At 39.6% G+C, this 72,089-nt stretch overlaps 1 protein-coding gene and 1 long non-coding RNA gene across 3 annotated transcripts; one reads left to right on the top strand and one right to left on the bottom strand.

Moving 5' to 3' along the window:
• Window positions 1-11,606: 11,606 nt before the first annotated feature.
• On the bottom strand, window positions 11,607-62,459 carry Gpcpd1 (glycerophosphocholine phosphodiesterase 1). Of its 2 annotated transcripts, none has more exons than XM_048348834.1 (20): window positions 62,274-62,459; window positions 54,924-54,999; window positions 51,744-51,840; window positions 46,821-46,905; window positions 40,031-40,106; window positions 37,781-37,822; window positions 34,333-34,456; window positions 32,280-32,511; window positions 30,688-30,850; window positions 30,264-30,396; window positions 27,822-27,876; window positions 27,057-27,149; window positions 25,414-25,491; window positions 24,642-24,681; window positions 23,275-23,336; window positions 21,105-21,170; window positions 19,029-19,165; window positions 18,492-18,627; window positions 17,980-18,140; window positions 11,607-12,967 (listed from the first exon to the last, which is right to left on the bottom strand). In XM_048348834.1, exons 2-20 carry the CDS (start codon window positions 54,970-54,972, stop codon window positions 12,778-12,780), a joined length of 2,019 nt encoding a protein of 672 aa, XP_048204791.1. In that variant the 5' UTR covers window positions 54,973-54,999; window positions 62,274-62,459; the 3' UTR covers window positions 11,607-12,777. The 2 variants fall into 2 exon arrangements, with proteins under 2 accessions (XP_048204791.1, XP_048204792.1); XM_048348835.1 differs by having other exon boundaries at window positions 54,924-54,995.
• On the top strand, window positions 46,772-51,843 carry LOC125353284. The gene is made up of 3 exons (XR_007211304.1): window positions 46,772-46,907; window positions 47,876-47,880; window positions 51,751-51,843. It is a non-coding gene; the product is annotated as an uncharacterized LOC125353284 (long non-coding RNA).
• Window positions 62,460-72,089: the final 9,630 nt, after the last annotated feature.

Below are 72,089 nucleotides of genomic sequence, written 5' to 3'. Positions count from 1 at the left end.
CAGGTCATACAGGTCATGGGGACCCTGAGTGCAGAGTCTGAGGGGGTTCATCTTTGCACAGCCGGTGGCTGTAATAAAGCCCTTGTCCTTCACCCCAGGACAGTCTCAGGACAGAGGCAGGAAGAGGCCTCCTGAAGAATGTCCTGACAACACAGGGCCATGAGAACTAAGCTGGCTGCGAGCCCCAGCGGCCTGCCCTGGGTCTGTGCACACAGCTCTCACTAGACATCGCCACCACAGCCGTGGAGGGCTTCTCAGCACTGCTTTGAAGAGAGAAAATCAAGACCCAAGAGATTCCACAAAAGCCACCCAAGGCCAGCCCGCTGGCTGTGGCCCAGCTGGGTCCAACTCAGCAGCGGCCTCAGCTTTGTGGAAGACTCCCGACTTCCCTTGTAGGGGGCCTCCTCCCTCCCTGCCTGCCCGCTGCCCTGTCTCAGCCCCCCTCCCTTCCCACCCCATGTGCCCCAGGAACCCAAGGCTGCTGACAGAGACAGCAGAGCCCAGAAGCAGCCACCTGCAGGCACTGTGTCCACTCCAGCTTGTGGGGAGGCTGGCCATGCTTGGCAGGTAGGCAAACTCACCAACAGAGCAAAGTGCTGCTGGCCAGAGGCTTCCTGGGAAGCCCAGGGTGAGCTGAGCCCCTGAGCCACCACCAGGTCCCGCCCTGCCCCAGGTGGGGGCTGCCCTGGCCCTGCCACCCTTCCCATTCCAGAAGACAATGTGGAAGCTGACCAAGCTGTGGCCAGTTCCACACCTGCTTCAGGCTCCCTTGGCTCCCAAAGCACATTTCAGCCCTTGGGCCCAGACCCAAAGGAGACAGTGGAAGGCCCCAGGAGTCTGGTCCCTCAAGGCAGGAAGTCACCGATGTCTGCTGCTTGCTCTCTGGGGTCCTGAGGACGACGAGGCACGGAGCCGGACAGCAGGCCCAGGCCCAGCGCTGGCTCTCCTCCTCCTCTGCAGGCATGTGGCCAGGGCCAGCGGCTCAGAGGAGCCACCTGAGGTCCTCCTTCTGGGGTGTCCCATGCCAGTGCTCCAAGTCTGAGCATGGGGCCCGCACAGAGCAGCTGGGCATCAGGTAGAGCCGGCGCCCCATCTCCTGCTGCCCTGTTTCCCATCTCTTCACTGTTTTCTTAGGGTGGGGATTTTTGTCCGGCACAGCTGCTTGTCTCCTCCGTCTCCCTAGAGCTTGTGTCACTGTCTCCCTGACTGGCTTTCTGGGGTGGGGTGGGGGGCAGGGCAGCAGGTGACCACATTGCCAAGGATCTTGTTTGCTTGTTTGTTTGTCTGTTTGTTTTGTCTGAGCCCGGGACTCGAACTCGAATTTGGCATCTGATGCTTTCATACCTTGGCTGGTGCTCTTGCAAGTGAGCCACGCCTCCAACCCCTATTGCTGGGGAGTCCATGGGTGGCAGGCGCCTTGGCCGAGAGGCAGAGTTGGGGGTCTGCAGAAGGAAGCCATGCCATCCTCTGGGAGCCAGGAGCGGCTCCATGCAGGATATCTCCATGAAAACACTGGCCGACGGTGCACAAATGGCCTGTGGCTGTGCCTGGGCCCTCAGCCCGGGCACACGGGTGGCTGCGTGTGGCTTTCCTTAGTGGCCACAGCCTTTCCGGGTATGTGTGAGTGACCTCCATCCTTGTCCTTGTGCTGGGAAGGTGCCGGGGTGCTGGCGCTGGTCCCCAGGGTGAGGGGTCCCCTGCACTGTGCTGCTCAGGGTGGCAGCTCCAGGAGGAGGCGGTGCTGGCTGCCAGCACTGGCGAAGCAGAGGTGGTCATGGCTGACGGCTGCAGGAAAAGCACAGACAAGTCACTCCTGGGTCCTGCAGCGCAGACAGGGCCGCTGGGCGTGTTCAGGGTGCAGAGTGTGGGAGCCCGTGCTGCGGGCCCCACGTGGCTCTGCTGATTGCATGTGCAGAGCACTCTGAAGGAGGTCGCTTGTGAGTCCCATTTTCCCTGGGTCCCTCCCCTCCCTCCTCCAGACCCCTTCTCTGTGCACCGTTGGGGGTCTGTGCTCCTTTTTCTAGTTCTCAGCTGTTGCTCATGCCTTCTGCCTGTCCCCCCTAGATCTCACTAGGGTGTGGATGGCTGCCTGCACAGGAGCTCAGGTCTCATATTGGCCCCCAGAGCCCCCTCCAGGCAATGCTGCTGAGCACTGAGCTGTTATCTTGAGTTCTCCCCGCCCCCCTCCGCCCTTGTCCATCCCCATCTGTTTCCATGGCTGGACACAGAGGGTTGCAGCCTTGGGACTGGCCTCAGCCAGCCACAGCCCCCCAAAGGGAGTCAGCCCTTACCCACACATGGTGCCCTCCCCGTTCCCAGAATCTCCTCTCCCAGCAGCCATGTGTTGCTTCTCCAAGGCTCAGGGGAAACTCACACGTTGTCCTTGGCTGGCCTAACCCTGCTGACCATTGGCCATCTTCTCCACCTCTATTTACTCCCTGGTCCCTTGCCAGGTCAGTTTAGAGTGCTAATTAGCCTAGGATGGCCAACACATCGTGTCTCACTGAGACCCAAAGACTGTCTGTTAAGACTGTTGACAGTTGAACTGGTTCGGAGTCCAGGGAGCCAACTGCCAGATGATTCTGATTGGCTGAGCCCTGTGGCTACCTGGACACCTGAGTAGCCAGCCAGCTTCTCACCAACTGCTTGGTTTACCAACACACCTGTAGCTTTGAGTGAAAAAGAAGAGAGCAGATGAGGAATGTAATGGAAGTGATGTGGAAACTAGAGGGTAAAGTGCCTTTGTCCACAAGTTTATTGCTTCAATTTTTGTGAGTGTCTGCCAATTCCGGGGCAATATGGACTGGGATTTGTACCTTAGCTTTATGGTTCAGATCTAGCCTTTTACCACTTTGAATCAGAACTCCATGTCCAGCCTTTTGTTAATTGGAGGTCAGAGTTTCACAGATTTTCCTTCCTTGGCAGACTTCAAACCACAATCCTCTCTCTGATCTTAACCTCCTGAATAGCTAGGATTACACGGCATTAGCCACCAGCACCCAGCTTATGAATATTATAAAGTTGGTATAGTATTTGTGCGGACATACATTTTTATTTTCCTGTCTATCCTAGTAGTCTAGCTTCTGGGCCAAAGTATGATGTTCTGTCAAACACTGAAAGATGTGATAACTAAGTTTGAAAAAGCGGCTTTGTGCTCGTGATTCAAGTTTGTAAGCTTAGCTCTTCAGGAGGCTGAGATCTGAGGATAGTGGATCGAAGGCAGCCCAGGCAGGAGAGTCAGTGAGACTCATCTCAGGTCAACCACCAACATGGCCAATCTTGGTGCAAGTGGTGCAGTGCTAGGCTTGAGGGAAAAGAAGCTTATGGATAACCCAGGCTCGAGTTCATGCTTGAGGACCAGCATGCACACATGGGAGTGCATGCACACGTGCATGTGTGAATGTTCACACACACACACATACACAGTGTCAGCACTGTGCCTATAATTCCAAAGAAAGGTATTCCTTTGGCTGAAGCAGAGGGATTGTCAATTTGAATCTAGCTTGAGCCACACATTAGACCCTGTGTCTAAGAAAAAAGTAAGATAAAGTCCTGGCATCATTTTCCATTTGCTCTAGCAGCAGATGAGAGTCCTGCTTTTTCTGCATCCTCATCAAGACTTGTTAACTCTCTAGTTTACTGTAGCCATCCTAGTGGGTATAAAACAGTATCCCACTGTGCTTTTCCCCCTTTGTGCCAGTACTATCTCTTAGCCTTTTTGCTCAACGCTAGCGCTTTGTCACAGTCCCACTTTCAGCCTTTTGCTGATCTCCTGGAGATAGGAATCTCTTGGATTCATCTTCCCTGTCAGGCTTCACACCACAATCCTCAGATCCTCAGATCTCAGCCTTCTGAGTAGATAATAGTTACAATCATGAGCCAACAGTGCCCAGCTTCCTCTTGTGCTTTTGTCCTGCCTTAACAGCTAAGGAGTAGAACATATTACCATGTGTTTATTGGACAAGTATCATCTTTGGAGAAGTGTTTATAAAAATTCCTTCTCATTTTTTTTCTATCAGATTGCTAAAATTGGGGGCTAGGAATATGGCCTAGTGGCATGAGTGCTTGCCTCCTACACATGAAGCTCTCAGTTCGATTCCCCAGCACCACATATATGGAAAACGGCCAGAAGGGGCGCTGTGGCTCAGGTGGCAGAGTGCTAGCCTTGAGCGGGAAGAAGCCAGGGACGGTGCTCAGGCCCTGAGTCCAAGGCCCAGGACTGGCAAAAAAAAAAAAAAAAAAGAATCAGATTGCTAAAATTTATAATTGCTAAGATGTGTTGTACAAAGGGTTTTCATTTCAACATGCTGGCTTATGAGTACAGTGCATTGTGATCAGTGTCACCCCTTCTATTGTGCTCTCACATCTCATCTAACCCTACTTATCCCCTCCAGCTAACCCAGTTCCGTTTTCACCTATGTTCATTGAATACAACGACTATTTGCTCACCCTTCTTCTCTATTGTAGCATGTGCTCTTAATCAGATCAATGCTGGGATTCCAGGCTATAACACTCATGTTCTCCAAAGTACCACAAGATGGCAGCTCATGCACGTAGCATTTAAAGGTCCTCCCCCAGAGACGGCCCGGATCAAGCTTCCGTCCATTTAGAAGCTTCTCATGCATACTTTTATGATAATATCTGAAAAGCACAGAGTCTTGAGAAAAATTCAAAGATTAAAAGGAAGACCAGAGGGGCTGGGAATATGGCCTAGTGGCAAGAGAGCTTGCCTCATATACATGAAGCCCTGGGTTCAATTCCCCAGCACCACATATATAGAAAACAGCCAGAAGTGGCGCTGTGGCTCAAGTGGCAGAGTGCTAGCCTTGAGCAAAAGGAAGCCAGGGACAGTGCTCAGGCCCTGAGTTCAAGGCCAGGACTGGCAAAAAATAAGTAAGTAAATAAATAAAAGACTAGCGATCATGCACTTCAAAATCTTCACCTTTTGATAGTGCATGCCTTGCACCTGAAGCTAAGATAAATATCCTTCACAAATGAATTGGTTCAGTGCAGATGACCTGCTTAGAATCATGACTTGACTGTCCCATTTGTTGAAAATTTAGCCCACAGGAAATGCCTTACATGTGAATTGCTCTCATTTTAAATAACAGGTAACGTGAGGATTAAACCCTTTAGGACCCTTTGTAGAAAGTTTGCTAACAAAACACACCATGCAGCTCTACTCTCCCAAGTCCCACAATCTCCCAGGACCCTAGGACTCCGCCAGGTTTCGATCGTGTCTAAGCTTTTATTGTTCCACAAGCAAAGCAGTAAAATGAAAGGGGAGAGGGCTTTCTCTTCATCAGAAATGCTTTGCATCTAAAGTCAAGTGTGGCGGTGCAGATTACAATCCCAGGCATGCAGTGGGCAAAGGTAGGAAGACTGATGTCTGAGGTCTCCTCAAATGCTACACACAGACCCCACCATCTGGAAAAATAAAAAGAAGCAAAAAGAGCCCAGGGCTGGCTAAAGTAGAGGGTAGAGTAAGCTTGTGATGAGACACAGAGCATGGTTATGGGAACAGAGAAGAAAGAGAGACAGGGAAGTGGGGAGGGAGAAGAAGTAGAGGGTGATGGACAAGGGGAGGAAAAAGTGAGACAGAGACAAAGGAAGGGTGGAATCTCACTGTCACCTCAGTGGCACACCTCCTCCAGAACAATTCCCACCAGGTCTGACTTTTTTGTTGTTGTTGTTCAGTCATAGAGCTTGAACTCAGAGCTGTCCCTGAGCTCTTTTGCTCAAGGCTACTGCTCTACCACTTTGAGCCACAGGGCCACATCCGGTTGTCTGGAGGTTAATTGGAAAATAAGAGTCTCATGGACTTCCTGCCCTGGCTGGCTTTGAACCAAGATCCTGAGATCTCAGCCTCCTGAGTAGCTAGGATTACAGGCATGAGCCACCAGTGCTCCACTGGTCCTTTCCTCTTAAAAGATTGTACCACCCACCAGTAGTGGCAAGACAGGAACCAAGCCTTTAACATGTTGAGCCCTTTGCAGATCTATAAACTACAGCAAGTATTTTTTTTTCTGTTAAACACAGTTCTATTGGCTTGGTAGGACATCTCACTTTAAATGTTGAGACTGTAAGCTCAGATGTGCTCTATTTGTACACTATACATTGGGTACCAATGAGGTCACATGAGAGGGAGATAGGAAATACCTCGTTAGGGCAAGCATAGTTGTAGACATCTTCAATCCTAGTACACAGGAGGCTGAGGCAGGAGGATCTCAAGTTCAAGGCCAGCTTGGGCTACATAGCATTAAAAAAATAGCCCTTTAAATACTTTTTATGTCAAAATATATTGGGTTACATAATATATGTTATTGAAAGGTTTGCGTACTTTAATGTGGCTACTAGAAAATTTCATATGTATGTGACTCATTTTTTGTTTTGTTTTGTTGGTCATGGGGTTTGAACTCAGGGCCGGGGCACTGTGCCTGTGCTTTTTTGCTCAAGGATAGCACTCTACCAATTTGAGCCACAGCTCCACTTTCAGTTTTTAGGTGGTTAATTAGACATAAGAGTCTCATGGCTCTTCCTGCTTGCAAATCTAGGATTACAGGTGTGAGCCACCAGTGCCTGGCTTCATCACATTTTTACTGGGCAGTGCTGGCCGAGAGAAAAGAGATGGAGGAAGCTTTGTGTAAAGGTGGAGGACACAGGGCCATTTTATTGGCAAATGGCCAAGTGGCACAAAGAAAAGGCTTTCAGGGGGAGCTAAGGCTGGAGGAAAAGATCAGACGAAGGCACTATGTCAAGGCTGTGGGACTTTCCAGAGTCCTGGGATTCTTTGTGGGCCTGGGCTAGGCAGGGACAAAAGTCCTACAGGAGGAAGTCCTGATTTTTCTCAAGGCTAACTCTGGTGGTGGCGCTCTCAGTGCTAGCTAGGAACTCCTGCTCACTCTGCCAACGGAGCAGGGAGAAGCAGCCAGCCGGACTTCCTGATGGACCAGAGGAAGGGTATGGAAGGAAACGGCAAGGGGGATTCTAAGATGTGACCCGGGCAACATGAAGGGTAGTTTGTTTGTTTGTTTTTCTTCTATTTTCTTGAATCCTACAGGGAAGACTACAACTAAAGTGGGGGAGTGTGAAGGTTGGACATGAGTTTCCACTGGGAAATGTGAGGTTTGTTGTCCCGGATAGACCTTCAAGCAGACATCTCAAATAGGCAAGGGCAACTGGGGCCTGCACTGAAGAACAGAAGGGGCTCCCCTAGAGACACAGATCTGAGACTCTTCAGCACACAAATGGCATGGGAAGTCATGGGCCATCAATTCCGAGATCAAAGGCTTGCAGATAAATTAAGAGATCCCTTCACAGTCACTTCTCAATCTATGTGATTAGCCATGGTAAGAATAACTCCCAATTCATTCTAAAGTTGTGTTTCCTTGCAGATGTATGTGCTCAGTGATATTTTTTCTTGATTCATTTTACAAAAAAAATGTGGGACCCCTCCCCCCCACCCCTCTGGACAAACACCAGCTAAAAGTACAAGGATTCAGAGGCCAGGTGAGGGTCTACATACAAGCACTCATCCAGAGCTTGCTAGCTCTGCTCTACCTGGATCCACCCACAAACATTTCCTGACACAGGTGAAATTTTGTTACCATGAGTAAAAGGTGAAGGTGTTTCAAATCCAAGTTAGTAAAAAATACCCAACTGGGGCTGGGATGTAGCTCAGTGGCAAAGCACTTGCCTAGCAAGTGCAACGTCCTGGGTTTGATTCTCCAGTACCAAACAAGAAAAGACAAAAAAAAAAAAAAAATACCCAACTGCATTAGATTAACTGGTAAGCAAGTTTCCAGAAGAGTTTCCAAAAGAGGAAATCTCCCATAGACTTATCAGTCCATTTTTACCTTCCTAATTTTATTATCTTGAGAATGTTATGCAAATGGATCAAAAACTAATGACCACTGATAGTGGAGCAGCTTTTGTAAATGTCCCAGAGATTTATTCCGATTGTTGTGTTCTGAACTACCAATTCTTCTACTTCTTCCCTCCTCCTCCACCCCCACCCCTTCACTGTTGAATAGTTTTCCATGGTGTCAATTTATCAGTTTAACCATTTGTCCATTGATGTGCATTTCACTCTGGGGAATACTACAAATAAAGTTGCTATGAAAAATGTATGTATGCATATTTGTGAGGATGTAAGTTTTCATTTCTCAGAGCATATGATTACTAGGTCGTATGTTCAGTGTATGTTTAGTTTAAAGACACTGCCACTCCATTCTCTACAGTGACCATCAACGGCAAATCCCATTTTACATTCTCATTATTGGTGAGATGATGTACTTTGTCTGCATCATGGTAGCATCTCTCCCGTATGGCTACTTTATGTTTTGAACATAGCTGTTGTTATCTGATAAAGGTGTACTGAAATAAATGTCTTCCTGGTCTTGCTCTGCATTTCCTTAAGGACTGGGCCTTACTAGCTAGCCCTACCTTTTGATGTCACGTCTTTCCCCAAATGACTTTGTTTTGTGATCCATTGTGTTGTTAGATTTTCACTTTGCAAATATTGCCTCCTACTCTATAAATTTTTATCCTAATAGGTTTTTCACAAAGCAAGTTTTTAATTTTGATAAAGTCTATCAATTTTGTATTTTATGTATTATACTCTTCTGGGTTCATGTCTAAGATTTTTAAATTTTTAATAGCAAAACTATTGCTGAATGGGCTGGGGATGTGTGCGCCACTGTGCCTGGTATTGAGGGGGGTTACTCTTTTTTTTGTTTGTTTTGCCAGTCCTGGGCCTTGAAGTCAGGGCCTGGGTACTGCCCCTGATCAACTTGTGATCAAGGATAGTGCTCGACCACTTGAGCCATAGCACCACATTTGACTTTTTCTGAGTAGTTTATTGGAGATAAGAGTTTTACAGACTTTCCTGCCCGGGCTGGCTTCAAACTGTGATCCTCAGATCTCAGCCTCCTGAGCAGCTAGGATTACAGGCATACCCAACTCCTCATTTTTAAACAGTGCCTTTTGTCATTTCCCTTCTTTAAGGCTATTAAAACTCCTACACAAACATACCCCTACTAGGCCTTTGATTCACAGAGGTTGTGACTTCTGCCAGTATCCCATCCTGTAAGGGCTTGATTGCTCCTGATGCCTTCATTCCAACCCCTGATCTTTCCTCCAAGTCTCCAATACATGACAAAGACTTAATCCTATGCTTGCCTGTATTCTGAGCATCTCAGATTTCTCACACGATACAAGCTCAGAGATATTTGAATAAATTTCCAGTTATAAATGTTCGGCTAATACAGTATTTCTATGAATATCTAACTTTCTACACACCTCCCATGCATGAACAAAATGTGAAATAAGTACACCAAGTATATCCAAATCTAAATCAACAGGACTCCATTTGACCAACCTAGAGTGACAAGTAACACTCTGAAAGACACAATGCAGACACAGTTGTGGAGAGGAGGAGCCAAAGCAGAAAGGGCAATCATTCATCAGGAATGAGACAGCCTGTACCACAGGTCACAGGAGCCCTCCCTCAAAGCTGCACCTTCTTCACAGCTCACCTGCCAGGGAGTACTGCCCCCAGTACACTGTGCCTTATCTTCCACCCAAGTCAATGGAACCAGCTAGGGTACCCAAGTATGTGACTCCCAGTGAATAGGACAGTGAGAATTCCAAGTGTAAGCATGCACATACACCCAATGAAGAGTGTACACACTCTAGACAACGAAGCCAAACACACCACACAAAACTGCATGTTCATGGAAACCAGGCTGTTGCCAACACCATTTATTTATCTAGTTCATAAGCAAGGCTAGCACATTACAGTTGTTAGCAATGCAATGAGTGCCTGCCCTTATGGGGCGTACAGTCTTTTCAGGTACATAAAAAGCAGGCTGACTACAGGAAAGCTCATGTTAACAAGTGCCAGAAGGCAGCATGGTTTAAGAATGCAGGATTAGGAGTCATGGAACCCAACATTCTAGTCCCCACATGGCAAATGAAGTCACTTCTCTGGGTTTATTACCTCGGTTGTAAAGGAAGTTGTCTTAGAGGCTGTGTGCATTCATTTCTAGCATGGCTCCAATCAAAAGTGGAGGCAAGTTTTACAGAAGAGGTGGTACTGGAGTGGGACACTTGATAGAAAGCAGAGAGGGCATTCCCAGGCAGCACTGAGGTAGGCAAAAGCGTGGCCTTTAGAGGGGAGAAGACAGATAAGTGTCACATGGAATAAGGGGGCAAGGTAAGTGGCAGAGCCATCTGCTACAGCATCCAGTAGAGGCAGCCCAATTCCAGTATAGGCCAGAAAACAATGTGGCATTTTAGCAAATAGTCTGTATCCAAAAGGATAAAATACTTTAAGGTTATACCTATACATTTCAATGACATTAAAAAGCCATTCAAATCATCAAGATGTAAACCAATTCAGTTTATATTCCTAATAAAGTCTCTCCATTCAAAAGGACATCTCATTACTTCAATAGTTGCAATATTTATTTCCTACTGTGTCTACCATCACACTATGAAAATAAAAATAAGACGAGGTCCCTAGCCAGGAAGAGCCACAGCCTGGTATTGTGACAAACATGAGACTATAGGTGGCATGATTGATATGTGTGACCTTATGAGTAATAGGCATTGATTGACATGTGTGACCCTATGAATAATAGGCATGATTGACATGTATGACCTTAGGAGTAATAAAAACAGGTTCATTCCTTTGAAAGAGTTTTGGTAAGGGCATAGAAGGAAGTGAATGTCCCAAGGAGAAAGAAGTGGCAAGGAGAGGGCTTCCAGACAAAGGAAAGAAATATGGGCACAGATGGCCTATGCAGGCAGACAGTGTCACATGGAATAACGAGGTGAGGTGAGTGGGTGGTGAAGCCATCTGCTACACCATCCAGTAGCCACAGCCCAAGTCCAGGAAAGGCATTGATTGTGTCACAGCTACAGGGTGGCTGGAGCATTAGAAAATGACTGCTAGGCCTGGAAGTAGCCCTCTATAAACAATCATCTAACACTGGTTTTGAAGGAAGAAATAGGAAAGGAAGTGCACAGCCAGCTGTGCACGGCAGTTACTATAAGCCATTCCCAGCAGATCCTCCTGCCTGCCCTCCAGACTTCAGGAGATGGCAGTGAAAAGGCACCTAGGAGCACTGGGACAGAGCCAGGTATGTGGCTGATTGTTATAAGGTAATGGCTGCTGTAGTATATATGAAGGCCTGCAGATGGAAACCTTCCTCAGTTTCTGAAAGTACCTAGTTAACACCAAAATGTTAAAGATCTCACTCAATGTGGGAAAGTATATAGAACCCTTGTAGAAGACTCCATTTCGTAAACTATTTTTCCACCAAATATCAGTTACAAATACAATGCCGTAACATTTCAGATCCTATCAGCACATAATTAAGACTGGACCCAAACTGCATTTCTTGGCCTGAAAAAAATAGAAATGACTTTTAATCTCAAGTCTTAATATTCTCAGCTACTACCAAAATATGTCAATATGTGAATAAACTGCCTTGGGAAGAATACACAGGGAAATGTAGACACGAAAAATGCCATTGCTTCGGGTCAATACTAAATTTGCTTCTCAGAATAACATTACAAAACCATTCTACAAAAGTGACACCTTCTGGAAATTCCATTTTATAATAAAATAAATCTGTCATTTTATTTTACATTCATTCTTAAGTTACAGTTATTGTCATTACAACCTGCTTCTAATGAAAGAACTTTAGTATAATGCTAAAAACATGCATAGATATATAGTAAGATACTCTACACTCCTAGATAAATTACATGCATGATATATTAACCAATAAAGAATACCAATGTAAGAATTCAGGACATTTATTTTTCTGGATGAACATTTAACTACTGTACAACACACTCAAAACAAAGCCCCATAGCAACAGTGTGTACATGAGGCGCTATAAGCATATTTAAAATGCCTATGAATGGGCTTTATGTTTAGGCAACAAAATATTTTCAGTCCTTGACATCTTCTTACACTTACCTAGCACCACAGATGCAAGGATTTAACAGTAAACATGTACAATTTCATGCTTAAAACCTAATGCATGCACAAATCCAACTTATATTGTGATCTACTCTACTACTTCTTACTAATATTTTGTACATTAAATTACCCTGCAGCATTTTGAATTTTAACATTTATACAAAGCAAGTTTTGAAAGATCTACGAAACAAGTTCCAAGGTTCACCTTCAGGCTGGTTTGGTTAAGCAGAAAAATGGCAGCAGCCTTAAGGTTCATACTGAATGAAAAGGGTACAAGTGCATGTCAGTCCATGTAGAAACAGCTATGTATACAGATGGCACAGGATTTGCGCAGGTGGAATAGCCAGTGCAAATGCATGCATTTGAGGTACTTATATTTCCATGGTCAGGTATAATTATGCATAGTCATTTTCCTCAAGTGCTAAAGATTTCAGACCTGATTAAAATGAGAAGCTCTAAGTGTAAATAATGAGATATTTAAATAGTTAATTTCAAAGTGTTATGCTTTTTAATAAATCTCTGTCTAACATTATAGACTTTACATACTTGGTTTAAACCAATACATTTTTTTCTCCTTGTACAGAGAGTGACTGGTAATTATACCTGGCCAAGTGATTTAAATAGCATACTGGAAATTCTTGCAAGAATGTAGTGAAAGGATAAAATACTTCATTATTGCTTTGTTGGACTGAAAAACCCGAAAGTCATAAATAATGCTCAATGATGAAAATGTAATACCCAGAAAAGAAGTGCATGCCCCCAAATGGGCTCTGTTCAATACACTAAGCATTCTTCACATTATCAATGCCGTTGGCATCCACATGAATATCAGTCTCCCCACACAGAGAAGAGGGGACAAAGCGGCTAACAGTGGGACACAAACAGCTCTTAAGCTCTGGCAATTCTTGCTTCAGGCGCTCCAATTGCTCCACTTGGAATATATTTGGCTGTTCAGGCATCCAATCATATATCCTATGGCGAAACAAACATAGAATACATAAAATAGTGCAATTTTAGGCTTTACTTAAGACTCCCTTAACATTTTCAAGAGAATTCATGTATAAGATGCCTGGAACATCCATATTTTAGAGCTTTTGTTTAGTTATTAAAAATGAAAGCATCAGCTGCTTTCATTTTTTAAAAAATTACTTTCTGCCAGGCAGTAGTGGCTCACACCTGTAATCCTAGATACTCAAGAGACTGAGTTCAAAGCCAGCCCAGACAGGAAAGACTGTGAGACACTTACCTCCAGTTAACCACCAGAAAAACCAAAAGCGGCACTGTGGCTCAAAGTGGTAGAGATCCAGCCTTGAGCAGAAAAGCTCGGGACAGTACCCAAGCCCTGAGCTCAAGCCCCATGACTGGGGGAAAAAAAAATTTCTTCACGTTGGGCTATCTAAAAACGCAGAATAGCAGCATTGTTCTTTTGTATCCCTGATTACAAAGCAACTGAACCAGAAAATTAAACCCAGAGTTTATTAGTTATTCTGTAACTATCTACCCTTCAAGTCACTCATTTGTCAATGCCATCTTTTACAGATGGAAAGCTTGCAAGAACCAGAACTTATACACAGTTCTGATTTCAAAGTCAATAAAGATCAGGATCCAAAATGGAGATCTAAAAAGGGGTCCTGGCACTGCTGTCAAGCAGAGAATTTGGCCTGGCATGCCACACTGTGAAAGACAACTGTGAAGGGCACTAGAGAATCTCTATGACATCATAGGAGTGATGAGGTTCTTAAGATAAGCATATGGCTGCACTAAAACAAAGATTTCCTGATACTTCAAAGTAAGCGCAGTGCTTGGGGTGTGGCACAATGGTAGAGCATTTACTTGCTCAGAGGGTTTGGTCCCCAGCACAGAAGAAAAAAGACATGTAAAAAGAAAAAAGGTTTTGGGGGTGGGGGGGAGGAAGAAACTTTTGAGCTAGGGGCCAGTTGCTCACATCTGTAGTCTTAGCTACTTGGGAGGCTGAGTTCTGAGGACTGTGGTTCAAAGCCAATCTAGGCAGGAAAGTCTGTCAGATTCTTATCTCCAGTTAACTACCAAAAAGCCAGAAGTAGACCTGTGGCTCAAGTGGTAGAGTGCTAACCTTGATACAAAAACTCAGGGACAGTGCCCAGGCCCCGAGTTCACACCCCCCACACCCCCCCAAAAAAAAAAGAGAAAAGAAAATGAAGTCTGACAAAAAAAAATATGAAAGCTGGGCAGTGGTGGATTATGCCTCTCATCTTAGCTATGGGGGAGATCTGAGGATTGTGGTTCAAAGCCAGATCAGGCAGGAAAGTCCATGAGATACATATCTCCAATCAGTCATCAAAAATACTGGAAATCAAGCTATATAGCTCAAATGATAGGACACTACCCTTGAGCAAAAAACCCAGGGACAACACCCAGGCCTTAAATTCGAACCCTAGGACCAACACAAAAACCAAATAGAAAAATAGTATGAGCATGCAAAAAACTAGAGACAAAAAAAAATGTGAAAGCTAATAAACAGCTTAAGTTTAGGGACATATTCTGATAAGGCTCAAAGCGCTACCCAGTGCCCAGAACAATGGGTGAAAATACAATCACTGGAGACTCATCTCTGGAAATTGTTGACAAACAGAAATTCTCCTAGCTCCCAGATTTAGGGACTAGCAATCAATATGGCTTCACAGTCTTCAAGGTCAACACACAATGTGGAAATGCTGACCAAATGAAAAATCATGTCTAGTACAAAATGAATCTAGTCACAACACTTCTAGACATAGAAGACCTAAGAACATTTACTTTCTACATCTTCCTTCCTTAGGAAGGATGTAAGTACATAAGGATCTTTCTCAGGAGGATTTAAGGGTGTACATAAACAAGTGAATTAGACAAAAATTAGAAGATCTAGGCTAGTAGAAGTAGAAGGAACACAGTGTATACCAAGTTCCTGTCTCTCAGGATGACACTTGGGCCCACCAATTTGTACACAGGATGTCCCATTAAAATGAGTACATGTTGAAGTTATCATTCCAAGAAACCTTCCATTACTTCAGTACCCTTTCCACTTTCGGGGTGTATACCCCAGTGAGCACTGCAGATCTTTCTGGCCAATCACATGTTAGGAAAGAACTCTTGCCAATGAGCTGTACATCCCAGCTCCTAGAAGTAATTGTTTTATTACAAGGAGGGAGGCAGGAGCAGCTTACTGTGTGACCAGTACTACCTCTTATAACAAAACTAGACAACCACCATTTGAAAAAGACCATCCTAAATGCAAAACTCTCAAAGTACTAGAAAATCAAATGAAAGTTTGTGTGAGGTAGCCTGTTTAAATATAAAATTTATTGTTTTAATGTCTTTGTAAAGAGGAAAAAAAAATTGTGCTGGTCCTTAAACATAGTGCGTGGGTTCTGTCCCAGAGCCCTTTTGCTCAAGTCTAGCACTCTACCACTTGAACCACAGTTCTATGTCCAGCTTTTTGGATTACTTTCAGTTCATTGGAAATAAGGCATTCCTGCTGGGGTTGGCTCCAAACTCTGATCCTCAGATGTCAGTCTCTGTAGTAGGTTAGGATTACAGGTGTAAGCCACAAGCACCTGGCTGAGAAAATTATTTATTTAGGCCAGTTGTGGGGCTCAAACTCTGAGCGGGGGTGCTGTCCCTGGGCCATAGCCCCGCTTCCAGTTTTCTGGTAATTAATTGGAAATAAGAATCTCACAGACTTCCCTGTCTGGGCTGACTTTGAACCTTGATCCTCAGATCTCAGCCTCCTGAGTAGCTAGGATTACAGGTGTGAGACACCAATGCCCAGCAAAATTATTTTTAAACATCTAAAATGTTCACTATAGCTCTTCTAAATGAATCGAATGCTCCAAACCATGAATCTCTCAAAACTTAACTTAGAAACATGCATGTAACTAAAGAAAACAGCTAAAAAATTTAGGAGGTGGGGACTTGGCCAGGAACAACAGGAAAGAGATATGGAGATTGCTATTTTTATTATCATTTATTATTGTTATTGTAAGCCTTAGAGAAATGTTTGAAAATTTAAATATATACATGAGGTACTTTTGTTATATTTTAAAATGTAATTTTCATAAGTAAAAATCTGTTGCAACATAATCCACCTTGCCTCACACCAGACTCTAAAAGAGATCAGTGCCAGGAGGTATCCTCAAAATCCTACACCTCTGCAACTCAACCCTACACTGGTTCAGGATCTTGCTTTAGTCTAAATAAAATTAAAACCCTAACAATGCCATTTTAACCATTGTCAAAATTCCTACCAAGGTATTTCTCTTTAAAGAGACCAGCCAGGAAAAACTTTAGCACTTTTTATATTGTTACATAGTAACTTTCTATTCTCTACTATATGTCAACATCTAATTTTAAGCAATCAAGGTCCGGAGGTGAAGGATTCAACTAAAAAGCTGTATGTTATATAATCACACATTATATTTTTCTTGCCTGAAAATGTATGCAGTCATTTGTTTCTCCATACACATATATCAACTATTTGCTTAAAATCTTAATTTTCACCTAGAAAATATCTACTAAAAAGACAAAAGTTATGCTATTTTGTGCAAAATTAACCAAATACGTTAAAAGGCGGGCAGTATCTGGACTACAATTTAAAAACCAGACTAATTCAGACAGCAGTGAGGGGAAAAGCTTTATTTAACAAGTGATATCACTTTGTAGAACAAAAAGTAATGTGAACTAAATCCTAGGACAGTGTTCAGAGGACTGAGAATATATCATTTCCTCTTTGCCTGAGACTACATGCCTATAATTCCACCAGCAAGTAAACAACAAACTTCTTTATACTAAAGAACTGGTGGTTGTGAGACCTATACCCAGGAAGATGATTCAAAACAAAAATACAAAATAAAAACAAAAACAAAATCCAAAACCAGCATAAGTTTCAAGTTCTTAACATATCCTGGCCCTCTGGTGATGGTGATCACAGCAGGCAAAATGCCTTCCCTTGTGCAGCTTAGGTCCCCCATTTGTGTGAATGCATTAGGTCAGGGGATGGGAGTGTTTATGTGCAGGGAGTCAGGGGAAAGAGCCAGGGAGAAAAATAGACAAGCAGCATATTATTCATAGGGCATGTGTCAGGTGGTAATAAATGATTCAGAGCAAAGTCTGGAAACATTCTGTGAACATAGGCTGTTATTTATGTTCAGTTATTTCAGGAAACCCTCTTTCTCTGAAGAAAAGAGAAACAGAAGATAGACAAAAACCTTTGGAGGAAAGGTCAGAGAGGGAAAGATTTGGAGGTAGTACAAGCATCTGGAAGGAAGAGGATCAGCACCTTATAAAGACTTCTCTTCTCCAGAGGACACAGAAAAACATGGGTTTTTAATAGTAACATGATCTGGCACAGGTTTTAAAAAGCTCCTTCTGGCTACAGTTATGCTAACAACCTGTATGAAGTACAGTTAAAAACAGGTGCAAGGGCCAAACCACATCAATAATACACATGGGAGATATGGAGGCTTAGCTGAGAACGACAATAGTGAACGCACGGTGAGTGGATGTCATTTTGGATACATACATCTTACTGGCTCTGGGGTACAAAGAGCAATGCAAAGTCCCAACAGGGACTTGGACAGGGCCATTGATGTTGAAATCAAGATGGCAGTAGAAATGGACATAAAAATTTAAATTTGGCCAGGCCTTGAGTTCAAGCCCCAGGACTGGCATGAACTCAAGCCAGGGGAAAGACATACATTGGGGACACACAATAGTGCATGTGTGTGTGCGTGTGCGCATGGGGTGGGGGGCTACAGAACTGTAAGGAGACTAATGAGAAAGAAGGTAGAGAAAACAGGTTACAGCTACTCTCACTCCAAAATGACTTAGAACATCTAGGTCAAGGACTGGTCATCTTTTGTGACTGATACACTTCAAAGCTAGCTTAACTAAGTTTATTTATAATTTTATAAGACCAAAGCTACACTTTTTCTAGCATTCCATGGAAATTTTTTACGAAAAACAAATACCTATCATAAATTAGACCATTAACTCCAAATTCCTTCAATTTCCTTCTGTTTTCAGGATCATTGGTATCATCACCCCAACAGAATATGACTAGTCCCTTAGCTTTTGCCTCTTGGATATAAGATGGGTTTCTGAGCAGGTCTTCAGTATGTGCATTTATCCCCTAAAAGAAAATTGTTAAAAAAAGAAATTGTTAAAAAAAAAAAGAGTTGCCACAGGAAATTAATGTATTAACTATATATTAATTGGGGCAGAACGGCACAAAATGTTACAATTTCTTCTTACAGCTTGTTTATTCTATGAAATAAGACGTCTCATATACATTTGCATAAATTAATATATATGCAGAATTTACAAATACACATTAAATGTACATTCATTCTCATTTCTAAGTAGTTATCTGTTACATGTTAGTCACTTAAACATTAGGTGTTTAGAGTAATGCAAAACCTTATTTGCTACTGTTCTACAACAGAGAACAATAGAAAATTAAAAAATAAAAATTCAAACTTACCAGAATATTTTCGAACTGTGCAAAGCTCATTGCAATGGGGGTTGTTCGACATCTGAGGTCCATTAATTCAGGGTAAATATCAGATTTTCCTTGAGTCAAAAATAATATGGGATATTTGTTTTGCTTTTGACGAACCCTGAAAAAAGACAATTTATAAAATACTTTTTTGGTACGGAGACAACCATAATGTTCTATTTTTACATTTGAGAAAATAATATAAACAACATTTAAAAAAATCATTACTCAGCTATAAACAAGCATATGTTGTCTTTTGATCAAAACACAAAAATGCAAAGTTGTTCTTCAAAAGAGTTAAACTAATGCTCAAAAATGGGCAATGAGTTAGCCCTCCAGGGCATACAGTCAATAAGGGGGACACGACGGTCTGTGGTCCCTCACAGGGACCATAGAATGGAGGGCACAAAAATGTGGGCAATATGACTGGAGAGAGGACAAATCAAGGACTAACTGTGAACATTTCCCAACCTTCCAAACACCATTGTACCAGAGCCCTAGCAACATTCCAGGAGTACTCACATTGTACAGATATCTGCATCAAATGAAGAAAACACTATCCTCCTCTTCCCAGAGTTTTCTAAAACAGTTTTTAAAATTATATCCAAAAACAAATTCATGTCAAAATATGTTGACAAGTTTCCATCCCATATCCCATCCTAGGAGGAAGAAAAGAGAAAATAAAAACCATTATCCATTATCGAATCACAGTGCTAGAAAAAACCCTAAAGGCACATACATCAAGTCACTATTTATTTATTTATTTATTATTTATTTATTTATTTATTTATTTTTGCCAGTACTGGGCCTTGGACTCAGGGCCTGAGTACTGTCCCTGGCTTCTTTTTTTTTTTTTTGGCCAGTCCTGGGCCTTGGACTCAGGGCCTGAGCACTGTCCCTGGCTTCTTCCCGTTCAAGGCTAGCACTCTGCCACTTGAGCCACAGCGCCGCTTCTGGCCGTTTTCTGTATATGTGGTGCTGGGGAATCAAACCTAGGGCCTCGTGTATCCGAGGCAGGCACTCTTGCCACTAGGCTATATCCCCAGCCCCCTGGCTTCTTTTTGCTCAAGGCTAGCACTCTGCCACTTGAGCCAAAGCGCCACTCCTGGCTGTTTTCTGTATATGTGGTGCTGGGGAATTGAACCCAGGGCTTCATGTATGTAAGGCAAGCACTCTTGCCACTAGGCCATATCCCCAGCCACATCAAGTCACTATTTAAAAACTTTAAAATACATGGTACTGAATTTATTAAAGGTATGCAATAAGACATTATGGGACACATAGACAATGCAAGTAAGTATTACTTATTGTCCTCACATGTAAAGGAGGTCTATACTTATTCATCCTATATATGTTACTTTATAGCCTTTAACCTATATCTATTTCTCTATCTCTGTGTATTTGAATTTTAAAACTATTTTTAGATTCCACATACAAGTGAGATCATAAAGAAAAAATTTTAATGTCAGGTTTATTTCACTTAGCATATAATATCTTCCAAGCCCATTTATGCTGTCAAATGGCAAGATCTCATTATTTTCTGGAATATTTGTGTGACATTGTTTCTTTACCCATTTGCCCACTGACAGGCACTTAGGTTGTTTTCTGTATCTTGGCTAGTTCAAGCAATGCTTCAACGAATACGGGAGGGCAGTTATCTTCACAAGGTAAAGGTAATATGGCTGGGTCATATGGTAGTTCTATTTTTCATAGCTTTAGAAATCACTTTTTCATAATGGCTGTTTCAATCTATATTAACAGTTTAGAGAATTCCACTTAGTCATCCTTGGCCAATATTTGTTATTTTTGATTCTGAATTTGTGTGTGTGTTTTATGTATGTGTGTCCGTCCTAGGGCTTGAACTCAGGGCCCAGGTGCTGTCCCTGAGCTTTTTCACTCATGCTCTACCACTTGGTGCACAGCAGCTTTCCAATAAGTATTTGTTTTGTTTTTGTTTTTTTTTTTTTGGCCAGTCCTGGGCCTTGGACTCAGGGCCTGAGCACTGTCCCTGGCTTCTTCCCGCTCAAGGCTAGCACTCTGCCACTTGAGCCACAGCGCCGCTTCTGGCCGTTTTCTGTATATGTGGTGCTGGGGAATCGAACCTAGGGCCTCGTGTATCCGAGGCAGGCACTCTTGCCACTAGGCTATATCCCCAGCCCCCAATAAGTATTTGTTTAAAAAGTAAATATCTAAATGTCAACATAACCCAAACCATATCTATAGAACTTTTTTTCCAGAGCTACTATTAGTACTTACAACTGCCCAACCAAAACTGTTTAACTAAAATATGGCTAGATGGTGAATTTAAAAACAAAAATGAGGCTTTTGATTGCCTATTTTATATGTATACCTGGAAGCCATATTAATATGCACATAAAACACACATATACTGAAAACTTTATGATACATAAACTATTTCTTTTAAAGTACTCACATAACTGTAAGTGCAAGACAGAAATTACCTAAAAGGTCAAACAAGTACTGTGTTTTGATGGGAGAAGCTACAAGAATTATTCCTCTTAATCTCATTGAAACTAGAGAGAGATTTTAAAAACGGGAGGGAAGAAAGAACAATGTCATATATACAGAATCACTTACTCTTTGTTGGCAGATCCATTTTATTTCTATGTTATATCCTACATCTTCTGGCAAAGACTCTAGAACCTACAGTTGTATTTGTTTTTGGTGAGATCAATGGCAGAATTAGAAAAAAACAAAAACAGAATTATTACAAAATAATCAGGAAGGATTTACTACCAAAAAGAATAAAATGTTTTGTCTCCAACATAAATCATCGTCTTTTCACATATGGATGAACTAGCTGATTATGTTAAATTAGCATAATTACAGCACAGGCAGTGGTTCCCAGTGTGATAACTACCATCACAAAGATAGATATTTAACCTAAAATTCTTTTCATCATTCCTTCTAAACATCCAAGGTAAACTGTAGACAAGAATTCAAGAAGAGATCTACAATGTTTTCTGTGTTATATTCAAGTGTGAATATACTTTACTAAGAGAATTATATAAAAAACTATGCTTTTTAGGTTGTTTTGAATACATAGTGATGAGGCTCAACAAATCCAGCTGATTAGCTAGAAAATATAACATCCCAACTGAAAAACTACGCTGAGGCACATGAATCAAATGGCCATCACTTATTTAAGTAAGCTTTTGATTTTATCTAATGAAGATTATCTGGACATGTTGCAATTGGATTAGTTTGGCAGTCATAAGGAAAAAATCAAGTGAAATATATAAAGACTATTATTAGCCTACAAAAAACTGTCTTACATATTTTTAAATACCAAACCAATATACAACATGCTGAGGGCAAAACAAATTTGACATTTGTATTTACTTCATTTCAAAACTATAATCTTCAGCATGTGGGCTAGGTGTGGCTCAAGTGGCAGAGCCTCTGCCTAGTAAATGCAAGACCCTGAGATCAAACCTCCCATTCTTCCAATTTTTTAAAAAGTCAATTAACATGCACAACACATTTGGCATTCAATTTTATAATAGCAAATAAGGCATATTAACACATAGGGGGAAAAAAATGAAGCCTGGGAGTAGGGTGCTTGGCATCTAGCCTACAGTCTATTCTGGGAGCTGCACATAAACCAGTACCACATGGATTTTCCTGCCCAGGTTGGCACCCATCTGTGTGATTCTCACTCTTAGCCTCCTAAGTAACTGGAATTATAGGTATGAGCCACTGGCGTCCAGCTGTGATATTCTTTTACTAGAGTGACTATCAATACTTAGTTTACTTTTAACCACCTGAGATATTCTTCAGTGATCTACCTCCTTGAATAGTGCACACTTAAATCCTAATGTACATAACCAAACAGTTTTATTATAGATTGCTTACTATGTTTTCTTTCTAAATTACAGTAATCACTTCAGCAACCAGACTGTTAAATCCACTAATATGCTCTATCTCTCCACTCTGCCCCAAAATCATTATGAAAATCATGATAAACCTTTTGACTAGGAAAATCTACTGTTCCCTGTATTTATCAGGGAAAAATAAAAGTGAGAGAGTAGAAGTTTGTGTGTGTGTGTAGAAATGGGAAAGTAAACCTAGCATCTATATACACTTTCCTGGTGCTACCTGAAGGATTTCCTCATGGACAACTGTCTAGCTTTTAAATATGTAGGTTAGATTTTGCTTACATTTTTTTTCAGAGTGAAAGTTTAAAATATGTGTCTCATTTTATACAGTAAAAGTACTAATAATTATTCTCTGACTGGAGAATGTTATTTCTCTCTACATCTAAGGTTTGGATTTCAATACTGGTTTTGTTTTGCTGTGCTGTGCCAGCACTAGGGCTTGAAGTCAAGAGCCTGGTGCTCTCGCTTGGCTTTTTCACTGATAGCTGGTACTATACCAACTTGGAACATGTACATCTCCACTCTAGAGCATAGCTTTGAATATGATGAAATGCTTCTCCCACCACCATCATCATCCCACCCACTTTTGTTCCCTTTCTAACCTTTTATATAGAAATATGAGAATTTGCTACCAAATTAACCCACTGAGATTTTTATTCATCTTTGTGGGTACTTGTTATTAAAAAACAAAAAGCAGCACAGTTACACACCTTGCAAAAAGGATGTTTTTCCTAAACATACCACAATGACAAACTTACTTGAGTGATGTTTTCAACACAACACTATTTTTGTGCCCAAATAAGAGAACAAAATATTCAGGAAATTAGAGAATAAGGTAGCTTTGCCCTGATTTTTCCAAAGGAACTTACCATCTTCAGAGAAGGAAATGGCTGGTTTTCAGAAAAGGAGCTTTCCTCTTCAACCACAGATTCTAAAATTTAAATGATAAAAAAAATCTCAATAAACTGTTCCTAGATGTTTAAGATCTTTTCCTAAACTTTGAAATAATTAGAGCATGTGTGCGTCTCCACGTTGTTGGTGCACATGGTCATACAATGACTTGGAGAAGCACAGGCTGGAGAATTGCAGTCCAAGCCCTGAGTTACACTTTCTCTACCATCTTCTCCCCTCACAGAAAAGTGAACTAACTGCTGGATGGGGGTCTCAGAGCACTGAGACAAACAGGCAGAAAGCTTCTGCCCAACACTTCTTCCCACCCAGTGCAGAACTCAGAGATCTATTTGCTCACACCACTCTCCAAGCACTCAGAGGAAGCACTAAGATTTGGTCACTTGCTGCCCTGCTTGGTTAGTCCGCAGCACTGTAAAGATCCCTGCAGCCAGCAGACCTTATCACAAAAAGGGAACTTTCAATAAGAACGTTGTTGGCCCAGAAGCAGAAAGCACTCTTTTACAAGAGTCTCCAGCTAGATATCCTTTGTTTGAGCAGTGCTGTAATTCCAGCCCAGTGTTCTGAGAACCTGGGTTAATTCTTTGCTACTGAACTGGAACCCCAGTTCAATGGTGAAAAACAGCACCTCAATCATGCCTGAGCTTTGAGGATACTTCAACTAAAACACAACAAGTATTTAAAATTTCCAATTGCTTGGCTTCATATGTGTAAATCCCATCATAGGAAAAAAAAAAAAAGAACTCCCCCCCCCCCCCAAAACCCAACAGTACCTCAACTAAATGAATAATGTTACAGGAATAAAACCAATGATAGTGAACTGGATAAAGGCTCAAAGAATTAAATAAATGATTATAGGAATGATCAATGAAATCTGGAGGATATCAATAAATACCAGATAAGAAAACTACATAAAGATCAGAGTAAGGCTGGAGTCATGGCTCAGTAGTTGTTGCCTAGCAAGCAAAAGACTCAATTGTTCAAGCTTCCATACTACCATACATAAATAAATAACAAAATTTGAATAAAAGACAGGACAAGAAAGAGTAATTCAATAAAGAATACAAAAATATCCTACAGAAGTTCTGAAAAATACAATCAAGTTAAAATTCTGGAAATGAAAAGCTCAAGTCAAAGAAAAAACTGATGATCAGACTAAGGATCTGTAATAAAATAGTTACTTAACACAGGAAATATATTCAGTTGAAACAAATGTAAAGCCTTCACATAAAGTGAAATTACATTCAAATGGCTCATGTTTTTATGTGGATAAGAAAAAAACAATGCTAATTACAAAATGAAAAAATATTTCCATATTGGTACATACCTTTCCGATCTTTAGATTTTAGTGCAGTCACATGAGAAAGCTAAAAACCAAAAACACACAAAATACAATTAGCAAAAGCCGTAGTTGAAGAGATAGTTTATGAAACTAAGTTGAAAACCTAGCACATTAGAAAAGACTTATAAAATAAAATGTAGAATTAGCAGTTTAATAAAAATAAGCACTAACCACTATATGTAATACATACATACAAACAAATCCATGAGCAAACATGCAAGTAGGAAAGAATATAAAAACTCCTAATTTAGAAACTATACTCATTTAGGCATCTTAAAATGGGAAGTGGAATTACATAAAATTAACATGGTATAACATAATATACAAAAATCCTAGAAATTAACACATCCCAACTATCACATTTAAAAGGCTTATTGTAAACTAGAGGGCTTTTATAAGAAAGGGCTACTCAAGACAGTAAGCAACCTAAGATTATGGTTGTGAAGGGCTATCTCTAATGCAAAGCACCTTTGTGAATGCAAAAATCAATGGGATGCATGTCTGTTAGACATCTAGACAAATGTTTCTGGAGCCATACCACCCCAGACAGACCAGCTCTTTTTAGATCTCAGAGGCTAAATGAACATAGTCAGGCCTAGTTAGTGCCTGGATGGTTTAAGTCAAATCAGCACAAACATCAGCACATCCTTCCCTTCATCTGTACATGCTGAATATATATTCAGTCGTGTGTATATGATTACATTATACAGAGTACAAAAGCCAATGGAACACTCTCATGGCATGCTACTCTTAGTACCTTTAGCAACTGGAGTTGGTCAAATGTTAATTCTTTTACTGGAATTTCAAACAATTCGACTGGATCAGCATCAAATTTCTATTAAAGAAGAAAGAAAAAAATGGACTCTATTTCTTTATTAATAAATGTTTCCATTACATAAGCCAATAGTTTCAATTTACTTATGTAAGTATAGTTATAGGTAGGCATCATGATTGCCATGCATAAAAGCCCTTTGTATCTAACACTACCTCCCAGCTCTTCTAGTTTGGCATTTTCTTTTGTTCTCTAGTGCTCCGATCAACCTTGTGGCCTTGCACATGCTAGGCAAGCACTCTACCAGAACTGCATTTCCTGGCTTGATTTTAATTCAGGCAGTGATGCCTAGAAATAAAAGGCAGCTGGGAGGAAGTTGTGAGACAGCAGGATATCAGTCGTCATTTACTCTACTTCCTTCATGCACTCTTCACCTTTGTTTTATTTGACACATATTCATGCTACATGCCTAGGAAATCAACATGCAAATACTGTGAAATATTAATCTTCGTTTGTAAGTTTCTAAACTTTTCTAAGACTTTTAAATATTTAAGTTTGACTCAAAATAGCAGCCACCAAACAAACTGCCATGAAAATTGCCTGAATAGCCATAAGCAGTACTATTTAACAAGAACTTTAGTCTGCCAAGTTTCCTGGACAAGCAAATCTACTGTAGTAAGGTTTTAATGCTATGTCAAATGTCACACTGTTAGAGGTGCTACCATGTCAAGAAAATGAATTAAGGTAGCACCAATAAATCATCATCAATCCAACAATTACATTAAAACCATTGCATGGATATATTTACTCATGTATATTGGTACAAACCTGCGTATGCATAAACTTTTTCTGGAAGGATACACAAGAAACTATTAAGAATATGTGAGACCAAAGAAATGGGGGAAAGGAAGACAAACTTTCAAGTTATATCTTCTACACTACTTGTATGTTTTTTTCTAGTGGACATGAACTGTTTTTACATGAAAGATGCCAGCTTAAAAATTTAAACTTGAAGCTGGGTACCAGTGGCTCATGCCTGCAATCCTAGCTAATCAGGAGGCTGGGATCTGAGGATCACAGTTTGAAGCCAGCCTTAGCAGGAAAGTGCCCATGAGACTCTTATCTCCAATTAACTACTCAAAAACTGGAAGTAGAGTTGTGGCTCATGTAGAGTGCTAGCCTTGCATACAAAGAGGCTCAGGGTTAGCACCCTGAGTTCAAGTCTCACAACTGATGGGAAAAAAAATTAAAACTATACTCATTTAGGCATCTTAAGATGGGAAGTGGAATTACATAAAATTAACATGGTATAACAAAATATACAAAAATCCTAGAAATTAACACATCCCAATTATCACAGTGACAGTGGCAGACTACCTTATAAACCACTTAGAAAGTCCCTTCATTAGTAACTGGAAAAGAAAATTCAGCAATACAGACATTACTCCAAGAAATCAAGTTATATCTCCCTATACCCTCAAAATTCCAAGGACTCAAGTGAGGAAAAGACTGGCAGTGAAATATCAAGAAAATAAACTGACCAACTCTATGTCATAAATGACTAAAAATACTTCCTAGTTTTTAGACTTTTTTACAGTAAGTTTAAAAACAAAGGAGTTTCAAGATACCTTCTTCATAGTCAAACAACAGGTGAGATCATGATATACCACAGGCACAAAGTCCTTTGAAAGGTGTACATCAAATTCTACAAAGGCTGCACCCTGGCAGAAGAAAGGAAACAAAAATGTGAAAAACAATCTAGTGCACCATATATCTAAAGAATATAAAACTAAGAATTTCAGTAGTCAGAATAAGATTACTGGTAAGTATACAAAATGTGCAATGTTCTAATTAATGTCATACTTAAAGTTTCAACCTATTTCTAACCAAAGTATATCATTATTATTATTCTTTCTCTTTTACCCCAAGTAAAGCCTATGTTAAAACCTAAACAAGGGGCTGGGAATGTGGCTTAGCAGTAGAGTGCTTGCCTAGCATGCATGGAACCCTGGGTTCGATTCCTCAGCACCACATAAACAGAAAAAGTCAGAAGTGGTGCTGTGGCTCAAGAGGTAGAATGCTAGCCTTAAGCAAAAAGAAGCTAGGAAAATCCTCAGGCCCTGAGTGCCAAGTTAGTGGAAGTCAGTGATAAGCAGCAATGTTTTTCTTGTTCAATAACAATTTTTAAATAAAAAATGGTTATAATTCTATTGCTTAAATGTTCCATAAGAATCTATAAACATATATGCCAAGAGCTGTTTTGTCTTCACTTACAAACATGTTTCATATTCATGTTCACGTTTCACCTATTAATGCAAACTGGGAGTGACTGCCTGGAGGCCCATTTCTATACCTTAACAATACAGAGTTCTTTCAACAAAGGTCAGACTTACATGGCTGGCAGCATTTCTTAAAGAAGCAATTGTATTTTCTTGTACTTTAGCCAATCTGAAATAGAAAGAAAACATAGTTATCACAAACCGAAGAAAAGGAACAAATGTAAAAGTGTCAACTACATACAATTAACAATGGAAGTAACAGTACTTATTCTTTACTTTGACACTAATTTGTAATCCCCAAAATATGGCCATGATCACACTTGGCCGGTTTATTTATTCCAGAAAAGCAAACTCTAACAACTGTTAAGGGTTTATAAGTTGAAAACAAGTATGTGATGCATTACAACTCATATGGATTTATTTTCTTGGAGACAAGGTGACTGATTAAGCAAGAACAATCTCCTTTAAGGAATGAATAATAGAGAAATAGAGCCAAGCACCAGTGGCTCACACCTGTAATCCTAGCTACTCAGGAGGCAGAGATCTGAGAATCATAGTTTGAAGCCAGCCAAAGCAGAAGAATCCCTGAGACCTTTATCTCAAACTAACCAGTAAAAAGCCAGGAGTAGAACTGTGGTTCCTGTAGTAGAGCATTAGCTTTGAGCAAAAAAGCTAGGCAAAATGATAAGCAGGAGCTGGAGTCAGAGTTCAAAAGCCAGTACCGGTATATATGCATGTGGGCATGTGCACAGCGGCGTGTGCACACGCTCATGCATGCACATGCAGGAGAAACAGAAGCTCATTTCTGGCAATGAAGCCTCTAGATGCCTGAAAAGTGGCACACTGTGGGGAAGTGGAAAAGATGGACACACCAATAGGATGGAAATATGAAAACTGGCCTTGCCCTTCATAGGCAGGCCCTTTATACTTTGAGCCACATACCCAGACCTTTTGCTCTTGTTATTCATCAGACAGGGCCTTACTTGCTGCCCAAGGCAGCCTGAATCCTTATGGAATAGCCAACATATGCCCCAGGGGAAGGACCTACTGCACCCAACTAGAACAATGAAAATCCCATTAAGAACAAGGGAAAGGGAAAAGAAAACTTATTTAAATGGTAAGTGGATTTATTTTATGGATTTTTTTTTTTTTTTGCACCAGACCCAAAAGCTATCATGACATAGCTCTAAAAAAAAGGAAGCCTAGGGCTGGGGATATGGCCTAGTGGCAAGAGTGCTTGCCTCGTATACGTGAGGCCCTGGGTTCGATTTCTCAGTGCCACATATACAGAAAATGGCCAGAAGTGGCGCTGTGGCTCAAGTGGCAGAGTGCTAGCCTTGAGCAAAAACGAAGCCAGGGACAGTGCTCAGGCCCTGAGTTCACGGCCTAGGACTGGTCAAAAAAAAGGAAGCCTACATCAAAAAGTTGTAACCTGTATATGTGTGTGTGTGTGTGTGTGTGTGTGTGTGTGTGTGTGTGTGTGTGTGTATGTATATATATATAATTTTTATTTATTTATTTATTTTTAATTTTTTTGCCAGTCCTGGGCCTTGGACTCAGGGCCTAAGCACCGTCCCTGGTTTCTTTTTGCTCAAGGCTAGCACTCTGCCACTTGAGCCACAGTGTTACTTCTGGCCGTTTTCTATATATGTGGTGCTGAGGAATAGAACCCAGGGCTTCATGTATATGAGGCAAGCACTCCTGCCCCTAGGCCATATTCCCAGCCCCTTAACCTGTATAATTTTAAAAAACTTTACAAAATAATTTGCTAAAACAATAGGCAGGGCATGTTTCTGATGAGGTCTAGGTTGAACTAATATTGTTGTTTTTTTTTTTTTTTTTTGGCCAGTCCTGGGGCGTGGACTCAGGGCCTGAGCACTGTCCCTGGCTTCTTTTTTGCTCAAGGCTAGCACTCTGCCACTTGAGCCACAGCGCCACTTCTGGCCATTTTCTGTATATGTGGTGCTGGGGAATCGAACCCAGGGCCTCATGTGTATGAGGCAGGCACTCTTGCCACTAGGCCATATCCCCAGCCCTAGGTTGAACTAATATTGCTTAAGTGTGAACTAATATTCCTTACCATTTCTTAGAACCATAGATGCTCAAAACAGAAAAACAATGGGAACAACCTTGACCAAACAAACAGTACACGAAATGTATCCAATGCCTAACGTATGAAGCTGTAACCTCTCTGTATATCAGTTTGACAATAAAAATTAAAATAAAAAAAAAGAAGAGGAAATAGACTCAGTGAGGACAACATGCAAAAGCAAGAACACAGACATAAAGAAGCCACAAAAGCTTTCTGGATCAAACCTTCACTTTTGGCTACCTACTTCTAATGATTTTCACCTTATCAATTCAGCATAATTATAGAAAAGACTGACCAGAACCTTAAGACAGAGCCTGTACTTTGAAATGGTGATCCTTATCACCAAACTATATTTAATTTACAGAGTAATAATAAAGGTATCATCTGACCTTAATAGGTCAAGCTAATTAAGCTAAACAAGCCTTAGCTACAGCATCATTATTCCACCCATATACTCAACCTACTGGGCAGTTGTTGTTGAATTTCCTGCACCCCGATGGCCAACATCCAATGGTGTTCTTGGCTTCCAATACTTGGAAAATGAAGATTTCATGTCACAATTGTATCCTGGCAATGGCTTAATGATGATAAAGTCAACTTTCAGAGAAAAAAAAAAGAAATTATTTTAAAGGTCATTATAAACTCAATGAAATTCTGAGCAACAACACTTAAACAAACTAGTTTTATCAACTTACATCATACAGAAAAAGAAAATCACATCAAAATTGCAAAGGCTTCCAAAAGTTCAATACACATGTTCCTTTAATCAATACTGTACTAGTTAATAATCTAAGGCCAAGCTAGTAATTTTTGCTATTTTCAAATACTCAATCTAAGGCCAAAGAAAATTTAAACTTAATCTTAGCTTATTTGCTTCTCCCAACTTACCTCGTACTTTGCCAATTGTTTTCCTAGAATTCCTGCTCATGATGGGAAGAGTAAGGACCCCAGCACTCCTACCACTCTCAGCGATGGTGGATGACAAAAGGCAGGCTGTACCCACATGGCCAGGAAGGGCATCACCCTGAACTACGGGCTCACTGAGATCTTCCTGAAAAATTAGGTTTGCAATACTCAGTTCCTAAACATTGTCAACGTAAGGATCAAGGAAGTCTTTAAAGTCAACTCAGAATCTACACCAGAGAAAGAAAGAAAGACAGCTGGAGGCTGAGAGAGAATTGGGAACCCAAGGCCAACCTGGACTTCACTGCCCCCATTGCTCCTCCAGCTTCCCAAAAGGAGAAAAATCCTGAACCATTATTACAATAGTACACTCAAGTAATTTAGATTGTTTCTTTATTCTTTAAATAAATAAATGATACTCTCCTTTGGGAGCTATCTCTCTCACACAGCTATTGGTTTTGATGGGTTATTATATAATAAAGTACTCTTCCCTCCCCTGGGCAGTCAGAGCCTATCTCCTGGAACAGGAGTTACAGGCTTCAGACATACACACAGTCACCAAGACCTGAAAGGCCAGGGCTGCCGGTACTTATGTGTGCCAAGATGCAGGCCTGAGCTACTGGCAGTCACTCTGTCACCAGATGAAGCTGAAAGGTAAGAGGAGTCCAGGAAACATCACAAGACCCTGGATCTGAAGCTTTTTTGGTGAATTTGTGAGTTAATATATAACCTCTGGCTTAAATAAAAATATATTATTAATAATGAATTATACAATACCATTCATTTGTATTTAGATGGCTTACTAGGCACTGACATTTAGTCTTGAAATGTCTTTAAAATGTCAACTGTACTTTAGTTCTCTTGGTTATATACTTCCATTTTGTTTTTGTTTGTTTGCAGACTCAGAGTTCCATCTGGAGTCTGCTAATAAAAAATTGAAACTCTAGGGCTGGGGATATGGCCTAGTGGCGAGAGAGCTTGCCTCATATACATGAGGCCCTGGGTTCGATTCCCCAGCACCACATATACGGAAAACTGCCAGAAGGGGCGCTGTGGCTCAAGTGGCAGAGTGCTAGCCTTGAGCAAAAAGAAGCCAGGGAAGGTGCTCAGGCCCTGAGTCCAAGGCCCAGGACTGGCAAAAAAAAAAAAAAAAAAAAAAAAAAAAAAAAAAAAAAAAAAATTGAAACTCTACCATTTGAGTCATGTCCTCATTCTATTTTATTCTGGCCATATTCCCAGCCCCCATTCTATTTTATTCTTTGGTTTGTTTTTCACATAGGATTTCATTACTAATTTTGCCATGTTTATAGCCTTGAACCATGATCCTCCTGCCTCTATCTCATGAAAAGCTGAGATTCCAGGCAGGTACCAGCTCCTGGCCTCCACTCATCTCCTCGCAGCAGCAGCTCTTTTCCTGATAACACTAACTCCAAGCTTTTTAAGTAGCAAAAATCTTAAAAATAACATATATATGTGTATATATATGGGTCACATTATGCTAGTTAGACTAAAATAAAGCAAACTACATATTAAGCTCATGTCTCATTGTCAACTCCCTCACTGAAATAAAGACTCACCTCAAAGAAATCAAAGATTAGTTCCAGGTTATCTGGTTCCATTGTCTGTATGCTGTACTCCGTCCAACGATCAGGCTGTAAACCATACCCACACTCTGGCTGTGAATGCCTGCACTTGAACTCATTGTCACTTATTAAGGATATCTCCAGACTATTGGACATTTTGTGAAGAATAGTGGGAGATACCCTATCATCGTCATCTTCCTCCAGACCCTCTAGTGTAAGCTTTACCCTACAAAACAAGGGAAAATAATGAAATGTCAAAGTGACACAGAGAAAATTTTAAGTGTTCCACCAATATGCTTAATAACAAAATAATACATTAACAAAGACTACACAAACTATGCAGGTTAAGATATTTAGTGTGTTTAGGTTTATCTACATACAGAAATTTTAGCAAGATATTAAAATGATATAAATGTTCATTATACCTACTAAAATTAAAGGTTGTTTTAGTTCATTATTGTTTTTCAACAAATTCAAAGAGGAATTTACTATTATCCCAATTGTAACTGGCTACTTCAGATGCTTAGCCTTTAACATTAAGAAATGTTTTTTAAGGGGGGATTGTGTGAAGGAGTACAGGGTTTGAATTCAGGGTCCTGCCTCTTCTGAGCAAGAGCAATATCACTTGAGACATGTCCAATGACTTTTCTTTCTTTTTTTGCTTTAGTTGGTTTTTAGCAAGGGTCTTACATTTTTGCTTGGGGCTGACCTCAGGCCACAATCCGCTTACCTATGCATCCCTATGGCTGGCATTAACTACAAATGTTAACCACCATGCTAACTTTTTGTTCAGGTAGGCCTCAAACTACAGTCCTCCAAATCTCTACCCCCCCCCCCATACCAATTCCTTAACTGGAACCCAGGGGAGAAAAATCCTAAGCTAATCAAGATGTTACTCTAATAAAAAAAAATATAGCTATCACATAATTTACTTACTTCTACTAAAATAACATGCAAATGCTTGAATTTTTGAAGTCTAATGGACTTTACTGATCAACCACATGATCCAATTATCTCCATTTTTCAGACACAAGGGCAAGATATATACATTACATCACAGCCAATGCTGTGAACTACAACCACCTTTTCCATCCCTCACTATTCTTGGGATATGTATGTACTATATTTAAACAGCTACAGTAAAACGTTAATGGTCTGCAGACTATATCTTGAAAAGACTGCACAATCAATGTCTTTTTAGTTACTGAAAATGACTAAAATCACCCCTGACATTTTGTCAGACAAGGTCATCTATGTTACATATCCAAACTCCAAATAAACTACCTAAGTCTTAAAGAAGCCAGGGCACTCAAAGGTACCATCACAGAGGGAAAAAAAAGTTACAGAGCTTTGCATCTATCTGTAACATTGATACAGGCTTACCAAAACAACAACAAAAAGCACCCGAAATTATTATAATAACTTTCATATTCCTTCATGGAAAATATTTCATTTTTAAATCACCAATAACCATTTTTCTTTAGAAATTAAAGGGTATCTCCATATGCCATTTTCTCCTCACTTAACACAAAAATCGGGGGCAGAGATGAGGGCACAATCATGGGGTTTAAACTTACAGCTTTGCATTTGCCAGGTAGGTGTTCTACCACTTGGAACTATGTCCCCAGCCTCCAGTTAAAAGTTTTAAAATGAACTGTTTACTGCTAAACTAGGAAGTTTAAATGGCAACAACTATAAAAGTAACTTAGAAACTACATATCTTTATTAGGAAAACTTCTGTTTCTAAATTAGAGATCAAAACTAACCCAAGTAGGCTAGAGGCATGGTTAGGTGATAAAGCACCTGTCTAGCAAGTATGAAGCCCTGAGTTCAAACCTCAGTACCCAAAAGACTAAAACAAGTATGTGTAACAACAGTAGTTTTTGGAAAAAAAGCAAGTCACTATTACAGAATCTGTAACTATTAGAAAATATGACAGATGTGTTATGTTTAGTTTATATCCTTAAAATCTAAAAACCAAATTGGTCAGAAATCTACAGCATTAGTAAAAGTAAATAACCTATGTAACAAAAACACATGGTCATACCTAAATCTAGATTTTTTAAATATTTTCTTGGTTATTGAGACTGGAGGTTTTTCAGAGTAATGCAAACGTAATCTTATTTCAGTCTGACATGTCAGCCACCCAGAATCCAGAGTTTCAACACCATCTGGTAAGTAAATATGAAGAATCATAATTATTATGCATGTCTTGAAATAAAAACACAGTGACAATTTATGCTCATTCACATTTTAATACACAGGTTATATATAACATTGGCACTCTTCCCCCAAGCAAATATACTGGCAGTCTTAAATTAGACACTGGGAAAAAACTTTTGTACAAGTAAGAAGAAAGTTAGGTAACAACTGGGCTTGATAGTTCACATAATTAATCATAGCCACTCAGGTGGTAAAGATTGGAAGGATCATAGTTTGAGGCTAGCTCAGGATTTGCAAAATCCATCTCAAACAGCAAGAGCTGGACACAGTGGCACACCTGTCATCCCAGCTATGTAGGAAGTATAAATAGGAGGATGGTGAGCCATCACAGTCCAGGCACAGAAGGGAGGCCCTATCTCAAAAATAAAAAAAGCAAAAATGGCTATGTAGGGCTGGGGATATAGCCTAGTGGCAAGAGTGCCTGCCTCGGATACACGAGGCCCTAGGTTCGATTCCCCAGCACCACATATACAGAAAACGGCCAGAAGCGGCGCTGTGGCTCAAGTGGCAGAGTGCTAGCCTTGAGCGGGAAGAAGCCAGGGACAGTGCTCAGGCCCTGAGTCCAAGGCCCACGACTGGCCAAAAAAAAAAAAAAAAATGGCTATGTAAATCAGGTAGCAGAGCTTCTACCTAATAAGTAGAAGACCTTGAGTTTAAACTCTAGTATTGTAATATATATATACATATATATTTATTAACAATTATAACAATTATTATGCCTTAACAACTTAAAGGTTCTTATTGAGGCCAGCCAGAATGGTGGTGCATGCTTATGATCCCTGAAACTGAAAAGATGGAGACAGGAACATTGCACTTGGGAAGTCAGCCTGGACAAGATTAAAACATAAGATCCTATCTGAAAACAAAGTAAAAACAAAAGGATTGGGAGCATGGCTCAAGTAGTAATAGTTGCTTGCCTAGTAAGTAAGAGGCCTTGAATTCAAACCTCAGTACTTCCCCCTCAAAAGAAAAAAAAAGGAAGAAAATGGAATTACTTATTGAATTCATGCACATCTATTTCAGAAAGAGCATATGTTCCAAGATGGGTTCTAAAACCTAACCAATACCCCCCACACACCATTTTATTTTCAAAGTACTACATGAGATAACTAGCTGAGAAATTTGTTATGCCACTATGGCTGGAGGTGAGAAATACGAGAAGGTAAAAAAAATAAAACAGAGTCAATTCTGTATTCTTACATTAACATCCTGCCCAAATCAAATGGAACAATAATGATGACTGTATCAGCACTGTTTAACTTGAAGATACCTACCCACACAAGTAATAAATAATTCATGAATATTAGAGAAGCTGTCAACTGTTTTGAACCTATACTTTTTTATTAATAGGTCTTTAAAAGAAAATCAAGAAACTTCTCTAAGTGTAAGTTCTAAACATTTAATTATTATATTCCTTTCATCCTTTTAAAATTTTTGGGGGGGCTTGGGGATATGGCCTAGTGGCAAGAGTGCTTACCTTGTATATTTGAGGCCCTGGGTTCAATTCCCCAGCACCCCATATACAGAAAATGGCCAGAAGCGGCGCTGTGGCTCAAGCGGCAGAGTGCTAGCCTTGAGCAAAAAGAAGCCAGGGACAGTGCTCAGGCCCTGAGTCCAAGCCCCAGGACTGGCCAAAAAAAAATTTTTTTTTGGTGGAACTGGGGTTTGAACTCAGAACTCAGTGCTCCATTCTTCCTAGGCAAGTACTCAATAACTGTCAAATTTCAAACAACTGTTTTTTTTTTAAAAAACGGACAAAGTCAGAGAAATGGCTTCCTTCTCGAAAGGTAACTAAAGATGAATTTAGGATTTCAAACATAGAAAAAGAAGAAATACTAACCACAAACAGTGAGTAATATTGGATATGACATTCATTACAGCTGAAATGAGAAAACAATTCCTCCAGAAAGCTCTCCAAAACCATGTAGCATAAATATTGTTTTTGTAAATGAAAGTGAGCAAGACTTTAAAAAATACTAAATTTATTCAAGTAGACTTTGATGCAATTGTTTAAAGTGAAATCAAGGAAAACTTTAATGCCTTAAATACTACAAGACCATATACATGGCTGATGTGTATAAACATATGTACACAGTAAAATCACAACCAAAATATTTAGGCCTCATTCCTTCCTGAGTATGACAGCAATGTGTCTCTGGTTCAGAGTTAGTATAAGCACATATTCCACTAACCCCCTTTTCACCTTTTGATTCCTAAGGTGTCTAAACTGAGAATGCAAGTTAGCATGGTAACTTTGGTGCACTGAGAATTTCAATTGCTGAAGCAAAGCTGAATTCTGAGAATTACATCATTCAATGAAGAAAAAAAAAGCAGACAAATTTTATGCAATATTCTAAACATATTTTGGATTTCTACTAATAAGCTTTGGGGGAGGTCTTCTATTTGTTTTGGTGTCTATCAGTACTGAGGTTTAAACTTGGGGCTTTGAGTTCTCACTCAGCTTTTTTGCACACAGCTGGCACTTTACCACTAAAGCCACACCTCCAGTTCCCACTTTTTACAGTTAATTGGAGATAAAAGTCTTTCAGATATGCCTGCCCAACCTGGCTTCACACTCTTATCCTCAGCTCTCAGCTTCCTGAAAAGTACCTAGGATAAAAGGCATGAGCCACAAATCAGTTTTTAAAGACTGCCAGAATCATTAGAACATCTGGCTATACCATAAGTACATAAACAACACAAAATGTACAATTTTAGTTTGATGGTAATGTTTCACACTTTAAAGGTTTAGAACCATTAATATCATTTTCAAAGACAAGTACAAAATACTAAGTTTATAACTTTAAGAACTCTCATACTTTTTAATATTTTTGCTTATTTATGGGGAACAATACCAAAACTCAACATATGTACTAATTTAGTCCAGATAATTAGCATTTCTACCTCATCAAAAAAGCATAGTACTGAGTTGGGTTACCAGTGGCTCATGCTTGTAATCCTAGCTACTCAAGAGGCTAAAATCAAAGAATCACAGTTCAAAGCCAGCCTGGGTAGGAAAGTCAATGAGACTCTTATCTCCAGTTAATCACCAAAAAGTCAGAAGTGAAGCTGTAGTAGCTCCAGTGATAGAGTGTTAGTTTTGAACAAAAGAGCTGAGGGGTTACACCCAAATCTTGAGTTCAAACCTCAGTATTGGCACAAAAAGAAAAGAAAACTACTTTTGAATTATATAGAATTATAACATACCCAAGCATCAAAAGATTAAAATTTTAAAGCATTAAGAACTACTTTTTCAAAACAGTGTTACTTACTGTGAATTCCAAATTGTCCATCATCAATAATAATTTCGCTTTCTAGAATTCAAGGAAAATAGAAACTCTAGTTAACACTCATGAGGCATAAAGAATAAACAATTGAGAAACTACCTACTTTAAGGACTGTTCAGACATTCAATCTATGATTTTAAGCAGCTTAAGTGAATAAGCATATTTATTGTAGCCCTCACTAAAGAACTCCCTTTTAAAGAAGCTAGCAAGCAGTGCAGTTCTTATGATTTGGGGTGACTTTTCATTGTATAAGGAAGAGAAAGAGAACTCCTCAGAGACATACTCTTGAGGCACTGAGAGGGACCATGTCTTACACCCACCAATGTCAGAGACTAACAAGCTGCAGGGCAATGGTAACTCCATGCAAAGCTCTTGGCACAATTAAAATGCTTATTCTTTTGTAGTGTAATCCTGAACTTATCTAACATGTGATTGTCCTCACCCTCAACTATTCTTTAAAGCTGGCTAAAAGCTTTACAAACGAGATAAACTTACCTGTACATACAGAGCTGTGAGGACCTAGCAATCAAAGAATAAGTGCTACCATATTCCCTTCTAACAGTTCAATTAAATGAGAAAAGCTGCAAAGCCCCATCTCTAAGTAATATACTAATTAGCTTTTCTTCTACTACTCTTCTCAGCTTAGTTTTAAACAAGACTGAAATGTCAAGATGTTTTCATAGTTCCTAATAAAGACTCTCTGGGATGGATTATATAAGCCTTTAAGTTTAACAGTTGCATTTCCAAAAATTATAAAATAAATTTCTTTCTAAAGGAACAGAAATAAAATAATTCAAATTCTCACAATACAAGAATATGTTTAACTACAATATGCTTTACATTATCATTTCTTTTTAAAAAATGTTCAATACCTATTAAGTTCCAACCTCAGTATGGGACTATTATAATCCTAAGAACACTCCCATAAAATTCTATGTATAATATAAAAATGAATTAAAACATATACAAAGAAAATCCAATAGAAGGTGGAATGAGACATTTGTTTCAATAAAATGTGTCCTTGATACAGAGAAAAGCAGAAACTTCTACTGTTTCTAATCTAAGCTACTAACTAGTCAAGTCAGTTATTATCTTCAAATTTTAACTTGACCTAAGAACTAAAATATGTATTTTTCAGCAATGAGTCAATTTACAGATGAATACACATGGGGATTTAATGCATATAAATAAACTAAAAATTCAATTTTCAATCTGGAAAGGGAAATTCAAAAATATGACTGGGCACCAGTGGCTCATGCTTGTAATCCTAGCTACTCAGGAATCTGAGATATGAGGGTTATAGTTCAAAGCCAGCCCAGGCAGGAAAGTCCATGGAACTCTTTCTTCAATTAACCACCAAAAACCCAGAAGTGGAGGTAGAGCACTACTAACTTTGAGCCAAAAAGCTCAGGGCAGCACCCAAACCCTGCATTCAAGCCCCAGGACCAACATACACACACACACTAAGAAAAAAAAAAAAAAAGAAATTAAAGGGAAATTGCCATTTTTAGACACAAGAAAACTAAAAAAAATTTTTTTGAATGTAGAAGTGGAGATGTGGCTCAAGTGGTTGAGCACTACTCCTGAGTGAAAAAGCTGAAGGACAGCTCCAAGACCCTGAGTTTAAGCCCTAGTATTGGCACCAAAAACAAAACAAAAAAAAGTGAATTACAGCTAGCCAGGAAGGAATTAAATGAACTAAGAAGAATGTCAAATACAACAAGGAAATTTAAATGTGTTCATTAAAATTTAAGTTTACTAGTGTTGAAATAAAAACAGTACTTATAACCTGACTTAGGGAAATAAGACCTCTTTGAACAACTACTTAATTAAAAAAAATAAGATAATTTACTCTATTACTACCCAAAGAGTTTTAGTTTAGGATTATGTCCTCAAATGTTCTCTACAATCAAAGCCGTGAATGCTCAGTCAAGAAGAATGTTATCTTATAATTTTTCTAACTACATCCACTGAAAAAATGAGTATTTCATAGTAAATTAATCTAATCCCCAAAATAAAAATAAGCAAGCATTTCTAATAAGGTTTATAAAGAAAGGCAATTAAGAACTGTTTAGCTTTGAAAGTAAGATCCACGAAATGCAAGTGAAATTTGTAGTATTGGCAATGCATTGCCTTTAAACTTTAGAATAAAAATTTACTCAATCCCACTAAGCCACTGAGCAGCATTAGTAACTTTACGCATATGCCTCAAACAGATGCAGTTAATGCCCATACCTAAAGGGGTTATTGATCGTGGTTGTAGATGAGTCTCCCACTTGTGAACTATGACTTGACATGGACCACCGATAGTCTGCAATTTAAAAGTTAAACGTCTGCAATAATTTCTTGTATCTTATTTTCTACCCATGACTCCATAAGATCTTTGTAGCCTAAGTCTTATACTAAATAGTAGACCAAGAGATTCGACTTGCTAATTATTGGTATTATATGCCCCAAATCAGAAATGTACCCAAGTCATAAAATATGATGGAATGCTGGAAGAAAATGTGAGTCAATAATTGAAAAATGAGATGAGCTGGCACACAAAAACTCTTAAAACTCAAATCTACCTACAATACTTAGTTTTTTCAGAGAAATGAGAGCATGAACGTATTCTGGCTTGTCAGCAGTCAAAGGGGTATGACTAGGTGAAGTATACATCCACTCTTTTTAAGAAAGTCTGCCCATGCTTAGAAAAAGCCTAACAAATCTATAGTATTAGGAACAGCAGAAGGAAGTACTTTAAGATCAATGTCATAAATTACTTCAGAAATTAAAAGGTATTATAAAGTTCTTTATTTAAGAATACTAAGGGGAAAATAAGGATAACATCAGACTTCTGCTATAGGAAGGTTTTGAAGAGCACAGGAAATCCTAAAAGAAAGAACATCTGGACAGCTAAATCTGAAGATCAAGTTATAATTTTTAAAAAAAGGAATATTCACTGCAAATCTTAGGCCTTTCAGTATATAAATTCATACCGTGTGATATTTCCTAATGTCACCTTTTGTTATCAAGTTTCCTTACTAAAAATAAAAAAAGTTATAGATATTGCTGATAACATAATTTTAAAACAAGAATTAACTGGACTACCTACCATAATTCTCTATATCTAACAGATTGAAGTCTAAAGGTGTTCTACTTTTACTTTGATTAAGGAAATTTGGCCAATTGAAATTATGCCAAAGCCAAGTCCTTAAATACATAGTTTAAGATATATTTTTAAATTGCAACCTTACAAGGTATTATACTTTTTCTTCTTTACATGTTCTCTGGAGAATTTTAATACAGCGAAACACAAAGAAAAAATGTATACACACCCAAATATCCTGAAATATTTAAGCTGTGTAGCTACAGCACATCTTTAGATGGCATCCAATACTCTCACATATATTTTTGGATTTTAATATTAATTTCATATGTATACTAGATGGTAACAAGTATATAACAAATTAGCCACCTGAAGCAAAATGCAATTCTATCACAACTTGTTTAAATTTTCTTCAAAATGTCAAAGCTTTCTGATGTTAAGTATAATAGCATTAATAATCATTCAAATAATTTATTCTGCCATACTAAGTGAAACATCATTTTTCTTTAGCTGAATACCTCCTTGTCTAGGGTTCACTTATAAATTGATTAGAGTAGGTTAATTAAAAAAAGTAACGTCAAATTTCTCATCTTAAATTATGATATTACCACCACCTTAAAAGCAGAGAGCATACATTTAATCTGATTTGCTAGATATTTTTTATTTCTTCTCTGACATCTTTTAAAAATCTGTTTATCAACAGCTGATTTTCTAATCTTCAAAACCGAAAGTATAATGTTTCTTAGCAACACACAGTCAAAATGAACCTATGCCCTTTTCTTACCCCTTACAACTCTCAGTCAACTCTGAACCCAACACTCTTCTCCAGAAAGATTTGTAAAAAGTACTAAGTAAAAGTGAATTGATGAAGGACCATGAACAGAAAATACTGACAGAGATTTTCAAAAAGTAGATGGACAGAAGAAGAGGATTTGGCTTTGTTTTAATTCAAGTATCAGGGAAACTTTATCAAGAATTCACTGTACCAGGACTGGGAATGTGGTTGCCTTTCTCCTCTTAACAGGAAAAAAAAGTTGAGCTAGGTGGTGTGTGCCTGTCCTCATAGCTATGGCAGAACACCTATGTGAGTGAAATGCCGTCTAGGCTAGCCTTGGCAAAAGTGTGACCCAGGGGCTGGGGATGTGGCTTAGTGGGAGAGTGCTTGCCTAGCATACACAAAGCCCTGGATTCGATTCCTCAGCACCACATAAACAGAAAAGACCAGCAGTGGCACTGTTCCTCAAGAGGTAGAGTGCTAGCCTTGAGCAAAAAGAAGCCAGGGACAGTGCTCAGGCCTTGAGTCCAAGAGCCCAGGACTTGTAAAATAAAATAAAATAAAAATAAATATTTTTTAAAAAAAAGAATTCACTGTACGATCTATTACATAAGAATAGTCATATTTGGTATAAGCATATTAATTATTTCAACATCTCCACTCTCATATTTTTTAGTAACAAACCTACCTACATTGCGAGATCACCTGACCTGAACAGAGTGAGGGGCAGTCCAAAGGTCATGTCAGCAGATGACTTGTAACTGTACACTAACATTCACAAAACCACATTGGTTGTATATAGAATATAAGAAAAAAAAAAACCCTCACTCTAAAATTTTGGAATTGAAATTCCATAATTAGGACTATGACAATTTTATTAAATTTTGGAAGGCAACTTTAAAGTTTAAACTTTACTTAAGTTCTTTGAAAAAGAAATTCAGTATCTTCGTGATGACTCCTGTGTATGCACTGCCTTCTAATATGCTAACTGTAATAACGCATTACCCCAAATCTTAGAACAAGAATAATTCTATTTTGTAAGAGGATGTGACAATTTTAAGCCTTTTAGAATATTAATCTTTGGAGAAATAACAATGAACTCAAGCAATTATTCAACTAACAATACTGATAGGAGTTATTTTACAATTTAACATACATAAAATCAGATGACTGAGGCAGGTATGTTGCTAGACACCTTTAATCCTAGCATTCAGGAAGCAGAGGCAGGAGGATTTTAAGTTTGAGGCTAACCTAAGCTACATTTAGTAGCAAAACCTGTCTCATTCCACTCCTGGGGTAAAGGAAATCAGATGACTAGAAATATTTTAAATATGCAAATAAGCAAAAATTGTTTGTGAAAAAAATCTTAACTATTACTGTAATTAGTGACAACACATATGGAAATAAAAGATTGTTCAATTTGTAGACCAAGGTTTTGTTTTAACACACCAGCAACCAAAATTATCAGTAACTATTACCACTGTTTGCAGATAAACAACATTTTTTTTTTTTTTTTTTTGCCAGTCCTGGGGCTTGGCATGAGCACTGTCCCTGACTTCTTTTTTACTCAAGGCTAGCACTCTACTACGTCTTGAGCCACAGTGGCAATTTTAAAAACAAATTTCATGTAAAAGGGACTAAGGACTTTTAAAAATATGGTGCCAAGTACTATGTTTTTGTGTGTAGGTACCTGCAAGTAGGGCTTGAACTCAGGGCCTTGCATTCTGGCTTGACTTTTGGCACTCCACCACTTGAATCACACCTTTACTTCTAGCTTTTTGGTAGTTAACTGGAGGTAAAGCGTCTCACAGAACCAGACGCTGAGACTCACACCTGTAATCCTAACTACTGAGAGGGTGAGGGTAAGATATGAGAATCATGGTTCAAAGTCAGCCTGGGCAGGAAAGTCTGTGATTAACCACCAGAAAACTGGAAGCAGCGCTTTGGCTCAAAGTAGTAGAGTGCTAGTCTTGAGCAAAAAGAGCTCAAGGGCAGCGCCCCAGTCCTGAGTTCAATCATCTCAGCCAAAAACAAAAAAAGTCTCACAGACTTTTCTGCCCTAGCTGGCTTTGACACTCAATCCTCAGAACTCAGCCTCCTGAGTAGTTAGGGTTAGAGACATGAAACACCAGCACCTAGCACCCACCAAAGCATTTTTCCTATATGACCAAGAAAAAAAAAATCACCTAGTCATGAATCAAAATAAAGGATATTCGGTGGATATATATCTCTAAGGTTTAAATTTCAAATTAACAATTGAGATTATTTAGCATCCAGAAAAACTTCACTACAGTAAGAAATTATTCTTCAAAATGAACCTAGGCTATTTTGAAAATGAACAATTATCTGCCTCTAACAGATGATTTACTCTTTTGTTAAAGGATTTATAGAAAAACAAAGAGATATTATGCTCAAAATAAAAATTTGAAGTGAATCTAATTATGAATGAATGTTAACACCATGAATAAATCAGATATAATAGTGAAAAATTAAAGGTCTATTTTCACAAAAATCAAGACAATTTTCAAAAGATCTAATTAAAAATTGCCTGACATTTCACTGTGAAAAACATTTCTACTTCCAGTCATAAAGTGGACATTATTTAAAAAGTAAAAATGATTCAAAAAGAGTTAAAATAATTCCAAAAAGTATTTTTGATGAAAATGTGATATTAATAGCCTTGGACTATATTGTAGACTAATTCTAATATTTTTATTCCAACAGTATATACTACCTTATTTTTTGCTATGTTTAAATAAGGTAATAGATTGTTTTGTCTCCTGTTAGGAAACTTGCTATTATTGCTGCTGTTGCTGTTGTGTTGTTCTGACAGTCTTGCTAAGTAGTCCAGGCTAGCCTTGAGCTAATAATCCTCTTGTCTCAGCCTCCTCAGTGCTAGGATTTAAAGTGTGCATCATCTGCCTTTCCCTTCCAGTGCTTTCCCCTCCACACCCCCACACCTCTAACAACAGTGAAGATCAAACCAGGACTGTGTACATCCTTGGCAAGTACTCTGCCCACCCTCAAGCTATATCTTCAACTCTAAAATTATTTTGAAATTCAGTGTATTGCTAATGCTTTACTCTAATTTCACAAAGAGAACAGAGTTATTACCTAGCAAACATAAGCCTAAAAATTCAATCTTCTGTACCACTCCCAAACAAATAAAAAACCATGAGGAAAAACTGAGAGAAAGGATTTCAGGATTAAATAAAAAGAATATGCCAGAAAAAGCAAAATGGTGGGAGAGAAAATATAAATGGTAAAATGTCATTTACTCATAATAAAATTTTAGTAATGAAAGAGACCTAATATAGTGTAAATTCTTTATTTTATAAATGAAGAAACTGAAATCTAATGATCATGTGACTTTCTAAAATATAATCACAAGATATTTAGCAAAGGTTTCTACAACTCCTGCTTAGGCTACCTCCTAAAACCTTCAAACTAGTAAAATGCTTACCTCCTGTTACAGGTTTTTAACGCCTTTGGTCATTACTTTGCTTCTCTATCATCCTAAAGTACTCCATGAATTTATATCATTTTGTAATTTAAGATTCTTTGTACATTATTTCTATCAGTTGACAATGCATAATTGAAACAAAGTTTCATATTGTACCTAATAAAATATTTCATTTTAAAAAAGGGCCACCAATTTTTAGATGAAAAGTGTCACTTTAAGCTGGTATGTAGAAAACTCTAGCCATATGCATGAGCTTTTTAGCTATTTACTCTATTCCATGGAAAACATACTTACCGTAGCAGCCCCTGCATCACACGGTACACGTGTACACGATACAGAGCAAGCACCTACTTGAAGAAACACACTCACCAACACATACTGTAAACTTTTGCAAGTATTACAAGGGGAAAAACTTGTTTTTTACTACTAGGTAGAGTTCTTGCCAATTTTTCCAAAAGGCATTTTGGACTGATTTGCTGTTTTTTGTTACATTTTCAATGAAGAGGAAAAGTACTATAGAGTTGGCTTAATTTGACCTATGTTGACAATAGTCTTACTTAACTGTGCTGAAAGGACCGTCATTTTTCTTGCCCACATTCCCCTTTCCAAGTAAGATTTGGTGGATTTTCCATGGTACAAAGTTTCATAAACCAGAATTCTCAATCTTTCAGTGCCATATGACCAATGTATGTATCTACACATGATGCTTCAGTTTACACTAAACTTTAACAAGATGCCCCTGTGCCAAATAATAATAGGTGCTATTTTCTTAGGTTGTTAAAGCAAGACTACTGTCAAGATAAGCCAACACAATGATCGACCATAATGTAATTTAAGTTCATTTACTGAGTTTTTATAAATATTCTTGAATAAAAAAAGTAATAGGTGCAAAAGACAGCTGAAGTAGGTTTGTCAGGGTTTTTTTTTTTCTTTTTTAATGGTGGCTAAGGGAAGGAGGTAACTAAAAGTGGCTGCTTGCATTTTTCACAAATAACAAAAGTATTCTAGGACACCCAAGGGAAATACACTTTTTACAAAGATCTAATGCAAATTTTCATTTCCTAAGTCTCTGCCTAAATCTTTGATCATATGCAGCCCGAGTGTGCCAAATGGAAAAATCTGAAGGAAAAGAACCCATTCAGCATATAAATTATCTGTAGATTACGAGGAAAAATCAACTTTTTTTCCTTTGCCAAAAAGGAAAACAATCCCAAAATAGTAAGTTGCTGTGAACAGGTAGATTGAGAATAAATATTCCAAAAGCCTTCAGAAAAGATCCTGGCCAACCAAAACCATTTCTGAAAAACTCTAAGAGGAATCACTTCATTAGTTCATTTGTGATAGGAATTAAACAGTAGTCACTAAATTCTTGGCTTCTACAAAATTAATTTTAAAAATACTCACTTAAAGCTGGATATAGACTTATAATGAACTTACACCACATAGGATTAAAAACCAATTTTGTGTTTTAAAACATACTGCAGAACATACTTACTATTAGTCTTTAGAAAACTTCATGGCAGATACATTTTTGCCTCTGAAGCATCTACTTACTTGGTTTTGTTACTAAAATGTTATTGAGAGTTCTTTTCCTTACTTCACCAAAAGACACTCATTTAATTTTAACGTTTTCAAATTTAAGCTGGTTGCTTTTGAAAGTACTAAACAAAGTGGAAACTAGATAAAGACAACATACCTTTGGTTCTAAAAAGCACCCTTTGAAGTAGCGGTACTGAACTGATACTCCTCTATTGAGTTCAACGGATGTTTTCCATAACATGCTGTTAGGGAGGAAAAGCCAAAAGCAATAGCATCAACATAAAACTAAAGTGTATAAAGACTTCATAATTCATAACTTTCCAAGTAAGGTCTGTGACCAATACTACTCATATTTTCCTATCTATCATAATGTTACTTCAGGCTTATTCTACAATAGGCAGTAAAAACAAGGTTAAGGGGCTGGGAATATGGCCTAGTGGTATAGTGCTTGCCTTGTATACATGAAGCCCTGGGTTCAATTCCTCAGCACCACATCTCTGGAAAAGGCCAGAAGTGGCGCTGTGGCTCAAGTGGTAGAGTGCTAGCCTGGAGCAAAAAGAAGCCGGAGACAGTGCTCAGGCCCTGAGTTCAAGCCCCAGGACTGGCAAAACAAAAAAACAAACAACAAAAAAAAGGTTAAATATTGCAGGAGAGTCCCACATTCAACATGCTCTCTCCATGTGGGCAGACAAAGAAACATGACACATTTCAAGTTTTGGAAAAGGGGTTGGAGCACAGGCCTGAGTGAGAAGGAACTGTGTGAGCTGAGACCTAAATGATGAAGAGGAACCAGCTACACATAGAGCCACAAAAAGCAATCCATCTAGTGCAAAGGTCAGAATCTTCCCCTGACTTCCCACCCTGCTAGGAAGTTACATGGTTACTAAAAGGCTTTTGGGAACAAGGCCTCTAGGTCACAAGTAAGGAGTAAACACTGAGGGCAAGTTACACTCTGATGCCTCTATTCTTTAACTGTGTTGCTCAGATGCTGGCTAACTTCCCAGCCAGCTAATCAGTACTGTAACTTGTTTCAATTAAATGTCTTCTCTGACATAAAGTAACTATGCTATTCTAATAGAAACTAAAGCTTTGGCTCAACACCTTGAGTCAGGGTGAAAAAAAATGCACTAAAATCATGCTTTTAATTGATTTTTAGTTTCAAAAGATAGGACAATGATATTCAAACTGTGGTCCTGAGATCACCAGTATCAGATCCAGTTTGTTGAAAATGCAGGTTCTCCAACGGGTGAACAAATGCAGCAGTGGTACTCACTAGATACTATGTTGAAGACAAACTATACAGCTTGTGGGGGGAGGCAGCAGGGAAGAACTAGCAGAGAGTGTGGGGTGGGGTGACACTGTCCAAAAAGAAAGGGACTCATTACTTATGTAACTGTAACCCCTTTGTATATCACCTTTAAAATAACAATTTAAGAAATCTTTAAAGAGAGAGAGAGAAAATGTAGATTCTCAGGAACCACCTAGCCCTACTGATTTAGAAACTCTGAAGGTTTCTGGCACTGGTGGCTCACACCTGTAATCCTAGCTACTCAGGAGGCTGAGATCTGAGGGTTGTGGGTTCGAAGTCAGCCCAGGCAAGAAAGTTATCTCCAATAAACCAATAAACTACTCAGAAAAAGCCAGAAGTGGCACTGTGGTTCAAGTGGTAGAGCACTAGCCTTGAGAAAAAGCAGGTCAGAGATAGTGCCCATTCCCTGAGTTCAAACCCCACAACCAAAGGGGAAAAAAGGGAAGGAAAAAAAGAGAAAGAAAGAAACTCTGGTGGGTATAGGCTCAAGTTGTGCAAATTTAAACAAGCCTCTTGTGGACTGATGAGCACTTAAGTTTAAGAGTCACAGACACAGACCATTACCTAATCATTACTTCAGCATGAGTAGTTCAGCAAATAACCAGAAGCTCCAAATACTTTTTTATGGTACCAGATGGTTAACTCCACTTCCTACTTAACTCCACTAAAATATGTTCACTCTGATTCAATCCTGGATCCTAAAAAGTATCTACAACTAGCTTCAGCCATGATGGTAGCTTCACTAATCAGATGAACCTGTCAATATTAACATATATACATTCCAAGGTCTACCCTGAGAGATTGTTTTCATGGGCCTCAAGTGGTACCCAGTTATATATAATTCACTAGAATTTCACAGCTTGTAAACATGTGTATGGTTGGTTGCAAATCACTGATAGATGTCAAGGACAGCAAATACCTAGGACATGTGTATTTTTCTCTGATAAGCCACAGAATCACTTTTCAACATAGGACTCCAGACTCATTTCTGCTAAAAATAGTAGAAAGTTGGTAAATAAGAATTCTAGTACCATATAATCCACAAAGTCAGCCAGAGTATACAAAACTAAAATTAAAGGTGCACAGAATTAGTGCTAAGCTTTGGAAAATATGCTAGGGCAGCTCTCTCATTCACTAAAGCAGAATCTAGGCATATGGGATTTTTGTTGGTAATTTGTCTATTTTTTATTGTATTAAGGACTGGAACCAGGGCTTCACACTTGCTAGGGAAAAATGCTCTGCCACTTGAGCCATGTCCCCAGTATTTTTTCAAAGTTCAAAAGTGCTCCCCTTGTTAAGAATCACAAAAGGAAGAGGTGAAAAATGCAAAGAATTAAGTCATTATACCCAACCTCTCTAAGAAAGACTAGCAAAGTTAAAGCTATACAAGCAGACCCATATCCTCAAACGACCCATATCCTCAGCCTTGTTAGGAAACAATACTACAAACCTTCCACCTACAAGCAAAAAAAAATTCCAATGGCTCTAGCTACCACATGGAGAGCTGGGGTAGGGGGCTGAGAAAGACTTTGAACAAGACAAGTTCAGAGGACTTTGTGTTAGAATATGTGAAATCTCAAACACAATTCTAAAACACACAGGATGTTGCTTACAAGCAAACTTTCTCTTGATGAGTACTTCCTTTCTCCATGTGAAGTACTGTTTATCTATAATATATGTATCGATTCTATTTCAGTATATGTCAGGAGGCTAAGAATAATGGTTTAGAGCCAGCCTAGGCAACAAATCTAGGACTAATTACCCCGCAAAAAAAAAGCCAAAACTGGAGGCACATCTCAAGTGGTTAAGCACGAGCTGTGAGTACAAGGCTCTGAGTTCATCCCCAGGGAAGCTGAAGACTAGCAAAGTGAGAGCACCCTATTGTCAAGGTGTCTCACCACTCAGAGGTAAAAAAACGTGTGTTTTCTTTCCTTTAGCTGACATTATGACATGGATTCACATTCCTGTTGTTTTCCTTGGCACTGCTATCAGTACTTCTCAAACTATCTGCTATGAAAGACTGGGTTCATGGCTCGGTTGCTCTACCCATGACATCTGGCAACCAATAATTCTGGTCTACATATGCAATAAAGTTGGACAACAATGACATATGTGGATGTTCTGACAATGTCAAATTGCTATCACTGACTTACAGGTTTTTGGAGGAATAACACTGGCCCACAAGCCACAATTTTAGAAGCATGCCTCTACAGGAAAATTTCATTTGAAATCACCTAAGCTGGAAGGGGCACCTAAACCACTGAAGCCTTCCATTGTTTAGGGAAGCCATATGTAGGATAGGAAGCACTATACTTAGGACAATCACTCCCAGATATATTTGTAATTGGTTAAGTGCTACCTTTGTTGGCATTTACTAATTCTATCCTAACCTTTTCAATTGTAGATGAAGTAAGTGAGTCATTAGATCTGCCCCAGATTACAGGTAAATGTACACTGGTGACTAACACCAAGCTATTCCCTTTCCTAGTCCACAGCAACTGTACTAAGTTTACCACTGAACTTAGTGCTGACAGTGAATGCATTTCCTGAAGTTAGCTATGTGTGAGTATGTATTCTACTCTCTACATACATTTCAAGAAAATATCATAGATGAAATTTTTTTCCCAAAAATATTTACTGATAGCCAGGGATATAGCTCACTTGTGGAGTAGATGTTTAATCAGCATGCATGAGACCCTTGGCTCCATCCTCAGAAACAACTAAGAAATATAAGAATAAATGAAGAACAAATGGGTGCCCATGGCTCCTGCCTATAATCCTACTTATTCAAGAGGCTAAGATCTGAGGATTGCAGTTCAAAGCCAGCCTGGGCAGGCAAAGTCCATGAGACTCTTAATTCAAATTAACTTCCAGGTGCTGTGGCTCAAAGTAGTACAGCTCTAGCCTTGAGCTGAAGAGCTCAGGGACAGTGCCCAGGCCCAGAGTTCAAGCCCCATGGCCGACCAGAAAAAAACCCCACAAAAAAGGATTCTAAAAAAAGAACAAAAAAGGATTCTGAAAGACAACATACACATTTTGTTCTAAGTATGAAAATGATATGTACTGCAGATCAAAAAAAGGAAAAAAGGTTTTAGCATTTGAGAAGTGGAGAGAATGAGGAACAGAAGAATTTCTTTCACACACTTTGGTAAAAATTAAAGTAGGGCTGGACATGTGGCTCAAATGGTAAAGCATTGAGATTCTGAGAAAAATAAATAAAAATTAAACTAAAATACAGCAGTGGCACTCAGTAGACTCAATACTGAAAATGAGCTATACAACTTGTGAGGGGAATGGGAGGGAAAAACTGGGAGAGGGTAAGAGAAGGGGTGACATTGTTCAAAAGGAAATATACTCATTATCTGACTTATGCAACTGTAAACCCCCATACATCACCTTTATAAGGACAAAATAAAATTTTTTAAAGTAATACTAATTATAGCTGGGCACCAGTGGCTCATGCCTATAATCCAAGCTACTCAGGAAGCTGAGATCTGAGGATCTCAGTTCAAAGCCAGCCCAGGCAGGAAAAGTCCATGAGACTCTCATCTCCAATTAAACACCAAAAAAGCTGGAAATGGAACTCAAGTGGTAGAGCTCTAGCCTTGAGCAGAAAAGCGCAAGTGTCTAGAGGCCCTGAATTTAAGCCCCAAGAGCAGCACAAAACAAACAAGAATAATTATATACTATACCTTGGCAGTCCCTAAGTTGGGAACAAAAATGTCAAAAATTACTCCAAAATTTTACTCCATAAGCCACTTCTGTGCTTACCTTTCAGCTGTCTCATCTTCTGGAAGAAGAGTCACTGCATTTTGAGGATTCCAGTTTCCCAAGGCATCACAGCTTCCACATATGGCAAAAACTTCTCCTAAAGAAACAGCCTAATCAGTTGTTTCCTACTCACATTTAGTTTCAGAAAGCAATGAAAGAGCAGTCAGTTGCAATAGTTCAACTGGCTTTGAAATCTCATTGAACCAAGAGGGAAAGAGCTTGCTGGCGATCTGGGGTTGACCCAGGGATCACACTAGCACTTGCCTAGTAACTTGACTGACCTCATCAAAGTCAAAGTCAGAAGGAGGAAGGCCAGATGTCAACTTTTTTTCTTCATTTCTTCAACTACCTATTGAGCACTCAGGAAACAAAGTGATCAAGCCACAGTCTCTTCAAGGCAATTTTCAATGTAAAGCAGCAATCATTAAATGCATGAAAGCATTCAAGAAAAATACAACCAATATTTTTCAAGAACTCAAATAGTGTATATAAAACTAAAGATCAGTAACATTATCATTAGGATAGAAACAATGTAATTTATCTTATTTTAGTTTGTACTGATCCTAATTTGAACTCAGGGTCTGGGAGCTGTCCCTGAGCCTTTTTTTTTTTTTTGCCAGTCCTGGGGCTTGAACTCTGGGCCTGAGCACTGTTCCTGGCTTCATTTTGCTCAAGGCTAGCACTCTACCACTTGAATCACTTCTGGCTTTTTCTATATATGCAGTGCTGAAGAATTGAACCCAGGGCTTCATGTATATGAGGCAAGCACTCTACCACTAGGCCATATTCCCAGCAGGAGTTAAGCCTTTTTACTCAAAGCTAGCACTCTACCACTTAAGCCACAGAGTCCCTTCCAGGTTCTTGGTGGTTAATTGGAGATAAGAGTTTCATGGATACTCTTTCCTGGGATGGCTTTGAACATCTACTTTCACATCTCAGCTTGCTCAGTAGCTAGGTTTATAGGTGCAAGTCACCAGTGCCCAGCTAACAATGAAATTTATATACCCTAAAACAAAGAACTCATGAGAAACCTAGCACTCCTTACTAAAATAATGTCTTACCATTCCACCTGAACATTTTCACCAATAAAACCACCTTTACTTGCTAAATTTTGTGTACTTTGAAGGTCTTGACACATATCACCACATTCTGAATTGATATAATTAAAACTCACAAAGTACATGACAACAAATTGAATGTAAATTCTAATTTGGCTCAAGATAAATTCCTACTTTTTGCTCAGAAAATATCCCAAATGGACAGACAGGATGAAACTTGCATCAGAAGTATACTTTCCTACTAGTGTGTGTCTGCACTTGAGCAATGTCCTAGTAAATGGCACTCTTCTTGCTGATTCCCTATGAACAGGGCTTCTGAAAAAGGAATCTTTTTACTGGAACAGACCTGTCTTTAATTACCCTTAATTTATAAGATTAAAAGGACTTGAAGGCTAACTAAAGAACACATTCTGGTCCCTAAGAATGAGTATCTCCCTCATAAAGATGACCCTTTTGTGGCTGATTAATTCTGAGTTCAGTCCATTTTCCTACTGTGTACAAATCTTTCTAGCTTAAACTGCTTGTCTAAATTCCCTTAATGGTACAATACAGTACTTTAGAAGACACCACACACTGCCAGAGGTAAGGGCATGCATGGCCTGCAAGAAGCAATAAATACAACAGCTGACTAGCAATTTTCCATCTTTAGGATTCTGAGTAGAAGAATGTACCAATCTATTTTGGTCAAGAATGTGAGCTTGGCAAAAAAAAAAAAAACATGTGAACTTGGACAGACAGGGACACAGACACACAGAATCTTCCTGTATCCCTTTAGCCAGTTGCTTTAATGAGGAGCCAGGCATGGTGGCACACATGTGTAATCACATCACAATGGAAGCTGAGGCAAGTGGTTACAAGTTCAAGGCCAGCCTGGGCTATATAATTAAGGTGGTGATATAGTCACCACCTCTAACCCCTCCCCCTGCAAAAATCAAAACAAACAAAAACTTCTGTGATGCTCACTAGAACAAAGATATTAGGTAGAAAATGAGGCATTGATTCTTTTATTCATTCTTTGAAAATGTTTACCACATTCCTTGCCTGTGTCTATCACTGTGCCAGGCATATGAATTTAGCATACGCAAGATATGGTGCTGAGCTGGGTATCTGTAATCCTAGATACTTAGGTGGCCGAGATCTCTGCTTTCATAAAATTCTGTCCACATACTAAATTATTCAAGAAATCCTATAAAATCTCTAGAAGATGTTAGAAAATAAATTAAAACCCCAAGAGTTTCAGAGACCCTTACCTTGCAGAGTGTGAGAGTTAGGGAAGAGAGTGGGCACAGATCTAAGCAGAGTAAAACAGAATTTGAGAAGCTGCTCAGAAGAAAAGAAAGAAGGAAGGAAGGAAGGAAGGAAGGAAGGAAGGAAGGAAGGAAGGAAGGAAGGAAGGAAGGAAGGAAGGAAGGAAGGAAGGAAGGAAGGAAGGAGAAACAAATGTGGCCCACTATAGCAGAGTTTATTTTACAAGGTGACACATAATCTAGGTGTAGTCATCTTAATGTTATATTACATTGAAATTATTTCATAGTGCTTCATAAGATAACCCAAAATGCTGCGAGACTGAAAAAAAAAATCACAAGTAGTGAACAGTTATATTAGCTAAATATTTCACCAACTACTTGAACTAACACTGTTCCCCTCATTTTTTTTCCTGGGCAAAATCTAATAGATTTATTTCAAAGCAACAGGATACTAGTAGCGATTTTCTTGCCTGTTTGCTATACTCTAAGCACATTCCTGAAAAACAAGACCTAAAGATATTCTCATCAAAAATTTAAACTTACTCCAAAATATAAAAAGTTGATACTCCAAAATATAAAAAAATGATATTGGGGCTGGAAATGTGGCCTACCAGTAGAGTTCTTGCCTAGCATGCATGAAGCCCTAGGTTCAATTCCTCAGCACCACATAAACAGAAAAAAAGCCAGAAGTGGTGCTGTGGCTCAAGTGGTAGAGTGCTAGCCTTGAGCAAAAAGAAGCCAGAGACAGTACTCAGGCCCTGACTTCAAGCCCCAGAACTGGCCAAAAAAAATTTTTTTGAAACCTTGATACTTAAAATAGCCCACATAAGAAAAATACATAATTTAAAATCTTTTAAAGTAAAGCTTTACAATACCTGGTAAAAGAGTTCCTCTTATTTCAAAGGTAACCTGAGAAGGTGTCATTCTGATGGATTTACTTTAGGATTCTTGCTAGGAAGAAAGACAAAAACTTGTCATTCATAGGACATGAAAATACTAACATTAGATAGTTACAATCAAGAACAAAGTGAAATGCAAGCATGGTATTCAGGAGACACTATATGGAAAATGAACTATGAAACCTGTGGGCAGGAACAGGAGGGGGAAAGTAGGTGTAAGGGAAGGGAAGGGTGACATTGTCCAAAAAGAAATAAACTCATTACCAGACTTACTTAACTGTAACCTCTCTGTATATTACCTTTATAATAATTTTTTTTAAACTTTGAAGAGGGAAAATGATTTAAAAAGTAGTAAACAGAATTAGAGAAACTGCTCAAAAGAAGAAAGAAGGAATGGGAAAGAAACTTAAATTTGATCCACCATGGCCAGAGTTTATTATACAAAGTGATACATAACCCAGGTACAGTTGTTTTAATGTTATACTACTCTAAAATTATTTCACAGTGCTTCAAAAGATAACCCACAAACCACAGTGAGACTGATAAGAAGAATATCACAAGGAGGGAACAGTTATATTAGCCAAATATTCCAGCAACTTCATAAGCTAGCACAGTTTCCCTAATTCTTTTTCTGGGAAAAATCAAATAGACAACAATGAAAATGGGGCTGGGAATATGGCCTAGTGGCAAGAGTGCTTGCTTCCTACACATGAAGCTCTCGGTTCGATTCCCCAGCACCACATATATGGAAAACGGCCAGAAGGGGCGCTGTGGCTCAGGTGGCAGAGTGCTAGCCTTGAGCGGGAAGAAGCCAGGGACAGTGCTCAGGCCCTGAGTCCAAGCCCCAGGACTGGCAAAAAAAAAAAAAAAAAAAAAAAAAAGAAAGAAAGAAAATGACTCAACTATGAGGAAAAGATTCACTTCAGGATCCTTCTATGTAAACTGACCACATAACTGAGAGGCATACAGTAACATTTAAGGCTTTAAATTACAGACCTGTTCACTAGAAGTGTATGAACCAAAAATACTGCAAAACAGTGAAGTGTCTGGAGTTTATATTTTAAATTTTAAGGAGATAAGATTCTCTTGCCACATACTTTTCTGATAAGCACCTGTTCTGAATTCAACCTATCTTTCCTGGCCATGCTCCTGTTATGATGCAAGTAAAACAAACAACAAAAATAAACAGAAAAAAATGCTTGACTCAAGAGAAGATTTCTACTTCAATTAGCATAGTATTTTAACACAAGGAAACAATCACTGAAACAAATTAGGTATGTTTTTCAAGTTTAAGAATCTGCTTCCAGGCTAGGTGCTGGTGGCTCACACCTATAATCCTTACTACTCAGGAGGCTGAGATCTGAAGATAGAGGTTTGAAGCCTGCTCAGGCAGAAAAGTCCCCATGAGACTCATCTCCAACAAACTACTGAAAAAAGCCAGAAGTGGCGCTGTAGCTCAAGTGGTAAAGTGTTAGCCTTGAGCATCCAGGCCCTGAGTTCAAGCCCCAGGACAGGCCCCCCCCCAAAAAAAAAATCTGCTTTTAACACAGTGAAACAAACCATACACAAGACCTTCCTGCGCACGCGCGTGCACGCACACGCACACACACACACATACACACACACACCCTCTCTCTCTCTCAGATTTTTCTCTTCACAGGGCCATGATGAAAGTTCTGCACACTTCAAAGTAGAATGTTACCAAATTCTGCTGGTTTTAATTGATCTTGCAGTCATGTCATTCTTTCCAGTTATCAATTTCATTCAAACATCTGGGTATAACTACGAGTATACTATAATCCTAATTTTAGCTTCCAAATGAGAGTGTTTCTCCTTATATCATGACTTGGGAAAATTTTGGTTATTTAAAGAGATCCGAACTCCTAAGTTTTAGTTTAGACTTTACTGATTTAACTCCTTTACTGTTTTATCTATTTTCCTCTCTACCAATTTTTTTTCTTCCTGTTTTTTCAGCCAAACACATCTGTTTACCGTCCCATAAGTTAAGTAACTGAGGATTTAAAATGTAGAAATTCATCAAGATAGTTATGTCATTTAAATAAAGAACTCTACAAGAAAAAAAGAACCTCTTTGTACAACGAAAGGTAATTTTTTTTAATTAAAAAGAAAAAGAAATTTAAAAAAGGACATATGCTCCACACACTAGTATCATGAATGTCTGACACTGCTCACATGTCCTCAACATTAAGGCTCCTAAAAATATTCCAATCATGTCTTCTGCATCATGCACTTACCAGTTAAATTTTATTTGCATTTACACATAAAACAATCTCAAGTACCTTTCATAGCTATTCCTTTTTCCGTTTCTCCTTTGCTCTCTTCCCCCTTCCTGAACAAATTCATTAACTTTGCAATGGTCATTTAATAAATACTGCTACCCAACAATCATACTTCTAAGTCAAGAGAGGTAAATCTGTATTAGCAGTTCTCACTGAAGGCCATTTTGCCCACTAGAGGATAATATTTGGTAAATGTCACAGGTCATTTGTGGTTGTCACACTGGGAAGGAAGGATGCCCCCAGTATCTAGCAGGAAGCAGCCAGGAGTGCTGCCAAGTACCATGCAATGTACTGAACAGCCTTTCACAAATAATGCCCAGGTCCAAATACCAATCTGACTTAGCATCTACAAGGGGGCTTTCAAGTAGGATCAAGAATCCAAATTCAATATTAGCAATGAGCTATGTATCATCACATTTACGTCAATTATAAAATGTAATGCAGAAAGTATATTTAATCAATTAATGTATATGTCAAATATATACTAGGTATATATTTGTGCAACATCACAGTGTCATGTAAATATAGCCACCACAGTATCATGTGATACAGGGATGAAGAAACATTTAAGTCTACACTGGAGAAAACCTTGGTCGAAACAATTTCCATGATACTGTATTTGGCTTCCTGTGTCAAAGAGTAAACATGAGCTATTTAAAGTATCTACATGTCCAGTTCTCCAATTGCTAAACAATGTTCTCCATATAAAAACAGCTCTAGATTGTTGCCCCTATTTAACCTGTTGTCTGAATATGTTAATAGTTGTTTAAAATGATATCTGATATAATCTGGGTATACTATAATCCTAAGACTATAAGTGCTTTCCAATAAAATGGTTTATTGTTACACTGTGATCTTATGTTTAACCTATTTTTATCACATTAAAAAAGATACCTTAAGCTAACAAAAATACTTGAAGAGAGCCTAAACTCCAACCATCCAGCAAAATGGCTGAACAGCCAACCTCAATCTTAAACCAAAAAGTATACTTTCACCCAATGTTTACTATTACAATTCTCAACAAAGGACAGTCTCATTTACGTGATTACATAGTGGCACTAAGCTCTTTGTTATCAATTTTAAATAACTAACCAATTTAAGGGAAATCAGATGTAATTATTCCTATGTATTAAAAGCAACAGTTACAACAAAATTATCTCATTTCTACTACAAAAAAGAAATGTAAAAATGTAAAACTTTTGAGGAAAAAAGGAAACTGATTATTAAAACTGAATTTTCATCCCTAAAGTTGCTTTATCAAGTGGCTATGGTAACTTGGAAGTTTATAAACAGCTGCAGTAAATATTATCCAAAGCAAACACACAAAATCATCCCCCCAAAGTCAACAGGGCATCATCTGCTACTTGATTTGCCAAAAGTTAAACAATTTAGTTCAATTTTCACCCTTCAAAATATAATACAACACCAAATAAAAGTGTGGGGAGCTGCCTTGAAGGCAGTGCACTTGCCTGTGAACACAGCCAATATTCTGGTGCCGGACTGAAGCACAGTTTTGGCACTTAGCTACCACCAAATGCAAAACAGCAGTGAAGTGTAAAATAAATAAATAAATGTGTTCTATTATGGAACTAACTGAAAATCTGTACTTCCTCTTCTAAACAAGCAGAACCATCCTAACTTGGATGGGGATGGTCTTCTGAATACACAAAAAACAAGAGCAAGATGAAAACTGGTAGTGGTTGTTATGCACATGAGCTGATGGTATTGACAATTTAACCAATCCAGTACAACCTCAGACTGCAGACTGCACTTCCTGGCACCAGTTTTGTTTTCTTTTTTCAGCACAGATTCCCCCACCATGAGATTTTTTTTTTTTTTTTTTGCCAGTCCTGGTGCTTGGACTCAGGGCCTGAGCACTGTCCCTGGCTTCTTCCCGCTCAAGGATAGCACTCTGCCACTTGAGCCACAGCACCTCTTCTGGCCTTTTCTATATATGTGGTGCTGAGGAATCGAACCCAGGGCTTCATGTACACAAGGCAAGCACTCTTGCCAGTAGGCCATATTCCCAGCCCCACCATGAGATTTTTAAGAACAAAATACTAAGCACTCTCATTTTAATATTTTTAAAAGACCAAATTTGCAAAATGACATTGTAATTTATTTCTTTACTTTTTTTTTTTTTTGCAGTTCCCAATATCTGACAAAGTAAATGTCACTGATTCTTTTGTCAAACAAAATTTTTCCAGCACAAAACTTTACCTGCTTGGAAAACAAAAGGGAGATTTACACAAGGAAGGTACAGGAACATTTAAAAAGCTGAACAAGCGTCAAGGTATGTTTAGCCAAAGTGTGTGTTTCTAACAACAACAAAAAAAAAATGTTCAAAATTTTCAAGAAAAGAAACTGTTTTCAATTCTTGCTCATTCCTGGACCAGCAGCTTTTATCTCAACTAGCCATAAAAATATGAAATGCCTACATTGATTTCTCTTCATTTTGTTGGAGGATCATTATGATCACTCTTCTTACTTCTGTATACTTTTCTTTTTTCTTTTCTTTTTTTTTTTTGGCGGGGGGGGGGGGGCCAGTCCTGGGCCTTGGACTCAGGGCCTGAGCACTGTCCCTGGCTTCTTCCCGCTCAAGGCTAGCACTCTGCCACTTGAGCCACAGCGCCGCTTCTGGCCGTTTTTTCTGTATATGTGGTGCTGGGGAATCGAACCTAGGGCCTCGTGTATCCGAGGCAGGCACTCTTGCCACTAGGCTATAACCCCAGCCCTCTTTTTTCTTTTTTAAAAATTTAATTTAATTTTTTGGTGCCAGGGCCTGGGCACTGTCCCTGAGCTTCTTTTGGCTCAAGGGTAGTGCTCTACCACTTGAGCCACAGCTCCACTTCTGGCTTTATGGGTAGTTTAGTAGAGATAAGATTCTTACAGATTCTCCTTGCACCTGCTGGCTTGGAACTGTGATCCTTAGATCAGCCTTCTAAATAGCCAGGATTACAGGCTGTGAGCCACCTCTGTATACTTTTAAGCCAATATTTAAATCAAACCTGTAAGCAATAATGGATTTTTTTTTTTTTTTTTTTTGGCCAGTCCTGGGGCTTGGACTCAGGGCCTGAGCACTGTCCCTGGCTTCTTTTTGCTCAAGGCTAGCACTCTACCACTTGAGCCACAGCGCCACTTCTGGCCATTTTTTGTATATGTGGTGCCGGGGAATCGAACCCAGGGCCTCATGTATACGAGGCAAGCACTCTTGCCACTAGGCCATATCCCCAGCTCCAATAATGGATTTTTTTTTTAATTTAAGCATTCTGGAGATCTCATTAAGCCAAGTTCATTCCTTGATTCACTTTCTAAACAATGTAGTGATGTCTTTCCAAATATTTTCCACTTCATCTTATTCTGATATTACTTCCATATATACTTCATAAACTTTTCCTACTGAAATTATACACCAAGATTTGATTTATCAAATCTACTTTCTTACATTTTCCTCACTGAATCTTCTTTTGTGTGTGTGTTCTCCTACTCTCTAAGCCCAACTTCCCTGTAACTTTGAAGATCTAAACTTTATCTAGATTATTGGTGTCCTCCTTACTCTTCCCTGGTATTTAGAATCAGGAACAGACTAACTAGGTCCTGTGCAGCTTTATCTGTCTGCTTAATTTTGTTCACTGAACCCAAAATTCAAGTTTGGGGGGCTAGGAGGGGCGGGGAGGACTGACAGCGTCTATTTATTTCTTAGTCATATAAGAACTGTCAAGAGGGGGGAACTGTGGAAGGCATGATGATCAAGGCGCATTCATTTTATTCATAATCCGAACCGAAATCCCTCTGTACAACTACTTAAAATGGAAAAAAAAAATGTAGCAAGCAGAAAGAAGTATGAAAGGGTAGATCAAGTTGGTAAGAGCCAGATGGATGGAAATGGGGGGAGAGGGATAGAAAAGTATAAAGAAAAGAAAAACAATCTCCAGACACCAACATCCTACTCGCTACAATCAGCAACTTTTTTTTTTTTTTTTTTTTAAACAGAGCAGATTCAACGACTGCCTCAACCCTTAAAGAATTCTCTCCCCTCTTGGGACAGAACTCTTGCCCAGTTTTCTTTGCAAGCAGGCGATGCACCAGGAGAAAGCGGGGCGGAGGGGTGGGGGGGGAAGAGGGTGTCAGATGGGGACCCCCCTCCCCCAATCAACAAGGCACTCTGAGGAGCTCTGAGGAACAAACAGCTTGGGAGGGAAACGAGGTAGCAGGCTTAAATTCTCCTCCAGGGCACCGGTGATGACTGCTAGGATGGCAGGCGCTGCGGATCCTTGCGATGGCTGGAGTTAAACAAGCCAAACTCTCCACTTGCACCTATCGAATTTTACCCAGCTACTCACTGAGGCTGTTTTTGTGTGTTTTTTTCTTTTTTCTTTTCTGGCCACTATTTTTAGGTAACATCAGAAAACAAGCAAGTTGTCGGAGCGTTGTAAGTTACTGAGGACAGAGTATCAGAGGATGAGGACGGGGGTGGGGGGATGCTGTGCATGAGGGGGGACTCTGGAACTTCAGATGCATTCATATTCTTCTCTCTCTCTCTGTCTCTCTGTCTCTCTCTGTGTCTCTCTGTGTCTCTGTCTCTCTCTCTGTCTCTCTCTTTCTCTTTGTCTCAAGTATTTCGTGATGGCCCAATGGTCTCTAAATTCTGACTCCCCCTTTCCTACACACACACACACACACACACACACACACACACACACACACACACACACACACACAATCCGCCGCCCCCCCCCCCCCTCCGGGAACAAGCACCACCGGGCAGCCCAGAGGAATTGGGGATGACAGGAACAATGAAGGAGGGAAACCACGACCCGGCTCCACACACACTTCCCCGAGCGAACGGCCAGGCCCCGGCCGTGCTGAGGGGGGGAGGAACCCCGGCCGCCCGGCCTCCGCGCTCCCGGCGCCCCCCGCCCTCGTCCCCGCCCGGGGTCGCCCTGACACCTCGGCCTGCCACGTGAGTGGCCGCTGTAGCCCCGCAATGGACGACCAGGTGCCCGACCCGCTCCGCCCGCCTCACCTGCCAGATCCCCGGATCACACGGGCCGCGCTGCTCCAAGCCGCGCTGGAGAGCGAGGGCTGCGGTCTGAGAAGCCGAGCGCCGGCCGCCCGCGCCTCGCCAGCGCTCCTCCAGGCCGCCCGCAGCAGCGCCCAGCCCGGGGAACGCGCCTCCGCTCAAACCGGTTTCAGCTGCTCTAGACCAAACTGCCGGGCCACCCCGCGGGGCGGGGCCGAAGGGAGACGGGGCGGTGCCTGACGTCACGCCCGGCGCCGCCAGAGCCAATCGGAGGCCGCGTGGAGGGGGCGGGCCTTCAGCTTCTTGAAAAGGGCTTCGGACGGCGGCCGACAGTGGCCGGGCATCCCCGGGTTTCCCGCCACGGGGATCTGGAGCCTGAGGCCCTGACAGGCGTGTCACTTGTGCTGGCATTTCTGAAAATGAGAGCGATTGGCTGGTCGGATGTCTTCTGAGAACTTTTCTTAGAACTTTACCCAGCTACAGTGAGGAGCATAAGGGCAGCCCTACAAAGGCTAAGAGTTGATTTTTTTGCTAGGCAAAGTATACCCTTTAGGCCGGCCAGCCTGGAGGGTCACACTGTCCTAACCCCTGTCCTGCCCTAATCCCAACCTCCCTAATCTGTTTTATGCTTTTTAAAAAAAAATTATTTATTAATTGAACACAATTTTTTTTGACAAGGTGTTGTGCAAAAAGGGTACAGTTACATAGTAGGGCAGTGTGTACATTTCTTGTGATATCTTACGCCCTGTTTTTCTTTCCCTTCTCTAGGTCAGGTACCTAATCTGTTTTAGATCCTAAAGTAATTCCTAAACAAATCTGCCTGAAGATAGGTTGTCCATATGCAAACGGAAAGCTGAAGGGACTAGTCTAAAAGTTCCCCCTCTCTGGACAAATTATAGTCCTTTATTCACACGCACACACACACACACACACACACACACACACACTTTAATTTACCTTGCCTCTCCTTTCATAGTCCCCTTAGCATTTGCCATTATCAGCAACAAAATTCTGTAAAATTCTGTTAATCAGATTTTGAAAATTAAAAGAAGGTCTCTGGAGCCAACACTCGTGGCCCATGCCTATAATCCTAACTACTCAGGAGGCTGAGATCTGACTAAGGTGGCTTGAAGCCAGTCAGGGCTTGAAAGTCCTGAGACTTCAAGTAACCACCTAAAAGACAGAAATAGAGCTGTGGCTCAAGTGGTAAGAGCACTAGCCTTGAGCAAAAAAAAACCCAGTGACAGCACCCAGTCCCTGTGTCCAAGGCCTAGAACACACACACACACACACACACACACACACACACACACACATCTTGAGTTGTGAATTGCTTGGAGTGAGCTTTTTTAAAAAGATATTTGGCTTAAATGAGCTCTTGCTTTAAACAGAACTTATACTTTTACACATCAGATTGTGGCTACATTTGATATTTGAACTTGGATTTGAACTGGGGAATTTCTGACAAAGTCATCCATTCAGTTAAAAGTGCTGCTTTTAGCTTAGGCACACAGTGCAATGGTTTTCATTTTGTATGTTGATGGACCTTGTTTTATTACCAATTTGTGTGTATGTATGTGTACAGGTATTGGCACTTGAACTCAGGGCCTGGGTTCTGTCCTTTAGTTTTTTTCAAGTCTTATGCTCTACCACTTGAGCCACAGCTCCACTTCTGGCTTTTTAAAAAAATGGCAATGGGAAATAAGTTTCATGAACTTTCCTATCCAATTGACATTGAACTTCTTTTTTTTATGTTTTCTTTATTTTTATTTTTATTTTTTTGGATGGTTGAATGAGTCTCAAAGGCTTTAATTTGGGAGGAGGGCTTATATAGCGTTGACCTTGAACTTCTATCTTAAGATCTCAGCCTTCTGAGTAGCTAGTATTTCAAATGTGAGCCACCAACACTTGGCTCCAAATTTATTTAAAAATTAAAGGTTACGGGCTGGGGATATGGCCTAGTGGCAAGAGTGCTTGCCTCATATACGTGAGGTCCTGGGTTCAATTCCCCAGCACCACATATACAGAAAATGGCCAGAAGTGGCACTGTGGCTCAAGTGGCAGAGTGCTAGCCTTGAGCAAAAAGAAGCCAGGGACAGTGCTCAGGCCCTGAGTCCAAGCCCCAGGACTGGCCAAAAAAAAAAAAACAAGAAAAAAAATTAAAGGTTACTCCTAATTATGTACCATTATCTGTTACAAATCTATTGTAGCACATTTCCTTAATAGCTTGGAGTTCATTTCATTCTTCTGCTATTAGTCATACAACAGTGATGAATTTTTTCATATGAGTTTGTTTCCTTGAAATGTTTATAGTAGATCATTAGTTTCTTATAATCGCCATTTAATCAAGCTATTATCTGCTAGTGTTTAGCATTCAGGATGACATCCCTAGCCCAAGTTCCTTCCCTAAATCCTCTTTAAGTAACAGAATTATGGTTGGCTCTTCAGCTCCTTTGGTTCTGTATCTGCAGAGTCAACAAAAATGGATCCAAAATTGAAAGAAAGGAGAGGGGTATGGAGACCTTTCCCACCAGAGCTGGGGGAACAGGTAGGAGAATCTAGGCCCAGGCCTGCCAGAGGCAAAAATGCCATATCAAAATAACAAAGAAAAATGAGTCTGGGGGTTTGACTGAAGTGATAGTGCACCTACCTAGCAAACTGGAGGTCTTAACTTCATATTTCCCCCCAAAACAAACAACCACCACCACAAGAAAAACAGACTCTTCTTGAGATCATTCCCTAAATAACACAATGTAACAACTTGTTAGGTAACATTTTCTTTGTATTAGTTAATACAATGTAACAACTATTCATTTAGTGTTGACTTTGTATTAGAAAGAACTTCAGCCCTTTCATATCCTGGTGGGGGGGGGGGGGGCTGGTCCTGGGATATTCTGGAACTAATCCTTCAAACACTGAGCCACATTTGCGGGAAGCTACTATGAGCCAGAAACTTTGGGATTTCTAGAAGGTAGGGAAAAAGCCAATCCTTTCAGATGTTTGATTAAGAAACCAAGACTCACCTAGGGGAAGAAGGGATTTCTAGAGATGATATTTATCAATCTTTCTTAGAAACCTGTTGGTAACAAAGGCTATATTTATTTTGTTGTGATTGAGATATTGAAACAGAACATAAGCAACACATTTTTTACTCCGGTCACTTCTGTGGAATGTTATATATAATTTTTCCAATACAGGGCTAATGAGATTAATTTACATCTTAACCTATTATTTCCAATGGCTCTATATTTTTGAATTTCACAAAATATTTAACATTCATTATTTTATCTGATTAAATAATGAAATGTGTCCTTTTTCTCTGAAATCAGCACTACAAGATTTTATTTTATAGATCTAGTGGTTTTTAATGTATTAATTGTAAAGGCTCTTAGGTGCCAGACCTAGATATATTTCCTCTTTCACTTGCTGTGATGTTTTAAACACAAATCTTTTATATGTATTTTTACAAAATATATGTGTATAATACATTATTGTACAATATATAACATAATATATAGTATACATAATATATATGGTGGTACTGGGGTTTGAACTTAGGGCTTGCTGTTGGATAATTGGAGATAAGAGTCTCATAAATTGAGACTATTTGCTAGGCAGATGCTATACCAATAGATGTTCATAAATATAAGTGTTTGGTTAAAAAAATTTACTGTTACTAAGAATTTTGACAGAAAGCTATGCTGAGCCCATTTCATTTCTTAATTTTTGTAGAAAGTGCATTTATACTGTTTGTTACTAAATGGCTCCATTTTTACCTTACTGAAAATTTAAAATTTAATTTTCATGCATATTCAATTACAAAAAATTACATTGATGGATTTTTTTTTCACTCCAGGTCTTGGGCTTTAACTCAGGGCCTGGGTGCTATCCCTGACCTTCTTTGTGCTAAAGGCTACCACTCTACCACTTGAAAGAGAGTGCCACTTATGGCTTTTTCTGAGTAGTTTACTGGAGATGAGAGTCTCACAGACTTTCTTGCTTGGGTTGGCTTCCATCCTCACATATCAGCCTCCTGAGTAACTAGGATTACAGGCATGAGCCACTAGCACCCAGCTGGTTTATTTTTTTAAACAAAGAATCACCTATAGCTTCTACCAATGTAAGTTTCCTTTTGTGGCTATTATTTCAATAAGTTTAATTTTTTAAGTCTGTATTTTGTCACAAAACATTGGTTCTTCTAACAATGTTTAGATAATGGCACATTTTACTTGGTTTGCTTTTAATTACTGTTGGAATTGTTTAGTGCTGATTCTATTCTCGATATTCATTATGATTTGTCGGGATCTGAACTATCCTCTTCTCCCTGATCCCACGGGGAGAATGGTGAATCCTGAAATCTATGAAAGAGCACTCGGCCTTGCCCTCCGCTGGTGAAAGGCCAAAGGTGTACTCCCATGGACCTACGCTAAGTTGAGGAAAGGTTGCTGAAGCCTCCCCTCCCGCCAGTCCCCTCACATGTTACCAAGAGTGGGGGCGAAAAGGAAGGCATCAGGGACACGCTGCGGTGGTGGGATGCATCTCAAAAACTTTAATAGGGAAAGGCACTTTTATAGAAGTAATGGCGGGAAAGAAAGGGGGCTGGCCAAAGGGCCAGTCATAGGCTCAGGACCATGTCCATCAGGTGACATCACGAATCCTTTGTGGGCGGGACAACCCCATCATGGTGGCACGCACGTGTTCACCTCCCAAGGGGCGGAGGCTTTCTCTTCTGGTTGAGGCCGGAAGGTGGGAGGGGCTCCTTCCCATTGTCCCAGGGCTGGGGGAAGGGCAGCTCCCAACAATGATTTAGATAATTAGCTCTTGTTTGGTCTATGAAAATGTATTTTCCTTTCACAACATCTCTATTGCTAGATCCTTCTATGAGTGTATGATGCTCAGGTTTGAACTCAGTGCCTTGCCCTTACTAGATAGGTGCTGCACCTGTTGAGCCATTATCTTAGCCCTGTCAGAATCCTAGTACTAGCAAAAAAAAAAAAAAAAAGAAAAAGAGGAAGAAGAACAACAACAAGAACTTATGAAACTTAGAAGCAGAAGTTACATCAGATACACTGAGCACCAGCGGCTCACCCCTATAATCCTAGCTACTCAGGAGACTGAGATTTGACGATCACAGTCAAAGCCAATGGGGGCAGGAAATTTGTAAGATAAGCATCTCCAATTAGCCACCAAAAAATCCAGAAATAGAACTGTGGCTCACATGGTAAAATGCCAGCCTTGAGAGGAAAAGCTAAGGGGCAGTGCCCAGGCCCTAAGTTAAAAAAAAAAAAGTCATTGTTGTATTGGTAGTGGTGGTGATATTGCTTGTCTTTGCTCGTTGTTGTTGTTTTAGGGGGAATAGAGGGGAAGCACAAAAACTCAAGGAGGAAAGGTAAGTAAATGCAGTCATGGCATTCAGTATACACTGTGTGGAAAATGAACTATTCAAATTGTGGTCAGGGACAGGAAGGGGAAAATGTGGAAAAGCAAAGGAAGGGGTGACATTGTTCAAAAGGAAATGTATGAATTATCTGACTTATAAAATGGTAACCCCTCTGTACAACACCTAATAATAACAATAAAATTATATTTTAATGGTCCCATTCTGAATTTTATCACTCATTTAGAGAATAATAAAAACTCTTTACAAAATCTTCCAAAAAAAAAGAAAGAAAGAAAAGAATATCAGCCAACAAATCAAACAAGATCCATTGAATTAATGCAGAGTGCCAGTGACTCATGCTTACAGTCCTCAGGAGGCTGATATTGGAAAATTGCCTTTCAAAGCCAGCCCCAGGCAGGAAAGTCTACGAGACTTTTCTATCCAATAAGGTACCAAAGAACCTGGAAGTAGAGCTATGGCTCAAGTAGTAGAGCACTAGCCTTGAACAAAAGAAGCTTAAGATATCACCAAGGCCCTGAGTTCAGACCCTAGAACAAGCAAAAGAAAAAAGAAGGAAGAAAGGAAGGAAGGAAAAAATATTAAACACCAAGTCAAGTCATTTTGTTTCCAGTTTATTCATTCATTATTATTATTTGTGTATTTATATACTATTTTTAGAATCATTCCAAATGCTCCTTGGTCTTGTGCATCCTGTACTAAAATGGATTCCCTGAGGGAAGTCTCTTTACTGCTTCAATGTTTCAACAACTGACTGATTGTCATGGTATCATTTTAGTGGAAATAGTGGTGACTGTCTGCAAAATGAGCTACTGTTTTCAGGGCACATCCTTCCTGTGGATGAAAGAACTCATAGTAGTGCTATCACTGCATACTCAGGTCCAAACCCCAGCTGCCAACTTCAGGCTGGCAAAAAGCCAGGGCAAGCTGGGACTGGAGTTAGCGAGGCAGGGCTGCTTGGCAATGGTGGTGCCTTCATTATGTACATCGTTTTGATGAGAAGATTAGAGGGCCTGATTCTGCTCTTTGTTCTATCCTGACTTGCTGGCTCATACCATACCCTTGTTATTTTTGCCTATAAATCAAAAAATGAAAGTGAGAACTAACACTGCGTGGCCTGTATCTATTATATATCTCTTAGGCTATCAAGGGCAATGACTGTGACTTAGCAATCTTCACACCCCAATACAGTGCCTGGCAACTAGCAGGTATCAACCTGCTTAGAGAGAGCGCTGAAAAATTCAGGAAAATGGATTAAGTAAGCTTGTCAATTCTACCTGTAAACATTTTATTTATTAATAATAAAATAATGTGCCGGTCACTGGTGGCTCACACCTGTAAGCCTACCTACTCAAGAGGCTGAGGTCTGAGGAATGTGATTTGATGCCAGCCCAGGCAGAAAATTCCATGAAATTCTTATCTCCAAATAACCCCCAGAAAACCAGAAGTGGAGCTGTGGCTCAAAGTGGTAGAATGCTAACCTTGAGCACAAAAGCTCAGGTACAGTGCCTAAGCACTTAGCTCAACCCCCATGACTGATTTAAAAATATAACAACAACAACTACAACAATAATAATGCTGTATTGCTCCAGTGGAGTTTTTTCTTTTTTTTGATGCATAGCTTCACCCAACACAGATATTCACTATGCCACTTTCATTCCTCCATTATCCTAATCATACATTTCATATTTCCTGCTTTCATTTTTCCAGTCTCTGACAACAGAACAAACTCTTCATAATCTTTGTACAACTGAATTAGAGGGATCTCCACCTTTTCATGAAAATAGGTGGACATCATGACTGTATATATTCCTTGCTGAACTAGAAATAAATGCATGTGCTTTTGCTGTTTCACTGTGAAATTTGTCTGACCCATCTTTCTCTCCTGTCTCTTACTGCACTGATAAGAAATATTTATAGATACCACTGCATTCCTGTTGCGGGGGCGGGGGGGGGGGGCGGGGGAGGTCCCGTCTATTGTTATTAAATGTCCAGGGTCTTGGCTGTCTCACTTTTCTTTTTTTTTTTTTTTTTTGCCAGTCCTGGGCCTTGGACTCAGGGCCTGAGCACTGTCCCTGGCTTCTTCCGGCTCAAGGCTAGCACTCTGCCACTTGAGCCACAGCGCCGCTTCTGGCCGTTTTCTGTATATGTGGTGCTGGGGAATCGAACCTAGGGCCTCGTGTATCCGAGGCAGGCACTCTTGCCACTAGGCTATATCCCCAGCTCCTCACTTTTCTTTAGTATTCTCAGCCCCAGAGGAAACATCATAACACACTAGCACATACCAGTGACAATCAGATGATTATTCTTGCTCTAATTTATTTATGTTTTGTGCAGATACTAGGGCTTGAACTCGGGGCCTCACTTGGCTCTTTTACTCCAGATTCCAGCTCTACCACTTGAGCCACTTCCAAGAGTGTCTTGGATTTGAGGCGGGGCGGGGAGGAGAGGGCAGGGCTGGCTTCAGACTGCTGTCTTCAGACCTTAGCCTCCTGAATTGCTAGCCACCAGCTTATTCCATCTTTAAGATACTATTATAAATCCACTTTTCAGAAAATGAAAGAGGCCAATGAGGTTAAATATCTTACCTGGCTGAGTTCAACTGTGTGGTTTTATACAAACCACTAATTCTCCTGGTATTTTAGTTTTATGGTCTATAAAACTGAGATAGTATCAGCCTCATCAATGCAGAATTAACAAAGAGTGCCAACTGTGAAGGAGGCTCTGGTCTAGAGCAAATAAAATGCTTTAAAAATTATTTACAGGTGTCAAGTGCAATTAATAGTGCTTGTACACAGTAATACAAGGATTTGTGTACAATGGGAACAATATTGAGTATACTGCTGCTTTTGCAGTTTCTCCCAACTTCAAGTTCACTCTCCTTCATCTTGGGATCTTGGGGATTCTTAAAATTGGCCATGATGGGGCAGGAGAGGGGAGAAGGGGATTCAAAAAACAGTGAACATGAAAAAACAAGGACTTTCTCTGAGGAAAACCTAGTGTTTAACATTTATTAGCATATCACATTTCCTAGATGGAAAGATGATGGGTTTACTGGTCTGGCTTAAATTCAGGCTTTATTTATTTATTTAGATGGAATAATTCATAATGTGATTCTGCATGCCATGAGACCTATTTTCCCAGCTGTATTGTGAAAGAATTCCAAGAATGGCAAAACAACCCCAGAAGGAGATTTTTCCCATTTCAGCTGTTTCAATCTGATTAGAAAAACACAGCACACCACATACAACAAATCTGAGTACTGATGGGATTGTTCTTTTAAAAAATCTTTATAGTGCTTATAGTTGCCCCCAAATGACCCAGATTAATAATTTTTATGAATAGTCTATTTTTGTTCAGCAGGCCTATGCCTTGGAGGAACTATTTCATCAGTCAAACAATATTTCTTCTCCTATCAGGCTAGATTTTCAAGCATCATTGGCATTAAGAAATTAAAATGTTTTACCAAAATAAGTGTTGCTTACAAAATTATTTCTGCAATTAGTGTTCATCCCTAGATGCCTTTGTCCCTGCACCAGATTCCTTCATTATGGTTGAAGAAATGAAGGAACTCTTCATTGTTTTATTGTGCCATTATAAAAGTCAAACTTCAATCCCATAGGGGACTAAAGGTAAGGCTATTGCTTTCCTACCCTAAACCTCATGTCTGCAAGTCCCTGGCCATCTCTACCAGCCATTCTACAATAGGCCCTGGCCAGCCAACTTTCCTATGTTCTACAGTATGTCAAACGGTTCCCTAACCACAGTTACCCAGACTAAGAAGCTAAGCTAGTCTGGCCTCTGATTAGTCTCAAGATGAGCCACCTGGGTGGAGGAAGTCAATCAGACAATTTTAGCAATTACAGTGAGAATACAGTATTAATTTCCTGTGATTCCTGTAGAAGAGTACCACAATCTCAGTTACTTTAAATAAAAGAAATTTATTCTCCCACAGTTTTGAAGTCCAGAAGTCCAAAATCAGTGGTATCAGCATATCCATGCTCTCTCAAGGCTTTGAGAGAAACTCTGTTCTACACTTTTCTCTTAGCTTCTAATGTTGCCAGCAAGCTGGATCTAGGGCTTGAACATGGGGTCTGAGTGCTATCCCTGAGCTTATTGGCTCAAGGCTAGTGCTCTACCACTTCAGCAACACTTCCACTTAGGGCTCTTTTTGGTGCTTAATTGGAGGTAAGAGCCTACCCAGTCTGGCTTTGAACTGTGATCCTCAGATCTCAGCCTTTTGAATAGATAGGATTACAGGCATAAGAGACAAGTTCCTGGCTTGGACAATATATATATTTTTTGGCCAGTCCTGGGGCTTGGACTCAGGGCCTGAGCACTGTCCCTGGCTTCTTCTTGCTCAAGGCTAGCACTCTGCCACTTGAGCCACAGCGCCACTTCTGGCCATTTTCTGTATATGT

The sequence above is a fragment of the Perognathus longimembris genome, chromosome 6 (genome assembly GCF_023159225.1).
Source record: "Perognathus longimembris pacificus isolate PPM17 chromosome 6, ASM2315922v1, whole genome shotgun sequence".
NCBI classification, from domain to species: domain Eukaryota; kingdom Metazoa; phylum Chordata; class Mammalia; order Rodentia; family Heteromyidae; genus Perognathus; species Perognathus longimembris.
This window is presented reverse-complemented; position numbering and strand designations above follow the sequence as displayed.

Coding starts and splice junctions, on each gene's coding strand:
- Gpcpd1 (XM_048348834.1), bottom strand. CDS start 54,972: ATGACACCTTCTCAGGTTACCTTTGAAATAAGAGGAACTCTTTTACCA. Junction 46,906..51,743: donor GAAGATGAGACAGCTGAAAG/GTAAGCACAGAA, acceptor CCTCCCTAACAG/CATGTTATGGAAAACATCCG. Junction 30,851..32,279: donor TAATCTTTGATTTCTTTGAG/GTGAGTCTTTAT, acceptor CTAATTTTTCAG/GAAGATCTCAGTGAGCCCGT.